General features: G+C 42.5%; 4 protein-coding genes across 7 annotated transcripts in view; all 4 read left to right on the forward strand.

Annotated features, from left to right (window-relative positions):
- Window positions 1–4,625, forward strand: part of LOC108699506 (beta-1,4-galactosyltransferase galt-1) — a 7,881-nt gene extending 3,256 nt beyond the window's left edge. For both annotated transcript variants that reach the window (XM_018231613.2, XM_041572317.1), the window contains exon 2: window positions 3,106–4,625. In XM_018231613.2, coding sequence (XP_018087102.1) covers window positions 3,118–4,416 — 1,299 coding nt within the window. In that variant the 5' untranslated portion in view covers window positions 3,106–3,117 and the 3' untranslated portion in view covers window positions 4,417–4,625. The remainder of the gene's footprint in view (window positions 1–3,105) is intronic.
- Window positions 4,626–11,106: 6,481 nt separating this feature from the next.
- On the forward strand, window positions 11,107–19,926 carry LOC108699507. Its single transcript, XM_041572320.1, has 2 exons — window positions 11,107–11,350; window positions 18,518–19,926. The coding sequence occupies exon 2, from the start codon at window positions 18,549–18,551 to the stop codon at window positions 19,845–19,847; it is 1,299 nt and encodes a 432-aa protein (XP_041428254.1). The 5' UTR covers window positions 11,107–11,350; window positions 18,518–18,548; the 3' UTR covers window positions 19,848–19,926.
- A 24,077-nt stretch (window positions 19,927–44,003) lies between these two features.
- On the forward strand, window positions 44,004–52,132 carry XB5947713.L (uncharacterized XB5947713 L homeolog). 3 transcript variants are annotated; one of them, XM_041572145.1, is made up of 3 exons: window positions 44,004–44,170; window positions 50,180–50,365; window positions 50,721–52,132. In XM_041572145.1, the coding sequence occupies exon 3, from the start codon at window positions 50,754–50,756 to the stop codon at window positions 52,059–52,061; it is 1,308 nt and encodes a 435-aa protein (XP_041428079.1). In that variant the 5' UTR covers window positions 44,004–44,170; window positions 50,180–50,365; window positions 50,721–50,753; the 3' UTR covers window positions 52,062–52,132. The 3 variants fall into 3 exon arrangements, with proteins under 3 accessions (XP_041428079.1, NP_001089439.1, XP_041428080.1); NM_001095970.1 differs by lacking the exon at window positions 50,180–50,365 and having other exon boundaries at window positions 44,092–44,170; XM_041572146.1 differs by lacking the exon at window positions 50,180–50,365 and having other exon boundaries at window positions 44,164–44,242.
- Window positions 52,133–56,811: 4,679 nt separating this feature from the next.
- LOC108698851 (A disintegrin and metalloproteinase with thrombospondin motifs 13-like) lies at window positions 56,812–69,492 on the forward strand. Its single transcript, XM_041572314.1, has 32 exons — window positions 56,812–57,048; window positions 57,544–57,607; window positions 58,624–58,892; window positions 59,316–59,448; window positions 59,642–59,781; window positions 59,930–60,013; window positions 60,211–60,335; window positions 60,726–60,872; window positions 61,195–61,329; window positions 61,511–61,661; window positions 61,905–62,009; window positions 62,130–62,281; window positions 62,367–62,430; window positions 62,513–62,639; window positions 62,745–62,881; window positions 63,070–63,190; window positions 63,381–63,461; window positions 63,647–63,828; window positions 64,068–64,203; window positions 64,281–64,410; window positions 64,504–64,683; window positions 64,931–65,120; window positions 65,212–65,329; window positions 65,457–65,586; window positions 65,698–65,877; window positions 66,094–66,279; window positions 66,426–66,627; window positions 66,710–67,028; window positions 67,163–67,309; window positions 68,094–68,270; window positions 68,350–68,534; window positions 69,205–69,492. The coding sequence occupies exons 1-32, from the start codon at window positions 56,968–56,970 to the stop codon at window positions 69,376–69,378; spliced, it is 4,752 nt and encodes a 1,583-aa protein (XP_041428248.1). The 5' UTR covers window positions 56,812–56,967; the 3' UTR covers window positions 69,379–69,492.
- Window positions 69,493–72,089: the final 2,597 nt, after the last annotated feature.

Raw genomic sequence — 72,089 nt, forward strand, 5'->3', positions numbered from 1 at the left:
ACTGATACACATTGGGCATCAAACTGTTCAGTGGACCCCAGGCTTTCATATTTGGGGTGTTTTACATTGATACCTAATGATGTGTGGGAGATATGATGCTGTAGAGTGGAAGCTTTGAGTTAATTTTTCAAAAAAGTCACCAATTTCTATAAAACATTATAACTTTAGGAAACAATTGCAACTTGGTAGTTTGATATATTTACCCATTTTTGATTCACCAGAATCTGTTCTTTCTAATAATGGGTAGTTTTCTTGGGTAAACCTACTGTTAGTGGAATGTTTGGCCTTGAAATCAGAAGTATGCCGTTTGGGGAGCGGTGCTTTGGAAATTTGGTAGTGAACTGCTTAGAGATTTTGATCTATACAAGTGAGAAATCTCCATAAAACGATATATATTTGGTATTGCCGCATTCAGGAGACATACACCTTTCCAAATCGGCTGTGTTCTCGTACATAAAATAAATGATGTTTCTGATATATGTGATTGTTCTTTGTGAAACATGATTTTTTTCATTTTATTAGACACTTAGAAGCCTATATTTTTTTACAGAAGTAGAATTACACCAAAATTCTTGCATATTTTTAAAGTACAGGTTGTCCTGAAAAAAACAATATATTGTTTTACTGGGTAAACTTAAAGACCGCCCCAGGAAAGGCCCTTAAAGTGAAAGAGTACAAAATGTCTAAAAACTGCTTGGCAATAGATGTTCGCATCTAGGACAAAACGGCTGGCAGGGAAAGGGTTAAAGGGATCCTGTCATCGGAAAACATGTTTTTTTCAAAACACATCAGTTAATAGTGCTACTCCAGCAGAATTCTGCACTGAAATCCATTTCTCAAAAGAGCAAACAGATTATTTTATATTCAATTTTGAAATCTGACATGGGGCTAGACATATTGTCAATTTCCCAGCTGCCCCTGGTCATGTGACTTGTGCCTGCACTTTAGGAGAGAAATGCTTTCTGTTTTTCCTTCTCAATGTAACTGAATGTGTCTCAGTGGGACATGGGTTTTTACTATTGAGTGTTAGATCTACCAGGCAGCTGTTATCTTGTGTTAGGGAGCTGTTATCTGATTACCTTCCCATTGGTCTGTTGTTTGGCTGCTGGGGGGGGGGGAAAGGGAGGGGGTGATATCACTCCAACTTGCAGTACAGCAGTAAAGAGTGATTGAAGTTTATCAGAGCACAAGTCACATGACTTGGGGCAGCTGGGAAATGTCTAGCCCCATGTCAGATTTCAAAATTGAATATAAAAAAATCTGTTTGCTCTTTTGAGAAATGGATTTCAGCTCAAGATTCTGCTGGAGCAGCACTATTAACCGATTCATTTTGAAAAAAATTTTTTTTCCCATGACAGTATCCCTTTAAATTGTTAAGGTCCACATTGCGTCATGAAATTCCTGGGGGCAACAATGTATCTGCCACAAAATGATGCTGCCAGTAGATTTGCAGCGTGTGTGCCTGTACCTAAGCCCATAGGACAAGGGAAGAATGGAATCCAAGTGCTTCAAACACCAAGAGCCTCCTGAACAGTGAGACTATCAGCTTTTATAAGTATATAAACAGGGTACATAGTGCAAGGTCGTTAGCAGGTTGTACATTATAGTTAATGAGCGTTTGTTCATTTGCAACTCTCCTGGTTCTAAGGCAGATTAAGTCCTGCCCTTGGCTGTGGGTTCAATCAGAGGTATGTTAACTCTATATAACATTCATACCCTATAGCAAAACTCAACGCTTGTGCAGGTGTCCTACGGGTACAGTCTTAGATTGTCTGGCCTACAGAACAGTGAGACTTTTCCATATGCTTCGAAGCAGGGCTGTCTAGTGTGTGTTATCTATAGACCCTGCCCAAAGAACTCTTTTTATTCTCGAGCCATGTTTATGGAATGATGCCACTTAGCCAGTACACGAGGAGCGCAGGTTTAAGTGGATGAGGCAAAACAAAGGGTGACTTTATTTGTGAAGTATCTCAGGGTTGGGGTGTGGGTTAACTCAAGACAAAATAACAATCGCTTCCTTATCATCGCAGAGGAGGAAATATATGAAAATACTGTGGCAAGAGTATATGAACTGTACCTTATCAATGAACTCTGAAAGAGCACAATGTACAATGCTGGTGGAATTTAATCAAATATTATTATGCAAATGCAATTTGTATTCAACCCAATGTTTGCTAGAGAATTCCGTATTTGGCTGAACCAAAAAGTTATGGATTTGGTACATCCCTAGTCTTATAAAGGTGTTAAATCATGAGCCACTCTATATAGTAGGCACTAGAGATGTGCAAGTGAGGAAAAACTCAAGCCATACTCAACCCTAACATGCAAAACCTCAACCCACACCCAACCGCTAAATATTGCCTATGTAGGACCCCCATCCGACCCGTACCCACGTCTGGTTCCTAGACACGGAATCTTCAGGAGCAGTTGAGGAATGTTCTTCTCCAGTCTGAACTGCACCTAACCCTAACTCACAATGGATGGCCAAATTCCAACCTAAACCCGCTGGTCACCCGCCATATCACCAGTAAGCACCACAAAAAAACTTGAATTGGAAAAACTGATTTCTGTTAATTCTATGGGGGGAAAGGGTAATCGTCACATTATTTCATTCAAAAAATAAAAACTTGAAAGTATAAAAGCTTGAATGTAGAAAATATACCTCCTCTTGACTTGAATAGAAGCTCGTCTGGTTTTAGTTGCTGAAATTTTTCATGCAAATTTGTGAATTTTTTCAAACTTGCGTTACTTTGCAGTGATTTTCATGAACCACAGCAAAAACATGAGCTTGTTAAAAGCTCATTTTTTTGAGCATCTCAGTTCCAATTACCCAGACACATAATTTGCTTCATACGCTAATGAATAATCACCCCAGGGAGGACCATAATCGGCTAAACAGTTGAGGGCTTATTTAGGAAGGCCCCTAGAGAACCAAGTGATCATGGAATAAGCGGCCATGTCTTTGTGGTGCTCTGCACCTCTGGGGAGATTGTGTGAGACATCATAGGTAGGGTTGGAGAGCAGTAGGAACCTGCTCTGTCTGTTTCACGTTCTTCATTAGTTTATTTCCTACAATAATAATAATATTTTTTATTTCCTTTGCAGGACACCAGAGACATGTATCTCCTATGTTCCTATAAGTATTTTTGGAAATCCTGCGTGGCCTTGTTCCTCGTTTGTTTGTTTATGCTTTCCACCTATAACTATACAATGATAAGGCAACCGCGGACATTGCTAAAAGCTCAGAGGACCATGCCAACAGCTACTGGCAGCATCACCCCTCTGCAGGATAATAAAACAGTGATCATTTCGGCCTACTACGACAATAGAGAATCAAACAATGTCCGTATCATTGCAATACTCCATGTCGACAAAGTCAAGGAACTCTATTGCTGGTTTTACTGCAAGTTCAGTAATGGCTACACCCCAGTCAGAGCCCACATAGATGTTCCTTCAGACCGATTTGATTTTTCTTACAGTGCAGTCATTTTGCTCTGTGAGGAGCCCCGTCTCTGCTTTTCTCAATATATTTCCATCCATTCAATGAGCACAGGAAGAATCGATGGTGGTCCAGTGTTTGAGATTAAAAACCGTGAGCCGCTGTCCCCTTCCGCCAACTTCACCGTCTGCATTTCCACCATGTTCGGGAATTCCAGAAATGTTCTGCAGTTCGTCCAGGCAATGGAAATGTACAGGATTCTTGGAGCGCAGAGAGTTGTCATCTATAAAAACAGTTGCAGTCCAACGATTGAAAGGGCTATAGAATATTATGTATTGGAAGGTGTTGTAGAGGTGGTACCATGGCCGATTGACCGTTACTTGAGGACATCTCATGCCTGGCACCATGCCATGGATCCTAGAAATGAAATTGGCTACTATGGGCAACTGGCAGCTCTGAACGACTGTCTGTACAGGAACATGTACAAGACAAAATACCTGACGTTCAATGATATCGATGAAATTATTTTGCCGAGGAAACACAGGGACTGGAATGAGATGATGGAAGTTCTACAGAAAGAACATCCAGAGAAATCCGTCTTTCTGATAGAAAACCACTACTACCCAATCCACATCACAGACCACACGTTTGATAACGCTTTCCCCAAAGATGTCCCAGGGCACAACATACTTCAGTATATTTACTACGAACCAGAACAGCCCAATGTCTATAACAATCACAAAATGATAGTGAATCCGAGGAAAGTTATTCAAACAGGCGTTCACTTTACTTTGAAAGCTTACGGAGGAAATCTAGATGTGGCCAATCACATCGCTGGCCTCCATCATAGCAGAGAAGCCAAGCAACCAAACATTCCTTTTACATCGCTCATAAGAGACACAACCTTGTGGAAATACAGCGCCACGCTAATCCACAACGTGAACAGAGTCTTAAAGAATCTCACATATGTTGTATAGAGACATCGGCGCCATGTTTTCAGCTGCGCCGGAGAGGTGACCAAATGTAGCCTTGTGATTATGACAACTTGTCTGCTACATATTATTGCGGCATCTCCCTCCTGCAAGTAGAAAGTAAGGCAAATCCACTAAGCGCAGAAGCGCCGAACGCTAGCGTTACTCTGCTAGCGTTTGGCATTTTCGTTACTGCGCAAATTCACTAACGAACATTGGCGTAGATTCGCTAGTGTTACTTTGCACCCTTACGCCTGGTGAATTTTCGCTAGGGACATAACTACGCAAATTCACTAACGCGCGCAGTGTACTGAACGCTACCTTTTACGCCAGACTTCCTTCGCCACCTCAGACCAGGCGAAGGGCAATAGAGTAGATAGGGATTGCTTCAAAAAAAGTCAAAAATTTTTCTAAGTCCCAAAAAACGCTGGCGTGTTTTCTACATTATGGGTGATAGGCTGAAAAAGATCGAAATTTTTTTTGGGGCTCCCCTCCTTCCCCCCTACATTTCCTGACTCATGGCAACTTACCTAGACAGTGGGCACATGTGTAGGGCAAAATAACAATTTTTATTTGATGTTTTGAAGGTTTCCCAGGCATTTGTAGTGATTCTACGTATTCCTCCATTGAAATTTGAATTTGGCGCTGTATGCAAATTAACCATCGCTAGCGTAACTTCGCTTCGCTTAGCGAATCAACGCTAGCGCAACTTTGCAACCTTACGCTACCCCTGAGAGCATCTTCGGATTTTAGTGAATTTGCGAAGCGCTGGCGAAACTACGCCTGGCGAAGTGTGGCGGAGTGCGGCGAAGTTACGCCTGGCGCAACTACGAATCTTAGTGAATTTGCCCCAAAGATACAGAGAATCGTGTGTATTATTGCAAAATAAAAATGTTTCAATAATGAGTTGTCATTAATACACGTATTGCTTTCAATGCCAACAAGAGGCAAACTACCTAAGTGACTGCATTGCCGCCAATTTTGGCTGCAGTTCTTGATAACGGTCCAACTGGACCATTGAGGGGACAATCACTCATTGTACATCATTTGTTTTTCCCAAATGAACCCAAAGTCAAATCCTTAAACAAACTGCCTAGTGAGTGACCCTACAGGATACCTTTTTGTTCTTAAGCCACTCCGGTAGTATGGTGGCCTTGGGTCATCAAAGTTCAGTCTTTTTAGCAAGTGAAACAGGTTCTCTTGCTTTATTTCCCTGTACTTTGCCCCATCCATTCTTCCTTCTATTTTAACAGATTGCCTGGTTCCTGCTCATGAAAAGCAGCCCCACAGCATGATGCCACCACCACCTAAGGTTGCCACCTGGACAGTTTTTTACCGGTAAAACACCTATCCAGGCCGGTATTACAAATTCAACAGCAGTGTAGTAGCTAGTATATTTGAAATATCCTTAAAGGGATACTTTCATGGGAAAAATCAGGGCCGGAAATAGGGGTAGGCAGAGTAGGCATGTGACTAGGGTGCAAAGCTTAGGGAGCGCCAGGCACGTACCTGCTCTGTCGCCTACCCCTTGTCCGGTCCCGTCTGCCGCTGGTGGCGTGTGCATAAATGCTCTTCTGCGCATGCGTGCACCTATTTCGCGCATGTGCAGTCAAGCGCGCACAGTTGCCTAGGGCGCCTGGCCGGGTTGGCCCGGCTCTGGGAAAACATGTTTTTTTTCAAAACGCATCAGTTAATAGTGCTGCTCCAGCAGAATTCTGCACTGAAATCCATTTCTCAAAAGAGCAAACAGATTTTTTTATATTCAATTTTGAAATCTGACATGGGGCTAGACATATTGTCAATTTCCCAGCTGCACCATGTCATGTGACTTGTGCCTGCACTTTAGGAGAGAAATGCTTTCTGGCAGGCTGCTGTTTTTCCTTCTCAATGTAACTGAATGTGTCTCAGTGGGACATGGGTTTTTACTATTGAGTGCTGTTCTTAGATCTACCAGGCAGCTGTTATCTTGTGTTAGGGAGCTGTTATCTGGTTACCTTCCCATTGTTCTTTTGTTTGGCTGCTGGGGGGGGGGAAGGGAGGGGGTGATATCACTCCAACTTGCAGTACAGCAGTAAAGAGTGATTGAAGTGGGGCTAGACATATTGTCAATTTCCCAGCTGCCCCAAGTCATGTGACTTGGGGCTGTCTTGGACTGCATGTACCAACAAAGTGCTAACTGAATTGCACCCTAAGGGATGTACTTTTGTGTTAGGGAGCTGCTATCTGGTTACCTTCCCATTGTTCTTTTGTTTGGCTGCTGGGGGGAAAGGGAGGGGGTGATATCACTCTAACTTGCAGTACAGCAGTAAAGAGTGATTGAAGTTTATCAGAGCACAAGTCACATGACTTGGGGCAGCTGGGAAATTGACAATATGTCTAGCCCCATGTCAGATTTCAAAATTGAATATAAAAAAATCAGTTTCGTCTTTTGAGAAATGGATTTCAGTGCAGAATTCTGCTGGAGCAGCACTATTAACTGATTCATTTTGAAAAAATGTTTTTTTTTCCCATGACAGTATCCCTTTAAATGTAGCTCCTGGCCCATCTACCTAAGCCCCTGACCCACTACCTGCTCAAGGTAGTTACTAATCTCCTCTAGCACAGGGCTGCCTTGGACTGCATGTACCAACAAAGAGCTAACCGAATTGCGCCCTAAGGGATGTACTTTTGGAACCTTAAGCTTGCCAACATTGGTGCCTATCCAATAGGTAACGGAGTCCTTGTGTGTTTAAAAATCACACACACATCTCCCAAGGATTTGAATATTCAGCCACACCTCTATAATGAGTTTGTGTAACAATCCAAACAATTGCTTTATGGAACAGAGAGACTAATCAGCAGAGCAGGCCCCAAGGGCATAGACAGGAACAGCTAAAAACAGATTTCAGACAAAGGCTTCCACCTGGCCTTGTGCGGGGTCATTATTTATTAAGATGTCACGTTGCTCGGGATGATCAGAAAGATTAAATTCACGTTGTATAAATGAAATGAAGCTGGAGGACTTTCCCGTCCCTTTCCCATAGCATATTCTTGCCAGAGTCTCAGCAAGCTTGGCACATAAAGAACCATGTGGTCCTCAAATGAAGTGCTTCTCCATCCCATTGGATTTTTAAACCTGCCCTTACGACATCTGACTGACTTTTGGCCAAACAAGGAGGTCTCCACCTTGTGGCACCTAGAACTGGGTACAGTCCTTTCCATGTGTTTCCCTTATACAGTAGTTCGGAGAGTCTTATCTGAGACAAGAATGTAACAGGGACATTAGCAAGTTCCGTGATTAATTATGTATGATCTCTGTACAGCTCTAGGGAATATGTCAGTGCTATATCAAATAAATCATTAGATCAGCTCTCAAGCCTCTACCTTATCTGCAGCACCTGGTGGTTTAATTGGCAAAAAAATAAACGTCCTCAGTAGTTGGCCTTTTGAGGATACAGCTTCCATTTGTTACTAGATTATTATAAACTTACGGCTTCAGTTTTGTCTGGCAGACTGGCCACAGCCTTTAATATCTTCTCTCGTGGCGCCATAATGTTAAGAACAATAGTCAAGGCATTGCCAACTACTTTCCTGTTAGCTATACCAATATATCACCTGCTCTGGCCACACTTCTCGTCACACAAAAGGACATTGCTCCTGTTATCAAGCAGCTAAATGTCATCTCCTTTGTATGAGAGTTTTTTCAGACTTCTCCAGTTCAAACTCCACTTTGAGCTCCAAGGTATCATCATGGACCCTTTAAGACACTTAGCTCATAACAGACATATGAAAACTCTGCTGAATCAGTTTAAAAATACCTAGGACTCCAACCCCAATACCTGACTATGAATGGGTTCCATTTGAGTATTTGGGAGAGCAAAAACACTTTCCTCAAATCTTATGCTAACTTGGCTACAGACTGGCCCAAAGCAACTACTCTTGGCCTAGGGCTGTCCCAAAGTTTGGGAACCACAACTTGATCTAATGATGGGACATCTTAGTGACTTCTGATTTATTCTGGTAGGATGAGGAAGGATTAGAACACATTGAGTAACCTCACCAGTTTGGAACATGAGCAGCAATCCAACAAGATTGGCAGGGAGTTGCATACAAAGTAAATCCTGGCCTGGCACTGGTTTGTTTGGTGTTTTCATTGAGGAGCAGTGACTATTCTCTGTATTTTTCCCACACTTTCCCACATCCATTTATCACCCTTCAGCTATTTTTGAAAGAGGACAAACAGCAACGTCAAGCTTCATTGAAAAGTAAACACCTTAATGCTGGGGTCACATGGTGTGTGAAGTGAAACATGGCACTAGAAGCTCCAGCTCCGGCTTGTGATGTCAGAGATAGGCCTGATGGGTTTGGGGCGGGTGCGGGTTGGGAGCAGGTGGGTTAGAGTTGGGTCCAGATAGAATTTTTGACAAGCTGAACATTACGAGTTACTACGGGTTAAAAAAAAAAATCAAAATTAAAAATAATAGAGCAGAGGAACAGCCCTAAGAGAATTTGTTTCAGGGCCAAATGGAATGCGGGAATAACTCTAAATAGACAATAAAAAGCCTATGTAAGACCGTAACCATGTTAATTGTGTCTCATTTTCATAAATGTCCTTGTGCTCTTCCAATGTGAGTCAAATAATGATAATAGCCCTCAGGAGTCAGTTGTTACAAATAATTAGGTTATTATTAAGCTATTTAGTGACACCTCTTTCCCTATATGAGTTGGGCCAGTTTCCCAAACAGACGAGAATCTAAAGCAAAAAAGAAAATTCTCCTGGACAGGGACAAGGCTAAGGCCAAGGTGAGAAAGCCAACTGGAAACATAGAATCTACAGGGCTCTAAAAGGGTAACCAAGAGAAGTTCCATACAATATATGGCCAAATGTATTAGCACCCCTGCCTCCCAAACCAATGGGGTTAATATGCAGTTGCCTTCCATTTGCTGCTATAACTGCCCCGGGGCTTCTGGGAATGTTTCCACTAGATGTTGGAACATTCTTGCTGGGAGTTGTTGCTGGGAGTTGCTTCCATTCATTCATTCATTCAAGAGTGGGCACTGATGTTGGGGATCAGGTTCACAGCCGGGGGTTCCAATTCATTCCACAGGGGTTCAGTTGGGTTGAGGTCAGGTTCTGCAAGCCCCCAGTATTGCAAAAGGAAGGGGCCTATACAGTATATGGGTGGAGGGCAGAAATAGACTTCGAGTTTTGTATATACCTGCTTAGAGTTACAATGTTTTTATCATTTTTTTTATGGGAAAATGAAATAAAACCCAAAGGACCCACCTAATTCTGAATTGGTTAGCAAACAAGGGTTTGATTTCATCTACAATTCTGTCGAAATCTACAACTGCACAAAAACTTCCCTTTTCAGAAACCTTACTGACACTCCATGTGTTTCTGACTGTTACCACATCTTTCTGCTATCTGTATAACAGAACATTCAGCACCGGATTCACTGGACCATGCGTTCCGCGTGTTCCTAGCGCCTGCCCACACTACCACACGCTGGCGCAAAAGCGCCGGAGCACCGGGGAGCACAGGCTCCCCACAGAGTGGCTGGGCGGCATGCCGCCCCCTTAAATGTGCCGCCCTAGGCCCGGCCTATGTGGCCTCCCCACAAATCCGGGCCTGAGAACATTCTGTCCCAGTGGCTGCACAGATCCTATCTGATCCCCATTGTAAGCAGCAGTCCTGTCCTGCTTTATGGCAGCTGAGATTCTAGCTATCTGTATAACAGAACATTCTATCCCAGTGGCTGCACAGATCCTATCTGATCCCCATTGTAAGCAGCAGTCCTGTCCTGCTTTATGGCAGCTGAGATTCTAGCTATCTGTATAACAGAACATTCTGTCCCAGTGGCTGCACAGATCCTATCTGATCCCCATTGTAAGCAGCAGTCCTGTCCTGCTTTATGGCAGCTGAGATTCTAGCTATCTGTATAACAGAACATTCTGTCCCAGTGGCTGCACAGATCCTATCTGATCCCCATTGTAAGCAGCAGTCCTGCCCTGCTTTATGGCAGCTGAGATTCTAGCTATCTGTATAACAGAACATTCTGTCCCAGTGGCTGCACAGATCCTATCTGATCCCCATTGTAAGCAGCAGTCCTGTCCTGCTTTATGGCAGCTGAGATTCTAGCTATCTGTATAACAGAACATTCTATCCCAGTGGCTGCACAGATCCTATCTGATCCCCACTGTAAGCAGCAGTCCTGTCCTGCTTTATGGCAGCTGAGATTCTAGCTATCTGTATAACAGACCATTCAGTTCCAGTGGCTGCACAGATCCTATCTGATCCCCATTGTAAGCAGCAGTCCTGTCCTGCTTTATGGCAGCTGAGATTCTAGCTATCTGTATAACAGAACATTCTGTCCCAGTGGCTGCACAGATCCTATCTGATCCCCATTGTAAGCAGCAGTCCTGTCCTGCTTTATGGCAGCTGAGATTCTAGCTATCTGTATAATAGAACATTCTGTCCCAGTGGCTGCACAGATTCTATCTGATCCCCACTGTAAGCAGCAGTCCTGTCCTGCTTTATGGCAGTTGAAAAAATTAATTCTGATTATTTTGTGTCTGTGCAGTTGCAGCAATACAAAGCAAACGTGGATAATCTGTGTTTTACTGCAAGAAATGAATTCAGGAGATGACGATTTATCTGGATAGAAGTTGCACATTATCCTCCCCATCAGATAAAGGCACGGCCAAGACTCTAAGCTCTGCCCCCTGTCTGCACTACAGGTTCTCCTTACTGCACTAGAGGAGACACTGGGACAATAGTGGGAGAATGAAGCACTAGGAGAGAATGACTTTGTACATGGGAGGGGTATGACGGACTAATGAAATATGTTTCATGTTGAAAGTCACTAACGAGAAGCTCTGGCTGCCATTTACTTAATTACACTCACTTCCTTGTATTGTCGCGTGTCTGTGCCCAATGAAGAGATCACTCAGCCTTCAGGTAAGCGGCTTCTTTCCTTTAACTTCTCACGGGACCCAAATGTCACCCAATCATCTCTTTATGCTCCTTGTCTCAATCACATTTTGCAATACATTTCAGGGGTTCTCGGGAGATCCAAACCTAAACAATTTTTGTACCCTGACCCACTGTTTAGAAATCCTTAAATAGAGAAAAATTCTATGTAAATTCTGTTTTCGGGTCCATTTCAACCTACAGAGGAACATTAGGCAAATACCTTATTTCTGGGAAGTTTGTGACAGGGATTATGATTTCTAGAATATATTATATCACTAGTGTGTGTGTTTGTGTGTGTCGTTTGTACGACTGAAATCATTCCAGCTGCTCCCCAGAGAGAACGACACATTTTCTCTGCTGCGACACAACTTTATTCACATAAATCCTGCTGCGTTTGGTGGTGTAACCCACAGACCTGTATGAGGGATCATTGACTGTCCCAACAAGTTCAGTTTATTTAAACAAACAGTGAACGGTCATGAGGTTCTGCTTGTACCTAAAATAGTAGTCGGATCATTCTCAGGAAGGAAGGGGGGGTTGATAGACTGGCGGCTACTGTAAATGGTTTCTTCTATCTGTGCCACTGGGACAGAATGCTCTGTTATACAGATAGCTAGAATCTCAGCTGCCATAAAGCAGGACAGGACTGCTGCTTACAATGGGGATCAGATAGGATCTGTGCAGCCACTGGGACAGAATGTTCTGTTATACAGATAGCTAGAATCTCAGCTGCCATAAAGCAGGACAGGACTGCTGCTTACAATGGGGATCAGATAGGATCTGTGCAGTCACTGGGACAGAATGTTCTGTTATACAAATAGCTAGAATCTCAGCTGCCATAAAGCAGGACAGGACTGCTGCTTACAATGGGGATCAGATAGGATCTGTGCAGCCACTGGGACAGAATGTTCTGTTATACAAATAGCTAGAATCTCAGCTGCCATAAAGCAGGACAGGACTGCTGCTTACAATGGGGATCAGATAGGATCTGTGCAGCCACTGGGACAGAATGTTCTGTTATACAGATAGCTAGAATCTCAGCTGCCATAAAGCAGGACAGGACTGCTGCTTACAATGGGGATCAGATAGGATCTGTGCAGCCACTGGGACAGAATGTTCTGTTATACAGATAGCTAGAATCTCAGCTGCCATAAAGCAGGACAGGACTGCTGCTTACAATGGGGATCAGATAGGATCTGTGCAGCCACTGGGACAGAATGTTCTGTTATACAGATAGCTAGAATCTCAGCTGCCATAAAGCAGGACAGGACTGCTGCTTACAATGGGGATCAGATAGGATCTGTGCAGCCACTGGGACAGAATGTTCTGTTATACAGATAGCTAGAATCTCAGCTGCCATAAAGCAGGACAGGACTGCTGCTTACAATGGGGATCAGATAGGATCTGTGCAGCCACTGGGACAGAATGTTCTGTTATGCAGATAGCTAGAATCTCAGCTGCCATAAAGCAGGACAGGACTGCTGCTTACAATGGGGATCAGATAGGATCTGTGCAGCCACTGGGACAGAATGTTCTGTTATACAGATAGCTAGAATCTCAGCTGCCATAAAGCAGGACAGGACTGCTGCTTACAATGAGGATCAGATAGGATCTGTGCAGCCACTGGGACAGAATGTTCTGTTATACAGATAGCTAGAATCTCAGCTGCCATAAAGCAGGACAGGACTGCTGCTTACAATTAGGATCAGATAGGATCTGTGCAGCCACTGGGACAGAATGTTCTGTTATACAGATAGCTAGAATCTCAGCTGCCATAAAGCAGGACAGGACTGCTGCTTACAATGGGGATCAGATAGGATCTGTGCAGCCACTGGGACAGAATGTTCTGTTATACAGATAGCTAGAATCTCAGCTGCCATAAAGCAGGACAGGACTGCTGCTTACAATGGGGATCAGATAGGATCTGTGCAGCCACTGGGACAGAATGTTCTGTTATACAGATAGCTAGAATCTCAGCTGCCATAAAGCAGGACAGGACTGCTGCTTACAATGGGGATCAGATAGGATCTGTGCAGCCACTGGGACAGAATGCTCTGTAGAATGCATTGTAGAAAAACACAAAGTAATGGAAAAAATATATATTGTAAGGTCATTTTAACAGGATTGGAATGTGTGTAGCTTATAAGTGTCCTTTAAGTAAATATTAGCTGCACTACTTACAACGCCGCACCTTCCCAATATTTCCAGTTAAACTCACCATCTGCCATGGAAGACAAAGAATACACAACCAGTTAGAAGACAACTCCGTGTTACAACTTACCCCCCCCCCCCGATTACATCCCCACCCCCGTCTCTCGACACCATCCGACCACCTGCTAAAGTCCCCGTCTGGGTGGAAGACAATATAAAGGAGACAACCCTACCACTAGTGTATGCTCCAAAGTGAGCACGTGAATGGCCGTGTGGTTTATGATTAAACTTCACATTATGAAAGGAGATCATGGATATTTACCCTAAATATAAGCCTGTCTTTGAATCCCCACCACAGAGCCAGGCCAATGACATGATAACAAGGCACTATAAAGTCTAGGTGGCAGTTAGCCTAGGCTTTTTGCCAGTTGCTCTTTGAAGTCCATTTTCATGCTCATTAGTGTGATTGCAAGCTTATCGATATAACATAATGCAATTGTGGCAAGCTTAGTATACGTGGGGCAAGATCTGGGATGGATGGACTAATGGTGGCCAGAGACACACCTATAATATTGTACGAAAAAATTTTCATACAATATTCAGTGTGTATGGTGGGAGACAAGCCGACCAATATCAGCAGAAGACTTGGATATCAGTCGGCATGTGGATCGGCCATTGTTAGTGGTGGATCATCAGATACAGGTAGAATTCTATGGTTTCTATCAGTATATCTGACCATTCAGCTCTACACGTGTGTATTGAAACCAATGATCATACTGGTAAGATCGTAATTGCAATGTCTTTGAGGGGTGTTGCTGGGATGCCCCTTGTTTAGATGCCACCGCTGCTATTCTTCTCCTCCAGAAAGGACCTCTCCAATGTGTCCAACGCTTTGTTTGGGAGCCTCTGATTTGGAATGTCGATGGAAATAGGCTCTGCTAATTTGTGTCTCTTTGGCAGCACTTCTTATATTTAGCGGGTTAAACGAATGTGTCTATTCACAGTTAATAGCTGCCTGTTTGGTAGAAGACAGACGTTCCCATTTATCATCTGATGAAACTGCAAACACTAAGGATGTAAGATGATGCCTCAACAACAAAGAGAAAGCAAACAAGAGAAAGCAGATTAGTAAATAGTTGGGTGGATTAAGGAGGACTGACATTAACGGTAATGTATTGATATGCTGGATCTGGCACCATAGCCTCAGATGAACCGGGAGTGGGTTATTGGCCAGAAATGACTCAGACAAATGCCCATCCTGAGAATGTAAGTGGGGAGGGAGGAGGCCATGTAGATGCACAGGGATTATATTAAGAGGAAGAATACATCAAATGTAATGAATATAGCAATGTGGCTGCCATAAATCCCACTTACTGTAGCTACTAACATTTTAATCTAGGGTTTGCCACTATCCCCATAGCCACCCAACCTAGTCTTCAAAGTGGGCAACCCTAGCCATTGCTCCAGGATTAAGACTCAGAGCACCAAGACCTTTCAGGAGGCCTTCAGACTTTTTTGGGTTAAGGTCACCTTTGCAACCAAACCATAGTCTAAGGCAGTGATCCCCAACCAGTAGCTCGTGAGCAACATGTTGCTCCCCTGCTCTTTGGATGTTGCACCCAGTGGTCTTAAATCAAGTGCTTATTTTTAAATTCCTGGCTTGGAGGCAAGTTTTGGTTGCATAAAAACCAGATGTACTGCCAAACAGAGTCTCCAGAAGGTTGCCAGTCCACATAGAAGCCATTAATAGCCAATCACAGCCCTTATTTGCCTTCACCCAGGAAATTGTTTCATGCTTGTGTTGCTCCCCAGCTGAACATCTGAATGTTGCTCATGGATCAAAAAGGTTGGGGACCCCTGGTCTAAGGCCTTCAGCCTTGCCTCCGACTTCTACTGCTTCAAATTTGGGGGGGATGGGCAGGCACACACAGTTTGGAAAACAAATGTAAACCCTCCTCCAACTGCCTAATGGGCATAGATGAGAGGCATTTACCCCAGAGAGTTGGTGTTGATTAGAGAAGGTTCTCCATAGGTCAAAATGGAAATATTTTGCATGTAGGTTTGTAAACATATTGAGCAGTATGCAGAAGTATCTCAGTATTTCTGTTACTTCACATGCAGAACTAACAGCGTTCTTTATCACCCTGTGCTTCTGATATCCGGCTGGTTACCACTCACAACCCACTTCCTTCCCCCTGTTCTATAACAGAAGCTCAGTAAGAAATTCATACCATGCTAAAACCTATAGAACATTTTCCAGTAAAGCAATAAATCCAGCAGCACTCCCATATGTGAATCAATTATTTATTCATGCCATTAGCAGAGCGACGTTTCGGGCTATTCCAGCCCTTTATCAAGAACTTGATAAAGGGCTGGAATAGCCCGAAAACGTCGCTCTGCTAATGGCATAAATAAATAATTGATTCACATATGGGAGTGCTGCTGGATTTATTGCTTTATTGTGGATATATTCCTTGGCGGAGAGGAACACAGCTGTGCACCCGACGCTTCAAAAGGCGATTCAGTGTAAGTGTGGCACCTTTACTGATCTGACAGTTATTTTTTAAATTCACACATGCTACAAAAGGGAGCCTCACCCTAAAAGATACAGCAGACCTTTTGATCAAAATCTGCATGAAGAGGAAATGAAAGTGAAGAAAGAGGTGCTGACAGAGGGGATAGTGAACAATTTCCAGTTATATTTCAGGATGCGGAGAGACAATGGTTGTAACGGAATCTCGAGTCATTGACTTGCAAGCTAAAGGTCAGGCTAATAAGAGGCCAGCATCAGTTTGGTTGAGAAGAACCCCACGCAAACTCATACAAGTTGCTATTTTGCTCATTTTCCAAGTGGGAGAAACATTCATTATGGGCTTAATATTAAAGGCTTATTATCATGACCCTACTAGAGTCTCCTGTCAACGCATTGAAACCAGGTTGAGCCAGCATTGACCTGATCCGTTAGATCTCCACGTGTACCACAAATGGACTACAGTCAGCATGAGGCCCTATCTCCACCTATGGCAAGCCTTGTATCACTGGACACGGCCAACACCACAAAGACTAACCCCATGCAACAATAATGAAGTACAGCTCAGGGTGTGTGCCTTGCTTCTGCATGCTTAGCATTTATCCCAAAATACACCAACATGTACACAATAACACTGCTGTAAAGGAAGAAGAAATTCAATGATAACAGTAAACCCAAAGAGACACCATCAGAAGTGGTTGCTTGTTCTCTTGGTGCTCCACAACCTAAGCTAATGTTTGCTACAGGCACCTTACCCAACACAGATTGTGCATATAGTATATATGTGTATATAGTCTTGGTAGTTGTAAGAGCGCAAATATCATGAACTTCTTTTCTTTCGTTGTGATCTGGAAAAAAGTTCCTCGCAACTTTCTGTGCATGCTACTTAGCAGGCTCCTGCAGGGAAACCATGATGCACTCCTGGTAGAAAACATGGGATTACAGGCAGGGTCAGACTGGGGCATCTGGGGAATTCAACTTGAAGGGCCATCCATGCGAACTGAAGGGCCCTTTTCCTCCTCTGGGTATGAGTACTTCCCTTCTCCTTAATTTGGTGCTGTGATGGGTCCAGCCATGGGACAGGAGATGGACCTGAGTTAGCCCTTTATATATTCACCCCCTCCAGTGACATCACAGATAGGAATTTGGATGATGAGTATAAAGCAGTGAGACAAGTTGGCCTCGGTAGAGTTAGAGTTGGCATGAATACGTTTCAACCTGCACATTACTAGTTAGGCATGACCCCTTTGATTATGACCTGAACAGTTTGGCTTTTCCGAGGTTTGCACAAGTCACCACTACCTGTTCAGGTTTCACAAGGCTCCATTCCTACTGGTGCGTGGTCCCTTTAAACAATCAGCTTGCCAGATCCTTTGCAATTGCACCAAGTCATAGATGGAAAACAAGATTAGGGAGTGGCACATGCTGATAATAATAATAATAATAATTATTATAATATACCAGGTCATCGCACTTCACCACATGTTTGGCAAGTGATCCTCCTGATAAAGAGAAAACAATCCAGTAAGGAGCAACCATACATATACATGTACCCTTCAACTCAACCAAATATCAGTTTGCTCTTCTGAGCATTTCTGCAGATCACATGACTTTTTTTTCTCACTTTGTTTTCATGAAAGCAAGTGGTTTAATTCTAATAACATCATAAATATGCATGAGTGGGGGCCAGAACAGAACCGCAGACGCTTAAGTGGCTCCTACTGGCTTTTCTCGACTCCGTTCCATAACTCATTGTGATAAGAACAAAGTTATCGAGCAGACATGCTTTAGGAAGCACTCGCTACATCAATAGTAGTTGATTTCATGAAAACTAAAAGGGAGAAAAAAATAAGAGAGAGAGAGCTCTGAGCAATAGAAGGAAAGGGGTACCAAATGTTAGCGTACCCCCCAAAGATTGTAATGATTTAGCTGATACCCCGGGCTGGTTCTTCTGTTAACTTCGTGAGCCTGGGGCACTTACGACTGAGCCATCCTCTTCAGTCCTTTTTCTTTCTTCGAAATCCAGTGGCCAACGCATTAAACAGAAGAGCCAAAAGGTTGGCTTTTTCCTCAAAGTCCGGCTCTTAACTCTACTACGTGAATGAAGATGATTGCAAGGATACCCAGCAAGGAGGGTCCCCAGCCACTGGTTCCCCAGTAAAGAAATGTAGTAGACCACAAATATCAGTCTTTAAAACAAATACTCTATAACCCCTATCTACAGCATGAATACAGCTGGGTTAGTGCAAGTCAATTAGATGATCCATTGTAATTATGAACTGGAAGGTGCTGCCCAGGTACATCATCTCATGATGTGTACTAGCATGACTGTGTTTTAAGTGGAAGAATTAAAAAATTAAGGCTCTAAACGGCTCTAGCATGGGGTGTGGCTTAACCAAGATGTAACGTACAAATGAGTGTGGAGAAAGCCACTTATTTTACATCCTAATAAATCTCCTGTTTGTTTGCAGGTAAGGACTGATATGCCCAGCTGGAGATAGTATGTTGCATGCAAGAAGACTTTGCTTCTTCGGATGTACCGTTGGCATAGCATGCCTTGTTTTGTCCTTCAGCTTTCACTGGCCAATGAAATTTCAGTCAAAAATTTCCTGGAGAAGGATCGAGTCTTGTAGCGGCGAGTTGCCCCGGGATACTATCACACCACTGAAGGACACCAAAGCCTATGTCATTGCCCCATACTATGACAACCGAGAGAAGAACATTGTCCGAATCTTGGGGATTGTTCACCATAGAGACGTGAAGGAACTTTACTGCTACTTCTGTTGTACTTCCGATAACATTCTGTACACAGTCAGGGCAGTGATAAATATTCATTCAGACCGGTTTGGCTTCCCCTATGGTTTAGCGGATATCATTTGTTCTGAACCTCCCGACTGTGCGCCGACACACGTCTCAGTTCACTGGTCTCCGTCTGAAGAACCCGGCAGTCTTACCACGTTCAAAATTCGAAATAGAGTGCAGGAAAAAAGGACGGCCAACTTCACCGTCTGTTTCTCCGCCATGTTTGGGAATTACGGCAACGTCCTGCAGTTCATCCAGACTATGGAAATGTATAAGATACTGGGCGCCCAAAAAGTCACGGTCTACCTTAACAATTGCAGCCGACAGATGGAGGAGGTCCTTCAGTACTACACCAAGGAAGGGACGGTGGAGGTGATCCCCTGGCAGATACAGCGATACCTGAAAGTATCTCATAATTGGCAATATCTCAACGATGACACGGAAATTGGTTATTATGGGCAGATACTGACACTAAATGACTGTATTTACAGGAACATGTACTCCAGCAAGTTTGTTGTACTCAATGACCAGGATGAAATCATTCTGCCCTTCAAGCACCGGACTTGGGACAACATGATGGAAAGTCTTCAATGGGAAAACCCAGATGTGGGAATCTTCCTCTTTGAAAACCATATTTTCCCTCAAACTGAGGTTTCCAATGGAAATTTCACCAATACATCTTCATGGAATGGGGTCCCAGGGTTTAATTTACTCCAGTTTATACACCGGGAACCAGACAGACCTGATTACTTCAATGCACGGAAGATGATAGTGGATCCGAGGGCAGTGGTCCAAACGTCTGTTCACTCTACCCTGAAACAGTACAGAAACTCTAAATATGTCCCCCTAGAAACTGCCCTGGTCTATCACTGTAGAGGCCCCCTGCAGGCAAACCTACCGAGGGAGTCTCTAATTGAAGATAAAACTATATGGAAGTATAATGACTCCTTAATTAGGAATGTTAACAAGATGCTAAAAAAGTTTAAATTGACCAGATGATGGATGTTTTGGAGTGTGTCTGGTTAATTATATTGTGACAGGTTTAAATGATAGTAATTAAAAGCTGGTTACAACAAAATGCATGCTTGCCTAGTATACATAGCTATGTACTTTCAGCTGATTCCCGTTCAATTGAATGAAAGGGGACTATATGGTGCTTTGTCATACTGTCCCCACCAAGTTGAAAACCGCTCAAAATAGTGCCATTGCCTCTGAGAGAATTCATATGGAGCTCTTCTTCATACGTTTCATTGTGCTGCATTTTTATGGTTGTTCATAGGGTTGCACGGGGGAACTGTCAATAAGAAGAGACCTCTCTAGGAAGATCTAAGGTGGTGCTATAGACAGTTGAATGGAGAGTTGGAATACTAAAAAACACAAGCAATAGTAGCAACAAGCTTAAAGTGCGTGTAAACCCTCAAATAAAATAAAGGGGAGTGCTCTTCTCAGGGCTGGAACTAGTCGTAGGCAACAGGGGCAGATGGAGGTGGGAACACTGGGACCCTAGTATGTGCCTCTGCTGCCTCTAGCCCCAGTCTTCTTCTCAGTTGCCCATTGGGTTGGGGACAAGGTAAGTGGCAAGGGAGGAAGTGAGGGGGTGGGCTAAGAGTTGCCAAGTGGCTAATGGGGTGGTAGGAGAGATGCCGAGCAGCAGGGGAAAGTTAGAGTTCAATGGGAGAGTTGCCTTGTGGGGGGACTGGCAGGGTGATGATGGGGTCTTGCCTTGAGCGCCATCATATGTTATGGCTCTGTATCTTTGTATTTTAAGTGTAGGATCAAGCCAGAGCACATAGGGAGAACTCACAAACTCCTTGCAGATAATGTCCTGGCTGGGATCAAACCTAGGACCCCAGCACACAAAGCAGCCTTGTTAACCACTGTGCTGACCTCATTAGCCTTTTTATCCTGACGCTCTACAAACAGAATGAAGGGTAAGTAGGTCTGCGTCGACTTTACAGATTCATTTAGAGCCTTAAATAGTTTTGGGGTCGAGGAACCTTTTGCCCTACTCTACATGTAACAAATACGTCATCATCCCCCAGAATGCTTTGCCATCAATAAGCTACGGTCAGTTCAGAATCAGTTCTTGCCCACGTAAGGGGTAATTATAGTGAATGGGCAGCTCTAGAATAACTCTAAGTACTTGAAGTAAAATAAACACAATGGTCACCGTCTAGTGTAGTGTGATGTGTGTGTTCCATCTGACACCTTGTGGTGACTACAAAAACCTCCCTACATATATACATTTATATAGTGCACCCCGGCGTATAGAATCTAGAATGATACATCTAGTTTATGGAGGCATCCATACATATAGACTTACCTTCCATGTGAGAGCCCCAAATGTCCCCAGAATTCTTTCATTGTCCTGAAATAAAGCAAAACTCTGGTCAGAAAGAGAAACCCTGCCAACTGATACGGTAAATATTAACCCACAGACCAAAGCAAATTCACATTTAATGACATTCATACATGGATTACTTCCTGCAGCCAATGAAATTATCCTGGGGCATTGGATGAGATCTCTGTCTCCTGCTCTGGATCATAGATGTTCCTCAGGGGAGTAACTACAGAGGAAGCAGACCCTGCGGCTGCAGGGGGGCCTAGGAGGTATAGGGGGCCTATGATGCCCTAATTAATGAGAAATGTCAATATATATTGGTAAAACAGGACAACCTCTGGAAATGTTGGGGGCCATAAAATTAATTTGCTGTGGGGCCCAGTATCATCTAGTTACTCCACTGATGTTCCTCTAGTAACAATACATCTAGGGAAGGAAACATGAAACAAGTGCCCCCCATATTCCCAGTTTCTGAAAGGAATACAATGGGGGACAACAGTATTTGAGTGTGTGGGGGACACTCTTGTGCAACTTAAGATGAACATACATTAAAAGATCTTCTGTTTTGGGCAGGTTGGTAAAGGAACTGATCTTTTCCCAATGTGTCCAACTTTATGTGGCCGATATCATCTGATCTGATGGTTTAGACCTCAGACTTAAGCTGGCTGTAGATACAAAGATTTGATCGTAGAAATATCCGCTTCGGGCTGTGTGCGGAGTTTCTTGACATTTTTTGTGCCACATCGATCGGTCGTTCAGACGATCGGACAGGTTAGAAAATTTCTGTTGCCTACTGATAATATCTCTGCGTGTATTGCCGATCTCACTAAATCAGAGGGAGACTGTCACCAGCTTTTGTCGAAAATAACTTTCGTACGATTGGGATCAGGGGCAGAACATCGGCTCATCTGTTCTTTTAGGACTTTATTTGATCTGAATGGTTAGTGGCAGGTCGGGAGATGGCACCGAACGATCGTTTGTCCGATATGAAGGCAAATCTGCATGTCTATGGGCAGCTTTAAGGTGGCCATAGATGCACAGATAATATTGTACAATATTTGGCGCGTGTATAGCTGGTCATACATAAAGATCTGCTCGTCTGGCGACGTCTCCAAACGAGGTGATCTTTCCCCCAATATGCCCACCTATGACAGGGCTACATCGGGGTAATCCGAACATTCGACCCTTGAAAAATTCAGCGGAAAAATTAAACCTTCCTGATCGATACCGTGCCCAGATATCAATCGGGAAGTCCCCCATACACTGGCAGATAAACCGCCGAATTAATCGAAAGGACCGATATTGGCAGCTTTATCTGCCCGTGTATGGCCACCTTATACCATAGGATCACAACAGAGGGATACAGACTCTGGCCAAGGCCACATCAACCAGACAATGTGGTCATCACTACATCCACCGTTGGATAGACCCATCAGAGTGGCCTGAAGGAGCCGAATCAATGGCTAAAAATATGTCCATGTATGGTCACCTTTAGTTCTCTTGCACGTTTGCCTTGGTGAGAATGTAAATGACCTCTGTTGTGTGGCCTCATCACCATTGGGAGCCAGGACAGGGTGGATAAAATGCAAATTTGAAACCCATCTTGAAGGGGGATCTGCATATAAAGATCCCAAATGGGCGGAACAGCAGGAAGTAAAGGAGATGTGGTTCCTCTTCATACACGTTCTACTATAAACTTAAAGGTGGCCATACACAGGGAGATCCGCTCGTTTGGTGATGTCCCCAAACGAGCAGATCTCTCCCCGATATGCCCACATTGAGGTGGGCGATATCAGGCTGATCTGATCGGGGGCCCTAGGGCACAACCATGGGATCAGAATGGAGGCAATGGGGCAGTTGGATCGTGGGACCGCATGAACCAAAAGACGCGGCCGTAATCCAATGGGATTTTTTAACCTGCCTGATCAGCATCTTCCCCACTTTCAGGCAGATATGAATCTGGGACGCCCATCGGATGGCCCCACAAACGGGCCAATAAGCTGCCGACTCGGTAGTGTATGGGGACCTTTAGATTTATCATGATTGTCTTTTTTAGACCATATCCAGAGTGCTGATAGGATTAGGAAGAGACGTTAAGGGTCTGATTATGGTCATGAGGACTAAAGCGGAGAACATACATTGCTTATGGTTGACGTTTACCTATGATTTCCCTACCAATGTTATTAGATCTAATAAGTTCTGCAAGGGGTCCCAATGAAAGTATAATGTCTGAGGCCTAGGTCCAAGGACCAGTAGAATCCAACTGGACTGAGAGATTTTTAATATTTATTTCCCTTGCTAGCCTGAGCTACTTGATCTAAGATATCTGTTGATCCATTAAATCTGCCCGTGAGAGTGACAATGTTGGGTTTCCTTTTATAGATTTGCACCCTCCCTTTGTGATGTCACAGTGGGACGGGAAGGGCGGGCCTATAAATATGGAAGCTCACTAGGTTAGGGTCGGGTAGCAAGCGGCCAGGTAATTCTCTGGAGAGCAGACCCAGCAGTGATTATTTCACATAAGAACAAGTGATGGGTTCCATTACACAGTGAGCCGAAAGTGGGTTGGGAAACGGTTAGTACGAGTATCATGGCTTCCTTTCATTCCGACCAATCAGAGAGTGTCTTTTGTACTGCTGGGTCTGCAGAACCCCAACTGATCGGAAAAAGAGGCGATTTGACCTTTAAAAACCTGGAACGGTTCAGGAACTGGTGTTTTCCGGATAAGGGATCTTTCCATAATTTAGCTCACCAAACTGTAAATCATTGCATGAAGTTTATATTAAATGTAACACTTGAAAATAACTCTATCGGACATGGGCCTCCTGTAGTTTGGACCTTTATTCGATAACGGGTATAAGATAAGGGATCCATTATCTGCACTATGTTCTACTGGAGACGAAAATGTCAAATTATTAGGGGCTAAAGAATCCCTGATAAAGTAAATTTACCCAGGATCAGAATAATAAGGGATAAGTTCCTGCCTATGTTAAAATGACGTATATATATATATATACACACACACACACACAGGAGTGGGATCCCTTATTCAGAAAGCTCTGAATTACAGGAAGGCACCCCTCCCCCCATTATCAGTCCATTTTAAGGAAATAATTTATTTTTTCCTTGATTTTGTTTTTCTCTGTAATAATAAAACAGTCCCATGTACTTGATGGGAATAGAGAAGCACAAATCCATATTGGGGCAAAACAATCTCATTGGGTTTATTTGATGTTTTATTAATAGATTTAAATGTTAAAGATAAAACCCCTTATCCAGAGAAGCCTGAGCATTCCGGATAAAAGATCCCACACGGACTATACGGTGAGCAGCGGGGGTCAGTACAAATGACCATGTAAAATCCAGTGTCTGTGGCAGTTCCAGGTGAATAAAGAAAACAACACAAAGGAATCCTGTGCTGCTCCGGCTCTCACTAAACTCAGGGAATGAGTCCGTCACATGGAACGGGATTCATGTCAGAAAAACAAAATAACAGCTGAGCCATTCACTAACCTTTGTGTTACCCACAGAAACAATCCATATATTTCCAGGAGCCACAACACAATGAAGCTCCTCTCACTCTCACCTTCCCATCAGCCCCTGCAAATTAATTAGCCCCAGGTGAGACTAGCCAGCCCATTAACCCTCTCACAACCACTATATATTAGACAGTAAACACTAGGGGCTACATTAATTCTTATAATACATGAGTGATACTCAGAGTTCCCTGTATAACTCAGCCTGCAGCCTTGTGCCTTTATATGGTCACAGAACAACCCCTCAGTGACTTCTAATATCCTTATCATTTACAGTAGGGGGTACATTATCCCTTATAATACATGAGTGATACTCAGAGTTCCCTGTATAACTCGGCCTGCAGCCTTGTGCCTTTATATGGTCACAGAACAACCCCTCAGTGACTTCTAATATCCTTATCATTTACAGTAGGGGGTACATTACCCCTTATAATACATGAGTGATACTCAGAGTTCCCTGTATAACTCGGCCTGCAGCCTTGTGCCGTTATATGGTCACAGAACATCCCCTCAGTGACTTCTAATATCCTTATCATTTACAGTAGGGGGTACATTATCCCTTATAATACATGAGTGATACTCAGAGTTCCCTGTATAACTCAGCCTGCAGCCTTGTGCCTTTATATGGTCACAGAACAACCCCTCAGTGACTTCTAATATCCTTATCATTTACAGTAGGGGGTACATTATCCCTTATAATACATGAGTGATACTCAGAGTTCCCTGTATAACTCAGCCTGCAGCCTTGTGCCTTTATATGGTCACAGAACAACCCCTCAGTGACTTCTAATATCCTTATCATTTACAGTAGGGGGTACATTACCCCTTATAATACATGAGTGATACTCAGAGTTCCCTGTATAACTCGGCCTGCAGCCTTGTGCCTTTATATGGTCACAGAACATCCCCTCAGTGACTTCTAATATCCTTATCATTTACAGTAGGGGGTACATTATCCCTTATAATACATGAGTGATACTCAGAGTTCCCTGTATAACTCAGCCTGCAGTCTTGTGTCTTTATATGGTCACAGAACAACCCCTCAGTGACTTCTAATATCCTTATCATTTACAGTAGGGGGTACATTATCCCTTATAATACATGAGTGATACTCAGAGTTCCCTGTATAACTCAGCCTGCAGCCTTGTACCTTTATATGGTCACAGAACAACCCCTCAGTGACTTCTAATATCCTTATCATTTACAGTAGGGGGTACATTACTCCTTATAATACATGAGTGATACTCAGAGTTCCCTGTGTATGTGAATACAGAGATGAATAAGGGTTTTAGTGTAGGGAATAGGTAAATAGAGGCAGATAATCATATAAAGTGGAAGTGAAAATGACCAGTGAGATTTCTTAGACTTCCCCTGGGGGAAACTGTGCAGAGTAACAATGAAAATGTTTTTCTTTTATTCTATTCTGACTGTTCCTCTTTTACTTGTTTATCACAATAACGTCTTTATTTGCCTATAATATAAATAACAAAGGGATCACACATTGGAGACGTGTGACATGCAGAAGTGGGGGTGCTGGGGTTCAGTCACATGTGGGTGATATTGATATAACACGGGGGGCTTAGGTTCCTGTTGTTACTTCCTTTGTTATTTTTAATTAGAGATTCACCAAATCCCCAGTGTATGTATTTGGCCACAATCCTGCATTAAAGTCTAAAACCCAAATCTAAACCCTAAACCAACCGAATGCTCTCGTCTATGAACACAAATTGTTTCCATTCACCCCCTGCACCACCTTTAACTTGGCCCGTGGATGGGGACAGGTAGGGGCAGTGACTAAGGGGGATATTTATTAAAGTGTCAGTTCTGTCGCCAGGCAGATCTTCAGTGGAAAAAGTTGTGCTTTTCGATTTTTAAGCAAATGCAGAAATGAATGTGAAAAGATGCAGTTTACACTCTCACCAGCAGGGGGCCAGCAAGCACACACCTGAGCTCTACAACAACCAATCACAAAGGCTTAACACAGACTCCTAATGATTTCAGTCTGCAGCTTTATATAGCGTCCATACTACTCCATACAGACACCATGTGATCAGCATCTACCCTATAAATAGCCATTAAGAGAGGCTGCCCACCCCTTTAGCAAGTGGCTTCTCAGGGAGCTCTAGGTAAGTACTCCATGAACCTTTGTACATTCAATTGCATGATTATATATAAAAGTAAAGCTTTCCATTCACACTCGTGTGTATTAACATGTTGCAAACACAAACCATTGTTTTAGTGAATTTACATACACTGTCAGCACAGCTGAGCCACAGGTTTCAAACAAATCAGGCCTCAGTTTGTTAACCAAAACTAATTTACACCTAAACAAAGTATTTATGTAAATTATATACATAACTATTTACACAGTTTACTGGCCAGCAACAGTCAGTGTCGGACTTGGACACCAGGGGCCCATCCAAATACCCTTAAACCAGGGGGCCCATCCAAATACCCTTAAACCAGGGGGCCCATCCAAATACCCTTAAACCAGGGGGCCCATCCAAATACCCTTGGACCAGGGGGCCCATACAAAAAACCCTTGGACCCATACAAAAAACCCTTGGACCAGGGGGCCCATACAAAAAACCCTTGGACCAGGGGGCCCATCCAAAAAACCCCTTGGACCAGGGGGCCCATCCAAAAAACCCCTTGGACCAGGGGGCCCATCCAAAAAACCCCTTGGACCAGGGGGCCCATCCAAAAAACCCCTTGGACCAGGGGGCCCATCCAAAAAACCCCTTGGACCAGGGGGCCCATCCAAAAAACCCCTTGGACCAGGGGGCCCATCCAAAAAACCCCTTGGACCAGGGGGCCCATCCAAAAAACCCCTTGGACCAGGGGGCCCATCCAAAAAACCCCTTGGACCAGGGGGCCCATCCAAAAAACCCCTTGGACCAGGGGGCCCATCCAAAAAACCCCTTGGACCAGGGGGCCCATCCAAAAAACCCCTTGGACCAGGGGGCCCATCCAAAAAACCCCTTGGACCAGGGGGCCCATCCAAAAAACCCCTTGGACCAGGGGGCCCATCCAAAAAACCCCTTGGACCAGGGGGCCCATCCAAAAAACCCCTTGGACCAGGGGGCCCATCCAAAAAACCCCTTGGACCAGGGGGCCCATCCAAAAAACCCCTTGGACCAGGAGCCCACTCTAAGCATTATTTTCTTCCCCTCCTCACTCAACCTCTATTTTCCTATTCTCTTTTCTTTACATACTATAACCTATTATTCAATGGATTATAAAGAAAAAACAAAAAAGAATAGAGGAGAGGAAGAACAGCACTAAGAGTGGGCCCCTGGTCTAAGATTAATTGGTGGGCCCCTGGTCAAAGGTTTTTGGGTGGGCCCCTGGTGTCTTTGTCAGACACTGACCTTCTTCAAAAATAATCAAACAAGCTTATCGGTACTGATATCAACGTGCGTTTCCTCCAAGAGAGACCTTTTCCTTCATTTTCAGTTCCTGCACCATATCTAGATAGTCATCATTGTGATGTTGACTACCCGGCTGGTGGTGAACTGTAAGTCTAAATGGTTGGTTTGCAAGGTGCCATCATGTAACTTACATTTTTAGCCTTCATTCTGTTAATCCATATAAGTGGGTGATGATCAGTCACCAAGGAAAACTCTTGACCTAGTAGGTAACATCTTAATGACTCTAGTGCCCATTATTGCTAAACACACTTTTTTTAATGACACTATAGCTTGTTTCTCTATGGCAGGGGTCCCCAAACTTTTTTACTCGTGAGCCACATTCAAAAATAAAGAGTTGGGGAGCAACACAGGCATGCAAAACGTTCCTGGGGTGCCAAATAAGTGCTGTGATTGGCTTATTGGTAGCCCCTATGTGGACTGGCAGACTACAAGAGTCTCTGTTTGGCAGTACACCTGGTTTTTATACAACCAAAACTTGCCTCCAAGCCTGGAATTCAAAAGTAAGCTGCTGCTTTGAGGCCACTGGGAGCAACATCCAAGGGGTTGGGGAGCAACATGTTACTCACGAGCTACTAGTTGGGATCACTGCTCTAGGGAATAGCTTCTGGCTGATGTAGAACACAGGGTGCTCCTCTCCATCAATTTCTAGACTCAGTACAGCACCTAAACCTTTCTCAGATGCATCCGTTTTTACTCTATATCTATAATCAAAATTAGAACTCTTGAGAACCGGTTTAGTACCTAACATGTCTTTAAGCTTCTGAAACGCTTCTTCACATTGTGGACTCCATATAACTTGGTCTTTGCAATTCTTTTTAGTGAGATCAGTTAATGGAGCAGCAATTTCTGAGAAATTTGGCAGTAATCTCCGATCATAACCAACCAAACCTAGGACCGAACGTACCCCTTTCTTTGTTTTTGGTTGGAGAATCTAGGCAATAGCTTTCAATTTATGGTTTTCCCTTGCCATTTCCTAGAATATAACCCAAATATTTAGTTTCTGTAAAACCTAGAGCCCACTTTTTCCGGTGGTCGAGTCCCTGGCTTGTTACAAATGCTGTTTTCTCTCGTGACTCTGGATCGAAGGGTATTTGCCAAAAACCTTTTGACAGGTCAATGGTAGAGATAAATTGATTAACATCAATGAGTGCCATTGGGTAGAAGTCAAATTTAGATATGAGATTTATTTTCCTGAATTTAACACAAAAACGTATAGAACCATCGTTTTTTTTGGAACCAATACTACTGGTGAACACAAATTTATAGAAGGTTCAATTACACCAAGCTCTAACATATTTATTGCTTTTTGATTTATAATTTGGTTGTATTTATCAGGTGTCCTATAGGGTTGCTGATGAAATGGGTTGTGCGTCACCTGTATCTATGACATGATCAAGAAGATTCCCAACTGATCCCCCGGCCACTTCTCCATCCCTCCAGTATTCTCCATCAGTTGTGTTGATATATTTTATATTTTTTATATTTGGAACGGTCTACTTCCTATGACGGACGAATGGCTAGTGTCAGAGGGTCGATATTTTGTTACCCCCATAACGCTATAGGGCCCAAGGCAGGATGGACTATAAGGGCTAATGGTCAACTGTGGACAATGGTCACTCATATAACTTATACTGGGCCATACAAATAAATGATCTCCTCTCTGTTACTTAGATTCCAGAGTGTCAGCAGAGTGTCTGCATGTCTCTTATGCCCTTTTGCAGAAGTGCTGCTCAATTACTGGCTGTACCACAATGGTTATGTTTAGCCAACAGACGTTTACGAGGCTGTGGACAGTTGGAACCAGAAAACTCTGGTTCTTTTGTTGCAAAACTGCACATCTTACAGGAATGTATAAATATGAGGTGTGTCTTTGGTGAGTCCTTGGGTGACATTCTGTGTGTTACTCCAACAGCTTACCCAGACAAAACTGTTATGTTGTATTCTGTATGAATAAATTGCCTGACTATTACTAAAGGTTTTCCTTTACTGAGTTTTGTCTTACACTAGGTCAAAATGGTACTACTAAAAATACCATCATATGGTGACCCGCCGACTCTGATCCAGTCTTTTCCCAGTTATATTTTCAGGCAAGTTGAGAAGTAGAGTACTCTGGCCGCTACGGGCAACTGGAGTCTACTCGTGGAGCTCTCTACTCCCGGGAGGTTTTACCTGGAGCTTTATTCCCGGATGTCTGGAGTCTACCCATGGAGCTCTCTACTCACCGAAGGTTTTCCCTGGAGCTTTACTCCCAGATGTCTGGAGTCTACCCGTGGAGCTCTACTCCACAAAGGTTTTCCCTGGAGCTTTACTCCCGGATATCTGGAGTCTACCCGTGGAGCTCTCTACTCCCCGAAGGTTTTCCCTGGAGCTTTACTCCCAGATGTCTGGAGTCTACCCGTGGAGCTCTACTCCACAAAGGTTTTCCCTGGAGCTTTACTCCCGGATATCTGGAGTCTACCCGTGGAGCTCTCTACTCCCTGAAGGTTTTCCCTGGAGCTTTACTCCCGGATTGGTTACACGCGCGTAAGGGCCCCCTGGGGTGGGCATATATGTTTTTTCTAACTTCTTTTTGCCTATTGTTTTGTTAATTGTTGTGTTACTCAGCTGACATTATCTGCCATGATTTTGTACGTCTCTTGTGCCTTATCATGAAGTGTAGTCTAAAACATCTTAAAATAGACATTACACGTGTATGTTGTTTGATGAGTGCAAAAGGATCCATGAATGTTGAAGGTTTGCCAAGCCGAGTGCGTGAATAACGTGTAATCTGTGTGATAGTACATGAGAATTTGTGGCTCTATCTCAGAGTCTACTTGCTGTGTAGGAGTTTTTCTGCGTTTCCTGTTTATGGGGCGACGTAGCAGGCCAGAAATACGGAAAACTAATTTCCGACGGAAATTCTTTAGAGTGAAGTATGAATCACTTTCCTGTCCGTTTGGATTGTCAGATGAAAAACGAGAGCCCTACAAACATCTAGTTGTTCTGCATCTGCAACTTCAAACCTATTTGCTCCCTCTCCACTCAATTGTAAGCCTCTTCTAGATGACAGAGAAAAGTAGAAGATCATTTTTTTCCTGCAGGTGACTCCAGTTTATATGTTTGTTTTATAAACCAATGTGAATAGCTCGCTGCTAAGCTTTTTTGCATCCTACAGGTCTGTTAGAGCATATTTTGAATGTAATGTGTGTATGTTAGACAGAACAGGACTTGACATGAATTTAATGTGTCTGTAATGAATACGTTTGCCTTACTGTTTTTGGTTCTCTTTAATGTTTATATGTTTTCATAGGTACCTCTTGTTATATAATATTTGTTCTATGTCTTTCACTTCAATATTGTCATTTTGTCTTTGACTATCGTGTCACTATTCTTCTCTTATCCTAACATTGTTTTCTTCTTATTCTCATAGTAACATTAGTTCTCTTGTGTATTTCTGTTTGTGAATGGGTTACTTGTGAATAAGGTTAATTCACTCCACTTGTCTTTATAGTGTTAACAGAAATATTAGTGTTGTCTCTTTAAATGTTCTCTGTTGTATTTTTTTTGTCTCAAACTAACCTCATGTCTATTTTTTTTGTTTGTCTGGGTTGTTAAGTCTTTTTCTAAGTGTATTATGTTTGACTTGTGATCTGAAAAAAAACATGTTCCATGAGTTTTGAATATCTACCAATCCTCCTAGATATGCTAGAGGAGTGCCCAAAACATTTTAAAGGGATACTGTCATGGGAAAAAATTTTTTTTTCAAAATGAATCAGTTAATAGTGCTGCTCCAGCAGAATTCTGCACTGAAATCCATTTCTCAAAAGAGCAAACAGATTTTTTAATATTCAATTTTGAAATCTGACATGGGGCTAGACATATTGTCAATTTCCCAGCTGCCCCAAGTCATGTGACTTGTGCTCTGATAAACTTCAATCACTCTTTACTGCTGTACTGCAAGTTGGAGTGATATCACCCCCTCCCTTTCCCTCCCAGCAGCCAAACAAAAGAACAATGGGAAGGTAACCAGATAACAGCTCCCTAATACAAGATAACAGCTGCCTGGTAGATCTAAGAACAGCACTCAATAGTAAAAACCCATGTCCCACTGAGACACATTCAGTTACATTGAGAAGGAAAAACAGCCTACCAGAAAGCATTTCTCTCCTAAAGTGCAGGCACAAGTCACATGACCAGGGGCAGCTGGGAAATTGACAAAATTTCTAGCCCTATGTCAGATTTCAAAATTGAATATAAAAAAATCTGTTTGCTCTTATGGATTTCAGTGCAGAATTCTACTGGAGTAGCACTATTAACTGATTCATTTCGAGAAAAAAAAATTTCCCATGACAGTATCCCTTTAAGTATCAAAGCCTTTAAGTGTGACAGTGGAGGGGACAAGACTGCGTTTTCCTGGCCAGAAGGTGATCGTATTCTTCCCTCACAACTTGAGATTCTACTGTGACAGATAAAGGATAAGTGTAAGAGTAAATATTTTACTATACACATTACATGCCATTAGATCTAGCAGGCTTATGCCAACCAATACAAAGTGATATTTCTCACATATGCTTCAGCTGAGACATTACACCTATTCTCTGCTCCTTACTCAGGAGCAATTAAATGCCATTTAAATATGCCTATTGGCAACCTTAGAGTGTCACAGGGTAACACAATCTCAGAACTTTTGGTTCCACAGACGGTGCAGCCCCCAGTAATGAAGATTCTTATTGAGCTAATGGTTCAGGATGTTTTAAGCTCATTAAAAGTAATACTTCCCCTGAATATTCTGAAGAATATTCAGGGGAAGTATTGTTTCAAACACCAGGGCCCACTCCCACTGAAGTACTTAACGGTGCATTAGACTTACAGCACCTTTAGAGGTAATCTAGTTCATAGTCCAAACAATAACAAGAAGGATTCTATTTGTCATAAAAACTACACTTCCCAGAATCCTCCGTTGCACAATATTTCAGATGCTTCAACGTCTCACTGTTTTGTAACTTCCTCATTTGTCAGCCGCTGGCTCAGGAACTTTTAACCACAGCAAATATTTTTAATTTTCCCATTTCATACTTGTCTTTTTTTTCTGGATCTCCTGCATCTGGATCATGAAGGTGAACTTGATGCAGTTTGGACCCATATCCGATTCACTCGTTGGTACAGGTTAAACTCTTTTCATTATTCTCTAGATCTAGACAGATGTGAATCTATTATTTCATATTATCGTTCTGCATTTGCAGTACAACAAGAGGGGAGTATTATATTGTGGCTTCTGTTGTTGTTGTTACTATTTTTTCTAATTAAATAAGTTTCAGTTTCTGTGCTGATGCCGCTACTATAGAACAAATTCTCCCGTAATCATTGCACTTGTGTATCTTGTATCTCACGTCTGCAAGTGTAAGAATATGCTGACGTGACTTGGATTTATTGTTGATTTCATCTGATAACCAGTCATTTCACTACTAAATTTGTAGAAATAAAATGGCTAATTTAGGCAAAAAAAAAATATATATATAAAAACATTTTAAAGGGATACTGTCATGGGAAAATTTTTTTTTTCAAAATGAATCAGTTAATAGTGCTGCTCCAGCAGAATTCTGCACTGAAATCCATTTCTCAAAAGAGCAAACAGATTTATTTATATTCAATTTTGAAATCTGACATGGGGCTAGACATATTGTCAATTTCCCAGCTGCCCCAAGTCATGTGACTTGTGCTCTGATAAACTTCAGTCACTCTTTACTGCTGTACTGCAAGTTGGAGTGATATCACCCCCTCCCTTCCCCCCCCCCAGCAGCCAAACAAAAGAACAATGGGAAGGTAACCAGATAACAGCTCCCTAACACAAGATAACAGCTGCCTGGTAGCAAGAGAGAACTTGTTAAATGTTTTTCCTGGTTATTATTAATCAATATTATTTTGTTATAAGAAGGAAACAGTACAGGTTGTATTTGATAGTTTACACAATTACATTTTCAATTGTTACAAATTTGCGAATTACACTGATATTAAGTGGAGTTGTGTGTTTGTATTATCCCACTTCCAACAACACATTGTCCTGTCAATTCTCTGCAACAATCCTATCAGGAGTTGTGGACTCTCTCCATTTGAATTAACCGCAAGAAAACAAACGTCCTTCACTCGTATCATAAATGTACAACCACTTCTCATGACTGACAGTTCATACAGTAGTTTCATTAGAGTTCTTTAGCTGGTGCATTAGATAAGTCAGTATTAGCAGAACAACAGATATTGTCACATTGTCTCTTTGTTTCCAGGTGATCTGAGCAAAACTCCATCAGTAGCTGTTGAGATTATTCACTATATTCCAATCCATTCCAAATAGAACAGCTATCATTGATCCCACCACTCATTGAAGGAAACTCTACATACAAAGAGCCATTTCAAAGTTTTCCATTCATATCTGTGATTACATTTTTGCGTATCCTAATATCAGATCTATGGACTGAATATGAACTCTTAAACTGTACAGAGACTGCTGCATTGACTGAATATTTTTTCATATGTCTATCCACAGCCATGATGTCTCTCTGATTGGACTTTCCCTTATAATGAACTGATATTGAAACAGGTTAATTTTAAGTTTTAGATTCATACAGTATTGAATGTGATATATTTAAAGGGATACTGTCATGGGAAAAAAAATATTTCCAAAATGAAATCAGTTAATAGTGCTGCTCCAGCAGAATTCTGCACTGAAATCCATTTCTCAAAAGAGCAAACAGATTTTTTTTATATTCAATTTTGAAATCTGACATGGGGCTAGACATATTGTCAATTTCCCAGCTGCCCCAAGTCATGTGACTTGTGCCTGCACTTTAGGAGAGAAATGCTTTCTGGCAGGCTGCTGTTTTTCCTTCTCAATGTAACTGTGTCTCAGTGGGACCTGGATTTTACTATTGAGTGCTGTTCTTATATCTACCAGGCAGCTGTTAACTTGTGCATACCTCCCAACTGTCCCTTTTTCAGAGGGACAGTCCCTCTTTTGACAGCTCAACCCGCAGTCTCATTTGTACTGGAAAGTCCCTCTCTTCTCTGCAATGAACAGCCAGAAAAAGAAACAAAGTTTCTCACTTAATTGGCTTTTAGCAGAGAGCCCAGAACAGCTAACAGGTGCAAATAAGATACTTTGTAACAATTTTGAGACACACAAAAACACAGATTAGATAAGGTGAAATATTTTCAAACTTTCATAACCTGCCAAATTTTGTAAAACAAACATGGTAATTAGGGGGTGTGGCCACAGAAAGGGGTGTGGTCAAAAAATAATTTTTGTCCCTCTTTTTACTTCCAAAATGTTGGGAGGTATGTCTTGTGTTAGGGAGCTGCTATCTGTTTACCTTCCCATTCTTTTGTTTGGCTGCTGGGGGGGGAAGGGAGGGGGTGATATCACTCCAACTTGCAGTACAGCAGTAAAGAGTGATTGAAGTTTATCAGAGCACAAGTCACATGACTTGGGGCAGCTGGGAAATTGACAAAATGTCTAGCCCCATGTCAGATTTCAAAATCGAATATAAAAAAAATCTGTTTGCTCTTTGGAGAAATGGATTTCAATACAGAATTCTGCTGGAGCAGCACTATTAACTGATTCATTTTGAAAAAATTGATTTTATCCCATGACAGTATCCCTTTAAATTGTGTGCAATTGACAAGAACAATGGGAATGTGATAATGTAACAATTTCTCTATATGTTTAGATGAGTCATCTATCTAGTATCTGTTTCAAAAGGTTTTGTAATTCCTGTAATTACTTCATTATATTATTGCCCCAGGTCCTCAGCTCTATATGTAGCCGGTTGTGTAAACAGCACTGACGTAAACAAAATGATAAACGCCTTAATTATAATAGAAGTCTGTCGTGCTAATATTAGTATTGAATAGAGTCTACATTCCAACACTAATCCTCCCATAATGTAAAATCTATATAAAATATAAATCTATCACCGTCATAAATAGGGATGCACCGAATCCACTTTTTTGGATTCGGCCGAACCCCTGAATCCTTCACGAAAGATTCGGCCGAATACCGAACCGAATCCGAACCCTAATTTGCATATGCAAATTAGGGGTGGGAAGGGGAAAACATTTTTTACTTGTTTTCTGACAAAAAGTCATGCAATTTCCCTCCCGCCCCTAATTTGCATATGCAAATTCGGATTCGGTTCAGCCAGGCAGAAGGATTCGGCCGAATCCTGCTGAAAAGGCCGAATCCCGAACCGAATCCTGGATTCGGTGCATCCCTAGTCATAAATATAGAGGTTGTCCAAATAGCTGACCAACATAGTATGAGTTTAGATTAGTATGTGTTTGATAGGAAAAAGGTCGTACTCACATTGTTTCTGAAATGTTTGTTGAATGTCATACAGTCAACGTTTTAGAGCTGCAACAATAAGTGGCATCTGTTTCTAGAACAGTTCAGTTATTCCAAATGATGAGGTCAAAGTTTAGAGCTGGTTAAACGACTTCATTGGAAGTTTCATTGAGTTTATCCATGTCATCCTAGTGTTAATAATTGGTCTATATTTCTATATAAAGAATTCTGCTTTGTGCTAGATGTACCTCCTCCCCATCCTCTCATCTAGAAGATAAAGCTTTTCTCAGCCGTATGTGGGAAGGTTTGAAAGAGAGAATAATTTTTTTGCTTTTCAGTAGTAATGAAATCAGTTTTCTATTAGTCTCTTATAACATGTTCCATATTCTTTGTCATTTTTGTTCCCAGCTGCCCTTAGCCATGTTATTTCATGAGACAGGATGTATCTGGAGCTCCCCAGCTTCCTGTTTTTTCAGCTGCACTTCTGTACTGGTTGAACTGTAACTCACAACAGCGCACACCACTGTCCCAATTATAACAGCCCTCCCTTGTTCCTGGGGGTCCTCTCAGCACTCTGACTGTGACTATGATTTACTAATATGAAATGTTTTTGGTGAGTCCTTGGGTGACATTCTGTGTTACCCAGACAAAACTCTTATGTTGTATTCTGTTTGAATAAATTGCCTGACTATTACTAAAGGTTTTCCTTTACTGAGTTTTGTTTTACACGAGGTACTACTAAAAATACCATCAGTTGGGAACCGCTGCTTTGAGGGGTTCAATTCGAGGGAAAAAGTGGCTCCTGAATGGGGTGCATCGCTGTGGATATACAATAGGAGTAGGATATACAATAGGAGTAATTGTACTGCACACCCATATGGAAGAGGGAAGGCTGAGCGGATTCATTCAGCCCAAACATGTATAAAAGTAGCCTTATGCGTTTCATGTTTCACTAACACTTAATCAATGGCTGCTCCTTTGTTTGTGAAATGTGTAATCACTGGAATATGATATTTTATAGGCCACTTTATAGGGGTTGTTCACCTTTAAATAAACTGTCAGTATGATGTAGAGAGGGATATTCTGAGACAATTTGTAATTGGCTTTCATTTTTTATTATTTGTGGTTTTTGACTTATTTAGCTTTTTATTCAGCAGCTCTCCAGTTTGCAGCAGTCGGGTTTAGGGGTGTCACTACAGAGGGAGTAGACCTGTGGCTTTAGGGGAGCCCAGGGGGTATAGGGCCCTCCATGTTGCTCTAATTAATGACCAATTTCAATATATATTGGTAAAACAGAATATGGCCCTAAAATTAATTTGCTGTGGGGCCCAATAACATCTAGTTATGCCACTAGTCTGGTTGCTAGGGTCCAAATTTGCCTAGCAACCATGCATTGATTTAAATAAGACTGGAATATGAATAGGGGAGAGCACAATAATAATGCAAGTGTAGTAGTGATGTGTGGGTCGGCCTGATACCTGTGGGAGCAGGTTCGGGCCAACCTCGCGCCCCCATTTACAGGGGGTGGGTCCCTGTTGTGCTCTTTTTCCTGCTCTCCCTGCCAGTTTTATAGCTGTGTGCCTGCTAGCCCCACCCCTTTTGTGATGTCATCGCTGGGACAGGGTGGCGCATGTCTATAAAAGGAAGTCGATTGCGGGTTGGGTTTCACTCGACCCCCACGTTACTAATGTGTCGCCTTACAGAGCATTTGTTTTTTTTAGATGGGGGGGGGGGTCAGTGACCCCCATGTGAAAGCTTGAAAGATCCAAAAGAAGGATAACCATTTAAAACCTATATAAATAAGACCAAATGAAAAGTTGCTTAGAATTGGCCATTCTATACCATACTAAAAGTAAACTTAAAGGCGACCCACCCCTTTAAAGAGAGTATGAAAAGAAAATGATAAGAATAGGGTCGGGCTAACATTACTTAAAACATTTTAGTAGAACATTCTAAAAGGCGAAGCAGCCCTTTAACACCTGACCCATAAAATCTTCAAGCTGTGGCGGCGCAGAAATGGGCATCAGGCAATAATATGGTTGGCTCTTAAAGGGATCTAGGGTGGGGTCGTAGGGATAACTATAGAGGAAGCAGACCCTGAGGCAGTAAGGGGCCCCATGAGACCCAAATATCAACATGTATTGGCCAATCTCTGGATATGTTGAGGGCCCTGGGCAGGGTGTCCATGAAGTAAAACACAACCGAATTTAAAAAAAAGACTTTTTGTACCCCAGTAGTGACCCTGACTGTGAGTTTGTGTGTTGCAGCACCCTGACATACCGTTCAGAGGGTGAGATTAGCTGCACCCACAGGGTGACACCATCCAGCCACAGGACACAACTGCAAGATAAGAGCTGGGGGGTAAGGATGGGACATATAGTGTGTGTGTATATATATATATATATTACATTGTAAGGCAAATAAATAAACCTTATTATTACAGCAATATAAAGGCATATGGCAGGAAGCTTAGAGAGGTCACATCAGTTTCACATTGAGTGGTTTGTCAGCAGGAAACCAACATTTCACATTTATATGGCAACTCCCCTGTGTGTCAATAGGTTTGTCTCCATTGAAATGTTTAACTATATTTAACTTAAACTTAATTAGAGATAGAGAGAGATATATATACATATATACATATATACATATATACATATATACATATATACATATATACATATATACATATATACATATATACATATATACATATATACATATATATATATATATATATATATATATATATATATATATATATATAAATATAATAAAATTACAATTTTTCAAAACGATTCTCTTTTTCTGTGTAATAATAAAACAGTCGCTTGGACTTGATCCCAACTAAGATATAATTAATCCTTATTGGAAACAAAACCAGCCTATTGGGTTTATTTAATGTTTACATGATTTTCTAGTAGACTTAAGGTATGAAGATCCAAATTATGGAAGATCTGTTATCCAGAAAACCCCAGGTCCTGAGCATAACAGGTCCCATACCTGTACATTGTAATATATATATATATATATATATATATATATACCAAGCAAGAGAAGGATCCGCACTCTCAGGTCTTGGATACTGAATAAAAAGTTTTATTAAAACATGCGAGTCTGTTTTAATAAAACTTTTTATTCAGTATCTAAGACCTGAGAGTGCGGATCCTTCTCTTGCTTGGTATATATCTATATTCCGATACTGCACCCAGGCGATTCAAACCTCTTATCGAGAGTGCTGGCTACCTCGTGGACTATATATATATATATATATATATATATATATATATATATATATATATATATATATATATATATATATATATATATATATATATATATATATATATATATATATATATATATATATATATATATATATATATATATTTACACAGAAAAAGAGAATCGTTTTGAAAAATTGTAATTTTATTATTTGGGTGGAATCTATGAGATGGCCTTTCCGTTAACAGTCCTGCAGCGGGTCGGGTACCTGCGGTACCTTGCGGATTGCTGATAGAAGTTCCCTGGTGCGGGTATAGACGCGGTTCTGCGGGTCGGGCCGCGGGTCTTCTCAATAGCGATATTTACTCCTTTTTTTCTGGTCACGTCTACTTCCGATGATGCCACTTCCAATGACAGCACTTACTGATTCTTCATGGTCAGCGGGTTGCGGGTCCAGGTTGCGGATGAGGTACCTGCGGGTTGGGTCGTGGGTCCAAGCGGGTAAGAATGCAGGTTGCGGGTACGTGTCCCAAAAAATGGACTCCAAAAAATGGACCCCAGCAAGACTCTACTTCCTGTAATTAGGAGGTTTCTGGATAACGGGTTTCCGGATACCAGATTCCACACCTGTTCTATAATCATTTTACCTTGAATGGGAAGTTTTAGCTTGAAATGCAAGGAACGGTCTGTGCCAAGGTCTTGGGGTTTGTGGGGGATTCTTTTTAGGATAATTTAACCTCTTTCACTAGCCCCTTGGTTCCTCCCTGCTCCTACTTTGTGGTTAATCCCTGAATTTACATCTCGGTGTGATGTGTGAATTATTCATTAGTGTAATAACCACCGAAAGAGAATCGCCCTCTTTTAATTACTATAATTAACTCATATGTTGCACATCTTGAGGAGTAGTGAAATAAATAAGGAACCTTCTATTTCCATTGACCTGTTTCCTTATTTCCCATATTTGTGCAAAGATTCTGCAGCTGATTAAAAATCAAGCAGTTGTTGAGGGGGGTGTGAACCCCTAAAATAACATTTTGCCCAATGGAAGTATATGTAATTTGAAACCAATATCCATTTAAAGGGGTGTGTCCCCTTTAAGTTAATTTTTAGTGTGTTATAGAGTAGCTAATTCTAAGCAACTTATCAATTGGTCTGCATTTTTTCTTATAGTTTCTGAATGATTTGCCTCTTTCTTCTGACTCTTTCCAGCTTTTAAACGGGGGTCAGTGAAGCCATTTAAAAAACAAATGTTCTGTAAGGGTAAAAATGTATTGTTGTTGCTACTTTTTATTCCTGATCTTTCTATTCAGGTCTCTCCTATTCATATTCCAGTCTCTTATTCACATCAATGCATGGTTGCTAGGGGAATTTGGACCTTAGCAACCAGATGGCTGAAATTACAAACTGGAGAGCTGCTGAATAAAAAGCTAAATAACTAAAAAAAAACACAAATAATAAAAAATAAAAACCAATTGCAAACTGTCTCAGAATATCCCTCTCTACATCATACTTACAGGTAATTTAAAGATGAACAACCCTTTAACAAAATATGTCAGCAGCTTTAAAGTTATATGTTTACCACTGCCTGGAATAAAAAGTTATTTGCAGTAAAAATGCTGGAGTTCTTCTTCATTCTCCTATATTTGGATCTCTTATATGATGGCTACCGAAAGTAGTTTGTGTGTCTTGTTCAACCAGTTCTGTTGAAACAATGTTTCAGTCTGGCAAGTGCCAGTGAGAATGAGGAATGAATGGATATTGGGAAGTTGTATCAGGAGTCAGAAGCAGCAGTGCAGAGAAAGGGACAGACACAATGACAGTTACACAGAACTATAAACCCAGTGACAATGAGGAATGAATGGATATTGGGAAGTTGTATCAGGAGTCAGAAGCAGCAGTGCAGAGAAAGGGACAGACACAATGACAGTTACACAGAACTATAAACCCAGTGAGAATGAGGAATGAATGGATATTGGGAAGTTGTATCAGGAGTCAGAGGCAGCAGTGCAGAGAAAGGGACAGACACAATGACAGTTACACAGAACTATAAACCCAGTGAGAATGAGGAATGAATGGATATTGGGAAGTTGTATCAGGAGTCAGAAGCAGCAGTGCAGAGAAGAGAAAGGGACAGACACAATGACAGTTACACAGAACTATAAACCCAGTGAGAATGAGGAATGAATGGATATTGGGAAGTTGTATCAGGAGTCAGAGGCAGCAGTGCAGAGAAAGGGACAGACACAATGACAGTTACACAGAACTATAAACCCAGTGAGAATGAGGAATGAATGGATATTGGGAAGTTGTATCAGGAGTCAGAAGCAGCAGTACAGAGAAAGGGACAGACACAATGACAGTTACACAGAACTATAAACCCAGTGAGAATGAGGAATGAATGGATATTGGGAAGTTGTATCAGGAGTCAGAGGCAGCAGTGCAGAGAAGAGAAAGGGACAGACACAATGACAGTTACACAGAACTATAAACCCAGTGAGAATGAGGAATGAATGGATATTGGGAAGTTGTATCAGGAGTCAGAGGCAGCAGTGCAGAGAAAGGGACAGACACAATGACCGTTACACAGAACTATAAACCCAGTGAGAATGAGGAATGAATGGATATTGGGAAGTTGTATCAGGAGTCAGAGGCAGCAGTGCAGAGAAGAGAAAGGGACAGACACAATGACAGTTACACAGAACTATAAACCCAGTGAGAATGAGGAATGAATGGATATTGGGAAGTTGTATCAGGAGTCAGAGGCAGCAGTGCAGAGAAGAGAAAGGGACAGACACAATGACAGTTACACAGAACTATAAACCCAGTGAGAATGAGGAATGAATGGATATTGGGAAGTTGTATCAGGAGTCAGAGGCAGCAGTGCAGAGAAGAGAAAGGGACAGACACAATGACAGTTACACAGAACTATAAACCCAGTGAGAATGAGGAATGAATGGATATTGGGAAGTTGTATCAGGAGTCAGAGGCAGCAGTGCAGAGAAAGGGACAGACACAATGACAGTTACACAGAACTATAAACCCAGTGAGAATGAGGAATGAATGGATATTGGGAAGTTGTATCAGGAGTCAGAAGCAGCAGTGCAGAGAAGAGAAAGGGACAGACACAATGACAGTTACACAGAACTATAAACCCAGTGAGAATGAGGAATGAATGGATATTGGGAAGTTGTATCAGGAGTCAGAGGCAGCAGTGCAGAGAAGAGAAAGGGACAGACACAATGACAGTTACACAGAACTATAAACCCAGTGAGAATGAGGAATGAATGGATATTGGGAAGTTGTATCAGGAGTCAGAAGCAGCAGTGCAGAGAAAGGGACAGACACAATGACAGTTACACAGAACTATAAACCCAGTGAGAATGAGGAATGAATGGATATTGGGAAGTTGTATCAGGAGTCAGAGGCAGCAGTGCAGAGAAGAGAAAGGGACAGACACAATGACAGTTACACAGAACTATAAACCCAGTGAGAATGAGGAATGAATGGATATTGGGAAGTTGTATCAGGAGTCAGAGGCAGCAGTGCAGAGAAAGGGACAGACACAATGACAGTTACACAGAACTATAAACCCAGTGAGAATGAGGAATGAATGGATATTGGGAAGTTGTATCAGGAGTCAGAGGCAGCAGTGCAGAGAAAGGGACAGACACAATGACAGTTACACAGAACTATAAACCCAGTGAGAATGAGGAATGAATGGATATTGGGAAGTTGTATCAGGAGTCAGAGGCAGCAGTGCAGAGAAAGGGACAGACACAATGACAGTTACACAGAACTATAAACCCAGTGAGAATGAGGAATGAATGGATATTGGGAAGTTGTATCAGGAGTCAGAGGCAGCAGTGCAGAGAAGAGAAAGGGACAGACACAATGACAGTTACACAGAACTATAAACCCAGTGAGAATGAGGAATGAATGGATATTGGGAAGTTGTATCAGGAGTCAGAGGCAGCAGTGCAGAGAAAGGGACAGACACAATGACAGTTACACAGAACTATAAACCCAGTGAGAATGAGGAATGAATGGATATTGGGAAGTTGTATCAGGAGTCAGAGGCAGCAGTGCAGAGAAAGGGACAGACACAATGACACAGAACTATAAACCCAGCAGTCTTGTTGTTAAAGTTTTGTGCAATGGCAACGATTCCTCTTTTCAGCAGTTGATACAGCAGAGACGTTAGAATAAGAGGTTGAAATACTCGGGGGACACATCGCAGGCAGACGTAACTGTAGTTTTGCACTTCAATAAGAGAGAGTTATGGGAGGGACTGAGAGTCATGTGACTGTGTGTGTGTGATACAGCAGATAAGACAAATAGATTGGGGTTTTATGTTGGAGGCTCCTCCCAGCAATGAAGGTGGCACAGCTGGGGTGTCCCCAGGGCAGCCGATACATTCGGAGTCGGGTACGAGAAGAGGAGAGAAAGAAAAGCACAACTGGGTCGAGTCTGTACAAGTAAGTTCTGTCTTTAGTTCTGCTGCACGGCACCTTCGGGGGCGAGAAACGAACAAAGCCTGGGTTTAAAAGGTAACTTACTTCTGCTACATTGTTTCAAAAGTCAGAACCATCAGTGCAGAGACGGGAAAGAGACAGGCAGAGTCTGGATATTTGTTTGTAAAGAGAAGATCGGAGCTTCGGGATATTTACACTCACACCACCAAAATAACTCACTGCCCAGATATAAATAAAGAAGATAATAAAGATAATAAGTGTCAGCTCCTCGGGGCAGCTAGGGAGAGTGCTAGCAACACCCAAATGAAAGGACGAGTGTGCACTAATATATATATATATATAAAGATGTTGCAACTGCTGCTGGTGAGAGTCTGCAGGGGAAACGGTTCTTCAGTAATCAAAGGGTTAAATCCCAGAGAGGGTAACGCTTTGTACAAAGGCTGGAAGTGCGCAAAGAGAACTGTGCGAATGAGACACCCGAAAGTGTGAAGTCACGTGAGAGACCTGAAATGACTGCCAAGCTGTGTGTGTGTGAAGATAACCAGTGCAAATGATGGTGTGGGAAATAATACCATGCGTGTTAATGGTGATAAGCCACACGGAGTGTCTGAGGAGGGGACTGATGTAAATATAAAATGGCCTCTGAATGTGTGAGTGTGTGTGTGTGTGTTACGTGTGTGTGTTACGTGTCTGTGTGTGTGTTACGTGTGTGTGTGTGTGTGTTACGTGTGTGTGTGTGTTACGTGTGTGTGTGTGTTACGCGTGTGTGTGTGTGTGCAAGTGCAACCATAGAAATGTGCTCCAGTGAGTCTGTGTGACAGCTCAAACACCGGAGACGAAAATGCATGTGAAGGCATATTTAAAGGGGAAGTTCAACGTCCCTTAGCAAAATGTGTGCCTGTCCCCACTGAAGTGAAAGTGCAGCCGAAGAGGCATGTGAGACAAGTCGTGATACAGATGGGGTCAAGTGTGGGTTGCCTGTTAACTCAGAATGTGTGTCTGATTGTGTGTCCGATATTGTGAGACAAATCTCGGGTAAAAAAGCCCCCCTACAACCCATGAATGTAAAATGCAAAGTGTTCATGGTGCGGACAAAGACACTGCACCACGTGTGCCTGATCTTGCCCTATTGGATCAGAAGCAGGAGACTGAATGGTGTGTGACTTCCTCCATAGGAACGCATGTGTTACATCTCTTGCAGGCTAAAGAAAGGCCAAGATCCCTTTTTAAAAGATGGACAAGCAGGTCCCTAGCCCTTTAATTAAAGGAACAGCGAGAGAAACGTTGCCTTTAAAAGGAAGAGTGGAGAAGGGGTTCTTATGTGATAAAAGTGTTCCGCCCCGTGGGTCGAAACAGAGGGGGAGGATACGTGACAGAGTGTTTGGAAAACACCCCTGACTTGCAGGAAAGTACATTTGCAATAGAGCTGCACCAGTCACACAGGCATTGGCTCCACACTGGTTTCACACTGGTTTCACACTGGTTTTGTTCTCACTCGATACACACCACTCAGTGAGCTCAGCACTGTATCTAAGAGTATCTAAGGGACCACTATGAGTGAGCTGGGGGTCTCCACCTGTATCAACTTGATCACACAGCAGCACTTTACTCTTTAAGTACTGGTTCTGTGTCTCCATTATTTTGCTAAACACATCCGCAGACTGTTTGAAGGTGTCAGCAGTGTGACCTGGGACAAAACAACGGGTGCATTTTACTGGTTTTGTTTTACTCACACCCTCAGTCAAGTCATACAGGGTGCAGGGCTTCCGCTTCACCTCACCTTTAAGACATTCCCCAACGGAATTCCCGACATTCAGAGAACTTTTCTCCATTACCTTTAAACCCTCATGTAGCAAAACACCAACACATTTTTCTCTCCACTCACTTTCTTGCAGAAGCGCCTGCTCTGCTTTCAGGTGTCCCCCTCATTCACCTTCTCTAGGGGAACATTTACATTGGGGGTCCCCCTTACACTTTTTACTGTGGCATACCTCCCAACTGTCCCTTTTTCTGAGGGACAGTCCCTCTTTTGACAGCTCAACCCGCAGTCCCTCTTTTGTACTAGAAAGTCCCTATTGTCTCTGCACTGAACAGCCAGAAAAAGAAACAACGTTTCTAACTTAATTGGCTTTTGGCAGAGAGCCCAGAAGAGCTAACAGGTGCAAATAAGATACTTTGTAGCACAAAAAAACAACTGTTTAGATAAGGAGAATTATTTTCAAACGTTCATAACCTGCCAAATTTTATAAAATGAACATGGTAATTAGGGGGTGTGGCCACAGAAAGAGGGTGTGGTCAAAAAAATTCGCTACACTACGTGCGAAAACATTTTTTGTTCCTCTTTTTACTTCCAAAATGTTGGGAGGTATCACCTCACACCCCCCAGTCCCACACGTAAGAGTCACATGAGGACATTTGTCAGTAAAATGACACAGAACAATTTGCATATCATGGACATTATTCACCAGCTGGTTTCATTGTCCAACATTCAGTGGTTTCCCCACAACTCCCAGAATAGGGGAAAGTCTGTTCCCAGAACTATTTCCTCCTCCCCCTCACTGGCAACTACAAGTGAATGGACAACTGACCCTTTGGTGGTTTCAAAACGTAAACACACAGTCTGTTTAGAGTTCTCTTGTATATCAGGGACCTCCTGCCCCACTAGAACAAACAGTAACAGTTTATGTAATACCACCGACTCCGTGGATTTAATGTCCAGTGTGACCCACAGTGAAATCCCATTCACTTTTAGCTCCACAGACTTTTCAACAGTCCCACTGCCTCCACCCGTCTCCATATTTCTGCTCCTGTTGCTTTAACACAGCACACACAGCCTCCTGCTGAACCGCTGAAGCACAGGCATTTACAGCACACGTTGCCATATTAGCGCAGTCTCTTAAGGGTAATGCTTACCAGGCTTTTAAACAGGTGTATGTCTCTTTAAAGCTCTGCCCGCATCCTCCACCAATATGTGACATGCCACTGGCCTGCACATGCACTTTCTGGGGGGATTAGCGTTTGTTAGGCAGGTAGCGTAGGATTTTGGAGCTTAGAGACAGGGACACCAAGGTTTAGGACAAAACACAGGTTTATTAAGCACTGGACATTCCCAACAAAAAGGCAACAGAAAAATGTTCAGGTTACAGTTCAACTTGACCGTAGAACATGCAGGGTACAGTTCAGTAAAACATTCAGGGTTTCCCCCCCCTCTGGTCGCTCACCATCAAGGGAAACTCTCACCCTCTTGTACTTTGAAGTATTTGGGCTTCACAATCAGCCCTGCTGACTTACCCTCCTGGGACTCACCAGCCTCTGCCAGTCCTTTCCTCTCTCTCTACAACACCCGTCTTGCACTTTAAATGTTCTCTTTTCCATGTACTTTCCTGCAGGTCACTGGTGTTTTCCAAACACCCTGTCACAATATATACGGTTACACAGAGCAGGCGTTTGATCCAGGGCCTCAAGTATTCGTTTCAATTCAATAGAGTTGCTCCAAAATGTCCAGCATTGTCCGGCTCTGTCTCAGTCTTGGAGCCAGAATTGGACTGGCCCACTGGGACACAGGGGAATTTATTTCTTTTTTTTTAAAAAAAAAACAAAAAACCCTGGTTTGCTTGACCTTTAATTGTTTTTTAATTTAATAAACCACCTGTTCCAACCCCCTTTGCCCGTGATCCATACTGCGGAAAGAAGCTCTCCCCACCTGGTTCATATTCATGGGGGGATATCTTGGCTGCTGCTTCTTACACAGATAAACTGAGGATTAGGGGCAGTATGATGGAGTTTTGGCTGCTCAAAAGAGCAAACAGATTTTTTTATATTTAATTTTGAAATCTGACATGGGGCTACACATATTGTCAATTTCCCAGCTGCCCCCAGTCATGTGACTTGTGCCTGCACTTTAAGATGGAACTGCTTTCTGGCAGGCTGTTGTTTCTCCCACTCAATGTAACTGTGTCTCAGTGGGACCTGGATTTTACTATTGAGTGTTGTTCTTAGATCTACCAGGCAGCTGTTATCTTGTGTTAGGGAGCTGCTATCTGGTTACCTTCACATTTAAAGGTAACACACATACACCCAGCATTGGTTGGATATTCTCGATTTGAACTGGTGCTCCGTCACAGGCAACCACAGGGTTAACTTCAATATATTAAATTGGCAAATCAAGAAAAGCAGCAAAAAGCAGAATACCTGCTATTTAGTCTTTATTGTGCATTCCACACGACATGTTTCGGGCAGCAAGGGCCCTTTCTCAAGTGTGAGCAGGTATTCTGCTTTTTGCTGCTTTTCTTGATTTGCCAATTTAATATCTGATTACCTTCCCATTGTTCATTGTTCTGTTGTGCTGCTGGGGGGAAAGGGAGGGGGTGATATCACTCCAACTTGCAGTACAGCAGTAAAGAGTGATTGAAGTTTATCAGAGCACAAGTCACATCACTGGGGGCAGCTGGGAAACTAACAATATGTCAAGCCCCATGTCAGATTTCAAAATTATATATAAAAAAAATCTGTTTGCTCTTTTGAAAAACGGATTTCAGTGCAGAATTCTGCTGGGGCAGCTCTATTAACTGATGAGATTTGAAAAATACATGTTGTCCCATGACAGTATCCCTTTAAGGTGGGGGGCACTGATTGAAACCCTTGCTTAGGGGGCCACAATACCTTGGCCCGGCCCTGCCAGGATACCAGGAAAACTCCCAGTGGGCCCAGGTATCAGTGGCCCCTCCTGCTGCTATACATTTAGCTTATTTCATGGCCATTCCCTATTCCTATGAGAACAAAGAGGGTAAATAGAAGGAATAATAGATTATAGTGTGTAAAGAAAAGAGACTAGGAGAATGGATTAATTTAAAGGGGAACCACCCATTTAAATGGATATTGGCTTCAAATTACATTTACTGTTAATAGGCAAATTTATATTTGGGGGGGGGGGTTACACCCTCTTTAATGGCTTCCCATGTGTCATTGTCAGGGAAAGCTGGCAGCCTCCTCTCTTTAAACAAAAACAAATAAATATTTAATATGAAGCTTGTGATCAGATTGTTTCTTTATACTGGTTCTGCCTGTTTGCTGTACAGATCTATACCCGTTGCTTTACCCTGGGATTATATTACTATTTGACTTCCATTTCGTCTAAATAATCCCATGCCCAGTGTTCTGCCCCATTCCCATGAAATGATGAAATGTCATAGTTTGTGCTGATTTCTTACATTACTTCATAGAGTGGCAATTTCTATTGACTTCTATATAGGAATGAACTTTCTACAATGGATGTGAGACTGTCAGCAATCCTGGGGCCCCATACTACTCAAGCACGAACCCTAGGGGGCCCCAATTATCAACCTACTGGTTATCTGGGCCCCAATGGAAAAATGTTTCACTTGCATGTGTGGCCACACCCCTAATCTGCTCTGGCCACTCCCCAAATATATCAAACTCCACCCTGATCCACCCAGCCAGTTCCATATGCAAACCCTTCCCATGATCCCCCCATATCAAGCCCACTCTTCACAAACCCTGAGCCACAAATAAAGATTTCCCATTTTAAAGGAGAAGGAAAACTACAGAAGCAGTTTATTGCCAATAGATTAGCCACAATAGTGCAAGCTATGCCACTATATTTATTCTGCAGAATGCTTTACCATACCTAGTAAAGAGTAAACAGCTCTAGAAGATCTCTGTTTGTTTAGGATAGCAGCTGCCGTATTAACTTGTTGTGATATCACTTCATGTCTCTTTCTGCTCACTCATAGCTCTGGGCTCAGATTACAGGAGGGGAGAGGAGGAGCTATGGGAGAGAGGAACAAACTGAGCATGCTCAAGCCCTAGCCCTGGAGGTTTAAGCTGAAAACAGGAAGTCTGATACAGAAGCCCATGAGTACACAATAGAAGGAAAGAAATGTGCTGTTTCTTTTAACAGAGGAGCAGCATTACTTTGAGGGTTTACTGGTGTATTTATATAGACCTTTCTGATAAAGCTTACTTAATTTTAGCCTTTCCTTCTCCTTTAAGGCACTCCTCTGCTATGGGGCCCCTGACTAGAGTAACCCTTGGTGATGGGATAGTTCTGTTCCTGATGGTGTAACCCCTATTCTGTCTACAAGAAACGTACCTACCTTGTCTACACTACATGGCTCTGATGTGCGGTCTACATTCTGGGTCACAAATCTGCCTGGATCGGGTCTATTCTACTGTTTAGTTTGTATCAATATTCCTACTAAGGTGATAGCTTGGGTGGGCTCTGTAGGGATAATAAGGGGACGTTTGACTATAAATAATGATTTTAAATGGCCCCAGGCTGCTGAAGAGCCTCATAGACTTCTTGGGACCACAGGCATGTATTGCCTCTTTAGCGACCAGAGAAATCTCCTTAATGAAACAGCAGACTCTAGTGGTTAGATAATGTCATACAAATAGTAGAATACTTGGATTGGATAAGTAAATACTTATGAGCCATGAGTCATCATGGGAACAACCTGTTTCACAATGATCTAAAGGATAAGTCAATTTTATGTATCAGATCTCATAAGGCTTTTTTTGACTTTTTTTTCAGATATGAAATTCTAAGGTCTGGCCTGCCCACAGTATGTGCCACGCCAAAAAGGTCCACTTGTTTGGAGGCATTTTTATCATCACGTGCTTTATAGTGTCGTTTAACTTTTACTGGCCGAGGAGATATCAGGTGACGGGATGGAGAAGCCCACCGATGTGTGGCGGCCGAGCGCCTGACGATACGATTACACCGTTGAAGGACCGGAGAAGCTTCATCATTTCCGCCTATGAGGATAACAGGAATAAAAATATCATCAGGATCTTGGGGATTGTTCACCATAAAGAAGTGAAGGAACTCTACTGTTACTTCTGTTGTCATTCCAACGTCGAAGTGCACACGACCAAAGCTGAGATTGATCTCCATCAGGATCGGTTTGGTTTTCCTTATGGTCTGGCCGATATCATCTGCACCGAACCTCCGGACTGTGGGGCGACGTTTGTGTCGGTTCATTCGTCTCCTTCGGAAATCGTCCACAATCTCACCAGCTTCCCAATCAGAAATCGGGAGCCCGTTCAATTTACAGCTAACTTCACCATCTGCATCTCCACCATGCATGGGAATTACAGTAACGTCCTACAGTTCATCCAGACCATAGAAATGTATAAGATACTGGGCGCCCAAAAAGTCATGGTCTACCTTAACAACTGCAGCCGACAGATGGAGGAGGTCCTTCAGTACTACACCAAGGAAGGGACGGTGGAGGTGATCCCCTGGCACATTCAGCGATACCTGAAGATGTCTAATAGCTGGCTCTATCCCAACGATGACACGGAAATTGGTTATTATGGGCAGATGTCGACACTAAATGACTGTATTTACAGGAACATGTACTCCAGCAAGTTTGTTGTACTCAATGACCAGGATGAAATCATTCTGCCCTTCAAGCACCGGACTTGGGACAACATGATGGAAAGTCTTCAACGGGAAAACCCAGATGTGGGAATCTTCCTCTTTGAAAACCATATTTTCCCTCAAACTGCGGTTTCCGATGGAAATTTCACCAATACATCTTCATGGAATGGGGTCCCAGGGTTTAATTTACTGCAGTTTATACACCGGGAACCAGACAGACCTGATCACTTCAATGCACGGAAGATGATAGTGGATCCGAGGGCGGTGGTCCAAACGTCTGTTCACTCCACCCTGAAACAGTACAGAAACTCTAAATATGTCCCCCTAGAAACTGCCCTGGTCTATCACTGTAGAGGCCCCCTGCAGGCAAAGCTTTCCAGAGCAGCTTTAATTGAAGATAAAACCATTTGGCGGTATAATGATTCCTTGATTCAGAACGTTAACCAGATGCTTACAAAATTTACAGAGGAGCCGTCATTGAACCCCTAAAGCTACTGACTCTTACTGAGTGTTTGATTTGGTATTTGAGGTGTTTATATTATAATAATTATGGGAATGAACATTGTTCTTATTTGTTTATGGTTAACGTTGGTTTAAAAGTGGTTACTAAACTAGAGGAGCGGCAGGAGGAGGAGGCTCAGCCTGAAATTCATTAAGGTGGGATTTGTTCTCCTAAATATCCATGGAACTGAGGCTGAATGACCCACTAGTGACTCAAATGGGTAACACAGTGCACACTATTCATGTAGCCAAATAGTTATAGTAGAGGTGATAATATCATGTCTGTTGCCTCTCCAAGACTAGGGTGATAGAGTGCAGCATGTCTCATGCATCGTGTCTGTGGATAAAGTATATTGTCCTATGCCACCGACTGCCACAGCTTCTGGATGAAAATGTAACTAACATAAAGGGGTCAGTGAAGGAATGATACATTTATTTTGAAGTGATAAATGTTAATATTTTTTACAGAGCACCAAGCACATTGCCAATGCCCTGTGTGTGCCGTGCCAGTTCAATACCCTCTTTATTCGATTGCATGGTTCAAATCAAGATAAAATAGTGGGGGGTACAATCCATAAATAATCAATTCAGAATGACGTTGGGGATTTAAGATGTAGTGAGCGTGATCTGTCACTTGAGGGCACCAGAGACCACATTATGCTAAATAAAGGAGATTAAAGTTGGCCATAGACGTGCAGATTATTAGGTTATATCAGACAAAGTAACGTCTGTGCCAGACTTCAGACCTGCAACTAACCATTCAGATTAATATAAAGTAATAAAGAGAACAAATCACACGATGCTCGGGCCATTAAGTGACAGGCAGCAAACGTAGGAAACTTTTATCTGACAAATAGAAGTGACAGTCACCGTTGATATGGTCAGACAGGCAATACACGCAGAGATATTATCATTAGCCGATAGAAATCTTTTCATCTGTCCCATTGACTGAACGACCGGTTGCCATGGCACGAAAAATGTCGCTTCATACGATGGTATGTTTACGTCTATGGCCAGAAAATGCTAAAGTCAACGAGGGGATGTCATTCGTTAGGTCCATGTGCTTTATACAGTTATTTAACTTTTACTGGCCGAGGAGATATCAGCTGAAGGGATGGAGAAGGCCACCGATGTGTGCCGGCCGAACGATACGATTACTATGAGGATAACTGGAAGAAAAAAATCATCAGGATCTTGGGGATTGTTCACCATGAAGAAGTGAAGGAACTCTACTGTTACTTCTGTTGTCATTCCAACGTCGAGTGCACATGGCCAAAGCTGAACTTGATCTCCATCAGGATCGGTTTGGTTTTCCTTATGGTCCGGCCGATATCATCTGCACCGAAACGCCGGACTGTAGGGCCACGTTTGTGTCGGTTCATTCGTCTCCTTCGGAAATCAATCAGATGTCCATAAATAATCAATTCAGAATGACGTTGGGGATTTAAGGTGTAGTGAGCGTGATCTGTCACTTGAGGGCACCAGAGACCACATTATGCTAAATAAAGGAGATTAAAGATGGCCATAGACATAGGTTATATCAGAAAATTGTACAAACCTTCGTTTTGTACAATGGTATCTTTGGGTCGATGGCCAGCTTTAAGGACAAGGAATGCTAAAGTCACTGGGGGGAGGTAATTTGTCACTGGTGTCACCAGTGGATTTTACTTTTCTATTATTTTTTAGCAGCACTGGAAAACAATATGGCAGCGCCTTCCTCCCAAATGTATAAATACAAATATACAGAGAAGGAATGTTCTGGGCACACAATAAGCTATACCCTCATACTGTACTGTCTAAGGGAATCAATATGGCACCTCCTCCTCCCATATGTATAAATACAAATATACAGAGAAGGAATGTTCTGGGCACACAATAAGCTATACCCTCATACTATACTGTCTAAGGGAATCAATATGGCACCTCCCTCCTCCCATATGTATAAATACAAATATACAGAGAAGGAATGTTCTGGGCACACAATAAGCTATACCCTCATACTGTACTGTCTAAGGGAATCAATATGGCACCTCCTCCTCCCATATCTATAAATACAAATATACAGAGAAGGAATGTTCTGGGCACACAATAAGCTATACCCTCATACTGTACTGTCTAAGGGAATCAATATGGCACCTCCTCCTCCCATATGTATAAATACAAATATACAGAGAAGGAATGTTCTGGGCACACAATAAGCTATACCCTCATACTGTACTGTCTAAGGGAATCAATATGGCACCTCCTCCTCCCATATGTATAAATACAAATATACAGAGAAGGAATGTTCTGGGCACACAATAAGCTATACCCTCATACTGTACTGTCTAAGGGAATCAATATGGCACCTCCCTCCTCCCATATGTATAAATACAAATATACAGAGAAGGAATGTTCTGGGCACACAATAAGCTATACCCTCATACTGTACTGTCTAAGGGAATCAATATGGCACCTCCTCCTCCCATATGTATAAATACAAATATACAGAGAAGGAATGTTCTGGGCACACAATAAGCTATACCCTCATACTGTACTGTCTAAGGGAATCAATATGGCACCTCCTCCTCCCATATGTATAAATACAAATATACAGAGAAGGAATGTTCTGGGCACACAATAAGCTATACCCTCATACTGTACTGTCTAAGGGAATCAATATGGCACCTCCCTCCTCCCATATGTATAAATACAAATATACAGAGAAGGAATGTTCTGGGCACACAATAAGCTATACCCTCATACTGTACTGTCTAAGGGAATCAATATGGCACCTCCTCCTCCCATATGTATAAATACAAATATACAGAGAAGGAATGTTCTGGGCACACAATAAGCTATACCCTCATACTGTACTGTCTAAGGGAATCAATATGGCACCTCCTCCTCCCATATGTATAAATACAAATATACAGAGAAGGAATGTTATGGGCACACAATAAGCTATACCCTCATACTGTACTGTCTAAGGGAATCAATATGGCACCTCCCTCCTCCCATATGTATAAATACAAATATACAGAGAAGGAATGTTCTGGGCACACAATAAGCTATACCCTCATACTGTACTGTCTAAGGGAATCAATATGGCACCTCCTCCTCCCATATGTATAAATACAAATATACAGAGAAGGAATGTTCTGGGCACACAATAAGCTATACCCTCATACTGTACTGTCTAAGGGAATCAATATGGCACCTCCTCCTCCCATATGTATAAATACAAATATACAGAGAAGGAATGTTCTGGGCACACAATAAGCTATACCCTCATACTGTACTGTCTAAGGGAATCAATATGGCACCTCCCTCCTCCCATATGTATAAATACAAATATACAGAGAAGGAATGTTCTGGGCACACAATAAGCTATACCCTCATACTGTACTGTCTAAGGGAATCAATATGGCACCTCCTCCTCCCATATGTATAAATACAAATATACAGAGAAGGAATGTTCTGGGCACACAATAAGCTATACCCTCATACTGTACTGTCTAAGGGAATCAATATGGCACCTGCTCCCATATGTATAAATACAAATATACAGAGAAGGAATGTTCTGGGCACACAATAAGCTATACCCTCATACTGTACTGTCTAAGGGAATCAATATGGCACCTCCTCCTCCCATATGTATAAATACAAATATACAGAGAAGGAATGTTCTGGGCACACAATAAGCTATACCCTCATACTGTACTGTCTAAGGGAATCAATATGGCACCTCCCTCCTCCCATATGTATAAATACAAATATACAGAGAAGGAATGTTCTGGGCACACAATAAGCTATACCCTCATACTGTACTGTCTAAGGGAATCAATATGGCACCTCCTCCTCCCATATGTATAAATACAAATATACAGAGAAGGAATGTTCTGGGCACACAATAAGCTATACCCTCATACTGTACTGTCTAAGGGAATCAATATGGCACCTCCTCCTCCCATATGTATAAATACAAATATACAGAGAAGGAATTTCTGGGCACACAATAAGCTATACCCTCATACTGTACTGTCTAAGGGAATCAATATGGCACCTCCCTCCTCCCATATGTATAAATACAAATATACAGAGAAGGAATGTTCTGGGCACACAATAAGCTATACCCTCATACTGTACTGTCTAAGGGAATCAATATGGCACCTCCCTCCTCCCATATGTATAAATACAAATATACAGAGAAGGAATGTTCTGGGCACACAATAAGCTATACCCTCATACTGTACTGTCTAAGGGAATCAATATGGCACCTCCTCCTCCCATATGTATAAATACAAATATACAGAGAAGGAATGTTCTGAGCACACAATAAGCTATACCCTCATACTGTACTGTCTAAGGGAATCAATATGGCACCTCCTCCTCCCATATGTATAAATACAAATATACAGAGAAGGAATGTTCTGGGCACACAATAAGCTATACCCTCATACTTTTACTGTCTAAGGGAATCAATATGGCACCTCCCTCCTCCCATATGTATAAATACAAATATACAGAGAAGGAATGTTCTGGGCACACAATAAGCTATACCCTCATACTGTACTGTCTAAGGGAATCAATATGGCAGCTCCCTCCTCCCATATGTATAAATACAAATATACAGAGAAGGAATGTTCTGGGCACACAATAATATATGTGCCTATAGCACGGCTCTATGCATTCATCCAATCACAAACTCACATATAACTGCACAGACTTTCTGTGCTGGGACTGGTCATGTCCAACCTCCGACACCCCCCCCCCCACCAGCCCCCTTCATTCCCTCCCACTGGTTCTGTAATTGATCAACTTGGTGTAATCAAATACATGTACAACACTTGAGAGCTGCCACCGGAGCAACATAAACTCTTCTGTGCTGGATTATATGGACTGAGAAGTGACCATGATCCTGACGGGCCTTCTACTGATAGTCCTTGGCTCCCTCCTTTCTACTGTATTGTGTGAGTCCGGCTGTGCGACAAAGGTAGGAGAATCCTTCCCCCCCCCCCGTGTGAGAGGCACTGGGACTGTTTACATTCCATTCCATAAAGTGGAATATGACCCCAGAATCTAAAAAAACGGACTTCCTATGTATCTCACAGCAACAATATGAACTGACTCTACCAATTGGTGCCCCCAGGCTCTTCCTGAACCTCAGTTCTACATCTGCTAATGCCATAAATAAAAAAATATCTTCAATAAAAACTAGAAATGAGAGTTACTCAAACGAAAGTTATTGGGTCAATAGTTATTTTGACCATCGGCAAGCTACTGGCGGGTCTTATCAGTAACTGTCATCTTTGATGTCCCCACCTGCCTTCACATTCTCTTTGCTGTTTATACAGTAGACCCGAGACATCATTAGACCAACCCTACGTTGCTGCCATAACTACAGGGTCAATAGCAAGCTTGTCTGTTTAGGTATAAAATAGATCAAACAAGAATCCAGGGTGATGTTCTCCATTTTTGTTTTTTCAAGAAATTCTTGCACAATCTAGAACCTGAAGAATTATACGGATACTTTGGTGCAACATCTTTCCTTGGTAGGTACCAGTAAGAGTCTGAATGGATGTTGAATGGATGAATGTCTGATTTTGATCTACAGTAATAATTTTCCCCCATAATGAGCAAATAAAAGTGGAATCATGTCCAAGTCATTGAAGGTGTCCCAAAAGAGATCTTTAACTTGCAACTAGGTTATGGTTTATCACCATGAAGTCTATGGGTGAAAACTAGAAATGAAATAGGAGATACATTGAATCAAGCTCATTATATCATCATTAAGTGCCATCACTGAAGGCCATTTGGAAAGTGTTTCTCTGGAATGTCTTGTTATCTTTTTTGATCTTCTCAGTGGCATGGATATAATTATTGTGATTGAGTCTATCCATCCCGTTTCTTCCCCCTTGCTCTTTTTCCATGAATAACTGTCACTTTAAAGAAATGAGGCTTCTCATAATGGGCCAGATTCAATTCAGTAAAAAAAAGGGTTTATCACGTGAAAAGTCAATGTAATTCAAATCGGAAAAACGTCTCATGGTTCATCACTTGAAAACTCTACTGAAGTCTATGGGGAAAAAACAAAAAAGTGGAGGGAGAGATGGACAGGGAGGGATGGACAGCACCCCAACAGCATTGCACACTAGGCAGGTGCCTCTTCTGTCTACCCCTAGTTCCGGCCCTGCTCCTCGAATTTAATCTCGTCCATTACTTTTCACGTGATATACCATGAAATAACGTTTTCTCACTGAATTGAATCTTGCCCAATTTGTCCAAAGTAACCAGCTTCTGTCTTGCCATGTGGACCCTATAGATTTACTCTATGAAGAACTACTCAAAGACTTACCCATATTCCTATATTAGAAATAGCTATGTTTTGTAATATGGTTGTCTACATATGGTTGTCTACATCCATCTAGGTATCCCAAAAGTCAGCCAATGTAGAGCCAGGTCTTACCAATGGAGTGCCTGTAAACAAATGAGATAAAACACTGAAGAACCAAAAAAAATGGCCTACCTGCAATAATACGAAGCTAAACACTTCCTTTGCTCTTCTTAGAATCCAGTGTAGAACTGGCCGAGGTGACATGCTCATGTGAAGGCTCAGAGGTACCATCTAGATGTTCAACTTTGCGTTGCACCCTTCAGAGCACAGAGGAGAGATTTGTCTTCAGGTTCCCTGTTGGACCCAGACCCATCATTACAGAACGTGTTGTGAACGCATCACTGCAGAGGCTCAAACATTTCCCAGAGGGCTGTGGGGTGCTGGGTTTTGTCCTGTATCCAGAAGAAACAAAATCCGTGATCAGCTACTGTGAAGGAGAACTTGTGAGTCTAGACCACAAGGCTATACTCAAATAGTAACTGATAAGATAAAAAAAACTAAGAACTAATTAGAACTTAGATATCATGCAGAAATTTAATAAATCATGATAGGCAAGCTCAATAACCAATTATCATGCCATTAAGCGTGATATTCTAGGGGAGAGGGTGTGGATCACATTGACAGGTCATAATAATCTTTGTATAGGTGTAGGATAAGAAATGATATTTGAGTATCTTTGGGTATTAAGTTAATATTCTAATGTATCATTCTGTTGCCAGAGGATTCCCATAAAGGATTTTGAGTAAATCACTTGAATATTAAGAAGGGGCTGATTTTTTTTTTTGTAATATTTATCGTTCAGTACTTGACATTTTTCCTAAAGCTCTAGAATTGTCTCTACTTATAACATATACTTTGACCCATAGCGTGGATTCATCATCGTTGACGGAAACCAGCATTATGTACAACCCCTGAAGAAGAAGCATGTGTTGCATGTGAAGGATCAAAAAAGTCCTCATATTATCTCCAGAGTAGGGAAGATACCTCCTGACAGTGGTGGTAAGACTTCATCATATTAGTAGGCATGTGCTCAACTGTTGTAGATAGAGGCTACTAAATATTGTATAATGGTATAAAATGAAAAGATTTGGTAAAAAGAAAAATCACTTTTTTTGAAAGCTTTGGCTGTACTCCTGAAAATGTAGGTTCCGTATGACTTGACTTGGATTAAATATCTCTTTTCTTATGACAGTGCCAAGGCCTGCCCCCCGAATTAAGAAACGAGCAGTTGGAAGTGTGAAGCATTTGGAGCTTTTAGTGGTAGTGGGTCATGATGTCTACCAGTTCCACCAGGAGGACACTGAACGATACATCCTAACCAACCTCAACATTGTAAGCCGTTTAGTATGAAAGCTTGTTCCTTTTTATACAACAATATAACATAATGCCCTAGAGTTATACATGAGTTTGATGTTTAGGCTGTAGCACTAGCTCTAATCCTACTGTAGACTTTCTGTCTTGATAATCATTCTTGTCACAGGGGGTTGAGCTGCTGAGAGACGTCTCACTTGGAACCGCATTCCGTATCCATCTTGTAAAGCTGATCATCCTGACTGAACCGGAGGTAACTGTCAGCATGGGGCACATGGCATTTGGATGCATGAACAAACAAGTCAACAAAAACACGGTCTATATACCATAATTGCTATAGGGAACAGTCATGAGTCACTAAACAGCAAAGCTCCCTTAGATCCATTTCTCACTTTGTTTCTCTTTCATTGTTGTGCCCGGTGTTTCTTTTAACAATTTATGTGCCTCCAGGCAGATATCCAAATTAGCACCAACCTCACCTCCTCACTGATCAGCGTCTGCAAATGGAGCCATCTGGTGAACTCTCCAGATGACTCTGACCCTCAGCATGCGGACCTTGTTCTCTATGTGACCAGGTAAAGAGAACTCTCTGCTAACCTAGTGAGTGATAACATATATTATGTATTATCCATCCAAAATATGTCCAGTAACTGGAAATGAAAATCGTTGATGTCTAGTAGTATGTCTCTTCTGATTTCCTCTTAGATGGGTCAACATGGGCCCTCAGAACACTGAGTTATACTGAAAAAGCCATCTTCTAGAACTATAAGCTAGTGTAGACGTCAGATGCTCATCCAAGAACCAATTTTTGAATCTTATTTGGTATTTCTTGACCTGGCAGAACATTGCCCATCCCAGTATAGTATCCAAACCATTAACTATCCTGATTTTTTTTTTTTGGAGAAAATCATTAGATTAGGTATCAATGATATGGCTGACCTCAATTTTATCACATTTATTTCCAGGTTTGATCTTGAATTACCAGATGGCAACAAGCAGGTGCGAGGCGTCACCCAACTCGGTGGGGCCTGCTCATCCATTTGGAGTTGTGTCATTACCGAGGACACGGGCTTTGACCTGGGGGTAACCATGGCACATGAGATTGGACACAGGTCATCACTGTATATTATTTTCAGAATATTAACAGAAATGGAAGAGAAATCCAGACATGAGCAATTAGAACATTTCTGTCAGCGCGTTTGTTTACAGTTGTTGGAACAATGATTTATCACATTGATTGAGTTGATTTCGCTCAATATAAGCTTGATACTGTTGTTTGCAACCAGTTTCCTGTGCTTTCCATACTGCACGTTTTTGCTGCTGTGAATTTTCAGGTTAATTTTCTGACAGAGATGGGGTTTTAGAATTTAACTGTCTCCTGTTCCAATGGACCTAGCAAATTGCGGCTCACAAGCTATTTTTTAATGGTTTCAGTTTTGGAATCAACCATGATGGAACAGGGAACAGCTGCAGCAGAAGTGGGAACATCATGGCTTCGGAGGGGTACCACAACAGCGTCCATCTCACCTGGTCTGAATGCAGTAGGGAACAGTTCCTCAGATTCCTCAGGTATCAAAAAAAGTCCAGATAATATTTCCCATGGGATTTAATTCACAACAATCCCATTGTTATATATGTCAGTGGGTTGGGGGAGATTTCCTGAAAGGTCCTGCCCAAGTTTCCCTTTTATGAAAAGCCGGAGAGTTTCTACATCAATATATAACCTACTGTGTTTTTCCACCTCTTGCAGCAGTGGCATGGCAAGCTGTGTAGATGACTTGCCAGCCATGGAGGGCAGCATTCCCGGCTGGAAGCCTGGTCTGTATTATGGAGCAGATGAACAGTGTCAGATTGCCTTCGGCAGCTCTGCCCTGGCCTGCACTTTCTCCAGAAATGACCTGGTAGGCAATGTTTGCTATGGCAAAGAATAAAAATATATATTGGGATTTGGCTGGGTATCCATTGGAGCAACAGACTTGCACTGAGCTGTAGATGTATATCATAAAATTGTAGACCTACACCTTAATCTTGCAGAAGGTACCATCGATCAATGTTCCATGAATGTTACGGTTTTATTACTTCAGTAGTGTTCAGAAACTGTATGGCTACATCTCAATGAACCTTCTGATTCTCTGTCCTACAAGGATTCTTGTAGTGTCCTCTCCTGCCACATAAGTCAACAAGATCGTACAAGCTGCAACAGACTTCTGGTCCCCCTTCTAGATGGAACAGAGTGTGGGGAGAACAAGGTAAGATGCCCCTAACATAAATATATCAGTGTCTGAAGTCCATGATATGAGGATAAGAATACAGAGCAAGTCAAGTAGAATTTAAAGTTGGATTTTGTCTAAATGCATCTTCTGTTTCAGTGGTGCCACAGGGGACATTGCAGTTCACTCGAAGAGCTGAATCCTGTTTCTGTGGTGCATGGAGGATGGGCCAGTTGGGGGTCTTTCTCCTCATGTTCCCGCAGCTGTGGTGGAGGAGTCGTGATGAGGAAAAGACAGTGCAACAATCCCAGGTTTGATCTTTATACTGGCAGTGTTTTTTAATTGTCCATAAAACGTGATTCTACTTGAAAAGAGCTTCTTCTTTTTTTACGACAGACCTGCATTTGGTGGACACACCTGTGAGGGTTCCAATCTACAGGCTGATATGTGTAACATTCAGGTAGGTGTCTATACTGTAGGCCATTCCCCTTAAATCTCCTTCTCTATATATATTTATAGCAGACACATGTTTTTATTGTCAGGCGTGCAGCAACACCCAGATGGATTTCATGAATGAGCAATGCTCCGATACAGACACCAAACCTCTCTATCTCAGCCCAGGAGTTCCCTCTTTTTACAAGTGGACTTCAGCTGTTGGCTTTGCAGATGGTAAGAACGAGGTCTAGAAGCTGCTTTCATCAATCATCTAAAACTGATATGTTTTGTAACAAACATGGTTCTTGTTCCCTTTTCCTTTAATTTTACATGCATCAGGTAAAGCACTGTGTCAATACATGTGTCTAGCCCAGGGGAAGAGGTTCATTGTCACTCGAGGGAAGAGTTTTGTGGATGGTACGAGGTGTGAGGCAGATAAGGCTGAATTTGGTCTCTGTGTAGCTGGAAGCTGCAGGGTAAGTTTGGGTACGGAGCACCCATTTTGGAGAGGGATACTTTAAAAACCTTTCAGAAGCCACATGAGAAGCACATGTTGGCATGACAAACTATGTTTCAACTCATCACTGCAGATTTAGGTTTAGGGAGTTCATGCATTTAAACGACAACATTAGACAGAATTATGAGGTACTACCTTCCTTTTCAGGTCTTTGGCTGCGATGGAGTGATGGGATCTGGGACGGTGACAGATAACTGTGGTGTGTGCGGAGGAGAAAACAGCACATGCACTAAAATCCATGGCTCTTTCTCTAAAGGGAAAGCTGGAGGTAAGTTACAGTTCCACTCATACAGCAAGACTCCAGACTTGATTTCCCTAATCATCATCACAGTGAGGACATCTCCAGTACATCAACCCAGATGGTGGACCATGTAGATAATGTCGTTGAATCTCCAGAATGTATTTGGCGGCATTACATGGTCAAATAAATGAATCCACCGTTTCTCTTTCTTTTGCAGAGTATGTCTCCTTCTTGACTCTTCCTCCAGGCTCCATGTCTTTAAAAGTGACCAATCAAAAGCCAATTTTTACTCATTTGGGTGAGTATACTGTTGACATTCTACAATGTTATTAAATACATATGTTGTCTTGCAACAGTGCAAAAAGCCTGGATATTAAAGCATCTTCCAGAATGTCTTCCATAGTTTCCACTTGCCATAGGTCTCACCTCTGTTCCAAGACAATTAGACATTGTTGATAAAATGTGTTTGGTCTCATCGCCCAGGGATTAAGGTGGACGGTGTGTACTTGGTAGCAGGTAAGGGAAGTATTTCTCTCAATGTAACCCACCCATCAGTCCTGGAGGACAAGGCGATAGAATACCGGTTGTTTCTGAACACAGACAAGCTTCCAAATCTAGAGCAAATCCAAATTAAAGGTCCCACCACAGAAGAGATCGAGATACAGGTGAACAATTATAAACATAGTACTAGATGGCACATAAACAAGCATGGGATTTCCTGGGATTATGTAAAACTTTATGTATTTTTCCCCTCAAACCTTGGGGTAATGCTAGAACAGACAAATATTTGCCATGGTCTAGTAACCCATAGCAACGAATCAGTGGGTTCAAAATAAGTGTTAACGTGAGAGATGATTTTACCGGATGCTGTAACTTTACCACTTTATCGTTCTGTTTTGGTCAGGTATACAGGAAATATGGGCAGGAATATGGAGATGCCACAAACCCGGACATCATTTATAGATACTATATACCCATGAAGGACATCGAGTATAAATGGCTCCCTGTACCAGGACCCTGTTCGGCAAGCTGTGACAGGGGTGAGTAGAAATGGACTTCAGCAGACTATAACAGAAGAGCTGATGAAGATATTAAGGTTATTGTATCCTTTCCGTAGGTTTAAGCTTAGTGTCCTATGAATGTTCTGAACATGATTTTGACCAGATTGTCCAGTCCAGTCTCTGCAATGATTCTGCACGCCCCAGTTCTTTTTACGAAGCTTGTGGGGTAGATCCATGTCCTCCCAGGTTGACAACTTTTACATACTGCCCTAGGGCTCTGTTTCCATCTGCTTCACTTTTTTAGTCTCTACATTTGGCTCCTCTTGGCTCCTTCTGCAGGTGGGATGTGAAGGAAAGTTCCCCATGCACAGTGTCCTGTGGTGGTGGGGTGGCACTAAGAACTCTACATTGTGTTCAGAAGCAACAAGGCATTGAGATCATTCTACCTGATGCCAACTGCAACCACTCAACCCGTCCGGAAGCATTTGTTGCCTGTGGTTTTGATTCCTGTCCTGCCAGGTATCCGAGGCAAACACAATTTATAAATAATTACAAATGATTTATCTTGTTTTGAATTATATTCATTATGCAAACCTTTTTTTGGGGGGGCTCACTTAAACCCGTCGTTGGGCAGCAAACTGTCCTCTGAACTCTGAATCATACGTGCAATATATTGAGAACAAAACATGGTGGCATTATAACAATAATCAAATAGATTTATCCTAAAAAAGACATTTACACTATAACTAGACAATTTTGTGTTCAGATGGAAAGTGTCGGAGGCTGGTCTCTGCCCGGTGGTATGTGGTTCAGGTCTGACCACAAGAAATGTCTCCTGTATTCAGTTTCAAGCTGGACTGGAAGTTGTGGTGGAGGAATCTAAGTGCTTGGGTCAAGAAAGGCCAATGACCCAGGTGCAATGTGTGGTCAGCGTGTGTCCTGTCGGCTGGGACATGGTGAATATTCATTAACATCTCCGACAATTCAATATATCGTTTCTTCACCAATTCATAATTAAGACCTAGAACTGCAACTTTGTCTCTACAGCAAATTTACTTCCCGTTAAGTGAAGATTCCTCTCGTGAACAAACAATTACCGAGAAAAATATGGAAGTCTACGTGTGGAGTCCTCGGGTTGGACCATGCTCAACAAGTTGTGGAACAGGTGAATGTCCCTCTCCTACCTGGCGTAACCTCTTTATGGTTTCAATTCCACGTCAAGGATTAAGATGTAGGCAGAGATATAGGGCAACTTAAAAATTATTTCCTATGCACAAATTTTTCTTTTTCAGGGATATCAGAGCTCAGCTACATCTGCGTGGATTTCCACACCAAGACAGAAACCGTGCTGGAAAACTGCAACCAAACTCTGAAGCCAGACACAAGGAGAAATGTCTGTAACCTAGGAACCTGTCCACCTGTGTAATTACATTCTATTCATTCAGACATGCAAGCTAGTAAATGTTGGAGGATGCGCCTCATTCCCCTGTTCTTGGAAATGAGGGTTTTTTTTTGTAATTCATGTTCCTCCAGGTGGGAGTTGAGGGAGCTTGGTCCATGTCCTGTGACCTGTGGAGGAGCGACCATTCCACTCGCTGTGATCTGTGTAAGGAAAGATGGGAATATCTCCTATCCCCTTCCTCATTCCAAGTGCAGCAAAATCCCCCGCCCGCACACCGGCAAACCTTGTGGGATGGAACCCTGCCCAGTCCGGTAATGCCAGGAGACAATACTCTCAATATTACTCATGTGGCTCTATGATATGGAATATAATAATCCATCTTGTTTGCTTTCCAACTCCTCTCTACCCAATTCTTACCTAAATTCCTCAATCCTTGGTACGACATCACCTAAACTATTTAGCAGATTTTTGGGCAGAAGATATTGTGATACTTCATCTTTCATTGAACCTTTTTCGACTGTTTCCAGGTGGCGCTATAAAACAGGATCTTGCAGTGTGAGCTGCGGTGGGGGCATCTTGCAGAGAGTCCTGTACTGTGCCAAGTATCCCCAGGAAGAAGAGAGTGAGGAGCAGATTGTGTCAGATCTAGAATGTCAGCACTTGCCTCATCCACAAGGACAGGAACCTTGCAACCAGCAGCCCTGTCCCCCAAGGTTTGTACTTTTTAATTTTTAACGATGAGAGATTGGCATTCACTTGATAACTGAAGGATGTGTGTGGCCCTCTCAGCGACTTCAATTACTTCTAAAGAGTACCAATAATGGTATCAACAAATGCTTGACTCCATAATACTCCTTAGGTGGAAGGTGGCAGAGGCAACCCCGTGTTCAGCAGCCTGCGGATATGGCATCTCTAAGCAGAGAGTCGTGTGCGTGCAGACAAAAGATGGGGAAGAGAAGGAGATGGACCTGGGTTCTTGTGCCCAACAAGAGAAGCCACCATCGCTCATCCCTTGCATTATTAATTGCTTCTACTCTTGGGAAGTCAGTGCCTGGAGTCAGGTATGGCACCTAAATTCTGCTGCATCCATGGAGTTCTTGCATGTAACCCACTCACAATCCATCTTTTATTTATTTTGGTTAGTGCTCAGTCACCTGTGGGAATGGCATCCAAAGCCGCCAAGATATTTGCTCCAATCTAAAAACCCGACAACCGGTGAGCCCAGCGTTCTGTAGGAATGCCCCTAAACCGATCACTGTGCGTGGGTGCTCAGCCCAATCCTGTGGACCAGATGTGACTACTCTGCCACCGGCCTTGGCAAGTACAAGTCTGGTCACACAGCTGCCACCAAGGGACACCATCTTGAGGCCACAGTGGAGGTCAGCTGCAATCCCTGGGGAACACAACATTGAGCAAAATCGTCATGGAGAACTAGGGAAAGACAACGATGATGAAGAAGATGGTAGTACTCGTTATGTCCATTATTAGAACCCAATATGGTAGAACTCACTATACTGATTATACCCCGTCCTTCAGTAATGATGCAGGTCTGTACAAGTAGCCAACCCCTTACTTGCAGTGTCCTTTCTCTTCCAGGTATCTGTGGACAGCTGTTCCTCAACTCTACAGGAGTACTGAGTACTACCGGGCTCAAAGAAAGAGATTGCATGTTCACCATCGGGCGTCCCCTGGGAGAGGTGATTCTAGTCAGAGTGTTGTCCAGCACTCTCAACTGTACTGCTGGTGCGTAGCGGACAATTATTTAACCTGACGGATTAGATGGTCGTTAAATTCAATATAAGAAAATCTTACTGGGGGGAGCCCTCCATCCAAGCGCTGTTAATTCACCACTTCAGGTTGGGAGGGGAGTAGCCTACCAGCAACCCATTATGGGACCATGTCTACAGAGGCAGAGGAAGGACCTTCAAGATGGAACTAAATGATATGGAGCCTAGAGTCCAGATATTATGGTTCCAGTCCATCCCCTCTGCACCTGGGTCTTCCAGTTGTTATTGACCGGCCTAATTTTACAGCAGGGAGGGCAACAGCCGCATTGTTAAACTGCCAGATCACTGACAAGGTCAACCATCAAAACACAGTGCCGGCCCTGATGCTCTGTGCCTATAGAGTCTGTAAACTGACATTGCTGGGAGGAGGCCACACTACTCTGGAAGCTTTTGATTAGAGAGGCCTCCTACATAGGGAGTTATACCCTGGGCCAAAGAATACCCTGTAAAATCCATCCTTATAAATGATGCAAAGTGAGGTCACAAGACTAATTGAAATTAGTCTATATGATAAGAAATAAAGTACGTCCTTTGGTAAAACGTGAAGATATTGGAGGCTCAACATTTTCTGACCTTGGCCTGTGTCCTTGTTGTCATGCAAATCGTTGATGACCTCTGACATCCTTATATTTTACAGTAGGGGGTGCAATATATTATGAATAAACTCCATGACATCAGAGTAAGAGAGAGGTATCATGTCCATGGCGTAGACACTAAGGCTTCTTGTTGTCCATTTTCAGGGGAGCTGCTGCTGTTTTTCGGGCGGGTAATGTGGCGTAAGACGTGCGCACGCCTCGCTGGGGTGACTCTGATGTCTCGGTCAAACACTCTGTCTGTGAGACAGCGACAGACTCAAGACGGTAATGGAGTGGTACTGGAGTATTGGAGCAAACCGGCTGCCCAAAACTACTCCCGAGGTACAGTATTACCCCTCAAACACTGATCCATAGACTTGGGGTGTAGCCCTAATCCTACGGGTGTTTCTTTCCTTCCCAGAATGTGATATCCAGCTTTATGGAATGAGCGGAGAAATCCAGAATCCCGTGCAGCCCTGGATAGAGGGGGGATCCCCGGCATGTAGAGTGTTCATTGAAGTGGCCCCCAAATATTACATTGCTATCCACGCTTTGTACATGGACCTGGACACCGTGAGCATCGAAACGCACCCCAGCTCTATTCTGGTGGGTAACGGGGGGCTGATTCACCTCCACCGCCAAAAAAATTTGTAGGGATGTAGCGAATCCACTTTTTGGGATTCGGCCGAATCCCCGAATCCTTTGTGAAATATTCGGCTGAATACCGAATCAAATCCAAATCCTAATTTGCATATGTAAATTAGGGGCTGGGAAAGAAAAAGGTGGGAAAAATGTTTTTTTTCTTCCGTGTTTTGTGACAAAAAGTCACGTGATTTCCGTTCCCACATCTCATTTACATATGCAAATTAGGATTTGGATTCGGTTCGGCCATGCTCAAGGATTCAGCCAAATCCAATCCTGTTTAATAAGGCCGAATCTTGGCGGAATTCTGGATTCTAAAAATTAGAGATGCACCGAATCCAGGATTCGGTTCGGGATTCGGCCTTTTTCAACAGGATAAGGATTTGGTAGAATCCTTCTGCCCGACCAAACTGAATCCGGGAGGGAAATCGTGTGATTTTTTGTCAAAAAACAAGGAAGTAATGTTTTCCCCTTCGATTTGTATTTGGTTCATTATTCAGCCAAATCTTTCACGAAGGATTCGTGGGTTCGGCTGAATCCAAAATGGTGGATTCGGTGGATCCCTAAAAAATAATTAATCAGGTGGAAAACAATTTATTATTAATTGCTTTTTTTTTTTCTCCGCGACCTTCAGATTCGGGACATGAAAACACTGAAATCCACAGGATTCCACGGGAACCATTTGTTCTACTGGGAGTCGACGGGGAGTCGGGCGGAAATAGAATTCCACGGAGATTTCTCCAAAGACCGCGTCAGCTTCCGGGCGCAGTATTGGGCGCGGGAACCACAGGGAAAGGGTCGTCAATGACTCGCAAAGGCCGAGACAAATAAAACACTTGGTGCAACAATGTTTAACCCTGACCCTGTTTATATTCAGACCTGTCACATAAATGAAATGCTTAAATAAATTATTTATCATGTAGAGGAAGAGCATTTGTTATAAAGCAGTGGAACATACACAATAGAGAACACAATAGCGATGGTTAATTTGCATACGGCGCCAAATTGAAGTTACAATGGAGGAATACGTAGAATCACTACACAAGCCTGGGAAACCTTCAAAACATCAAATAAAATTGTTATTTTGCCCTTCACATGTGCCCACTGTATAGTTAAGGTGCCATGAGTTAGGAAATGTAGGGGGGAACGATGGTAGCCCCCCAAAAAAATTTGATCTTTTTCAGCCTATCACCCATAAAAAAAGAAAAAACGCCAGCGTTTTTTGGGACTTTGAAAAAATTTAAACTTTTTTTGAAGCAATCCCTATCTACTCTATTGCGCTTCGCCTGGTCTGAGGTGGCGAAGGAAGTCTGGCGTAAAAGGTAGCGTTCGGAAAAATGCGAGCGTCAGTGAATTTGCGTAGTTACGCCAGGCGTAAGGGTGCGAAGTAACACTAGCGAATTTATGCCAGCGTCCGTTAGTGAATCTGCGAATTAACGAAAATGTTAGGCGCTTTGTCCTTTAGTGAATTTGCCCCAAGGAGAGTTAAAGTGAAACACACAGCTTCTCACCCCGGGCCCAAAACATAAGAGATGAGTTCAACGGAGCCCGACAACCCGACCCAGGAGAGCACAGCTGCCGAGAGTAAGGACGATCACATGACCTGGTGGTACCAATGCCTCTGCAGGCGGCTTGTGTAAGTATATTGTACCCCCTACTGTAAATGATAAGGATATTAGAAGTCACTGAGGGGTTGTTCTGTGACCATATAAAGGCACAAGGCTGCAGGCTGAGTTATACAGGGAACTCTGAGTATCACTCATGTATTATAAGGGATAATGTACCCCCTACTGTAAATGATAAGGATATTAGAAGTCACTGAGGGGTTGTTCTGTGACCATATAAAGGCACAAGGCTGCAGGCTGAGTTATACAGGGAACTCTGAGTATCACTCATGTATTATAAGGGATAATGTACCCCCTACTGTAAATGATAAGGATATTAGAAGTCACTGAGGGGTTGTTCTGTGACCATATAAAGGCACAAGGCTGCAGGCTGAGTTATACAGGGAACTCTGAGTATCACTCATGTATTATAAGGGATAATGTACCCCCTACTGTAAATGATAAGGATATTAGAAGTCACTGAGGGGTTGTTCTGTGACCATATAAAGGCACAAGGCTGCAGGCTGAGTTATACAGGGAACTCTGAGTATCACTCATGTATTATAAGGGATAATGTACCCCCTACTGTAAATGATAAGGATATTAGAAGTCACTGAGGGGTTGTTCTGTGACCATATAAAGGCACAAGGCTGCAGGCTGAGTTATACAGGGAACTCTGAGTATCACTCATGTATTATAAGGGATAATGTACCCCCTACTGTAAATGATAAGGATATTAGAAGTCACTGAGGGGTTGTTCTGTGACCATATAAAGGCACAAGGCTGCAGGCTGAGTTATACAGGGAACTCTGAGTATCACTCATGTATTATAAGGGATAATGTACCCCCTACTGTAAATGATAAGGATATTAGAAGTCACTGAGGGGTTGTTCTGTGACCATATAAAGGCACAAGGCTGCAGGCTGAGTTATACAGGGAACTCTGAGTATCACTCATGTATTATAAGGGATAATGTACCCCCTACTGTAAATGATAAGGATATTAGAAGTCACTGAGGGGTTGTTCTGTGACCATATAAAGGCACAAGGCTGCAGGCTGAGTTATACAGGGAACTCTGAGTATCACTCATGTATTATAAGGGATAATGTACCCCCTACTGTAAATGATAAGGATATTAGAAGTCACTGAGGGGTTGTTCTGTGACCATATAAAGACACAAGGCTGCAGGCTGAGTTATACAGGGAACTCTGAGTATCACTCATGTATTATAAGGGATAATGTACCCCCTACTGTAAATGATAAGGATATTAGAAGTCACTGAGGGGTTGTTCTGTGACCATATAAAGACACACGGCTACAGGCTGAGTTATACAGGGAACTCTGAGTATCACTCATGTATTATAAGGGATAATGTACCCCCTACTGTAAATGATAAGGATATTAGAAGTCACTGAGGGGTTGTTCTGTGACCATATAAAGGCACAAGGCTGCAGGCTGAGTTATACAGGGAACTCTGAGTATCACTCATGTATTATAAGGGATAATGTACCCCCTACTGTAAATGATAAGGATATTAGAAGTCACTGAGGGGTTGTTCTGTGACCATATAAAGGCACAAGGCTGCAGGCTGAGTTATACAGGGAACTCTGAGTATCACTCATGTATTATAAGGGATAATGTACCCCCTACTGTAAATGATAAGGATATTAGAAGTCACTGAGGGGTTGTTCTGTGACCATATAAAGACACAAGGCTGCAGGCTGAGTTATACAGGGAACTCTGAGTATCACTCATGTATTATAAGGGATAATGTACCCCCTACTGTAAATGATAAGGATATTAGAAGTCACTGAGGGGTTGTTCTGTGACCATATAAAGGCACAAGGCTGCAGGCTGAGTTATACAGGGAACTCTGAGTATCACTCATGTATTATAAGGGATAATGTACCCCCTA

Source organism: Xenopus laevis, chromosome 8L, assembly GCF_017654675.1.
Source record: "Xenopus laevis strain J_2021 chromosome 8L, Xenopus_laevis_v10.1, whole genome shotgun sequence".
Classification (NCBI taxonomy): domain Eukaryota; kingdom Metazoa; phylum Chordata; class Amphibia; order Anura; family Pipidae; genus Xenopus; species Xenopus laevis.

Bases quoted from the DNA above. Each gene is read 5' to 3' on its own strand.
- LOC108699507 (XM_041572320.1), top strand. From the start codon at position 18,549: ATGTTGCATGCAAGAAGACTTTGCTTCTTCGGATGTACCGTTGGCATA.
- XB5947713.L (XM_041572145.1), top strand. From the start codon at position 50,754: ATGTGCCACGCCAAAAAGGTCCACTTGTTTGGAGGCATTTTTATCATC.
- LOC108698851 (XM_041572314.1), top strand. From the start codon at position 56,968: ATGATCCTGACGGGCCTTCTACTGATAGTCCTTGGCTCCCTCCTTTCT. The intron at 63,462-63,646 runs GTGAGTATACTG...CTCATCGCCCAG, and splicing joins GCCAATTTTTACTCATTTGG to GGATTAAGGTGGACGGTGTG. The intron at 67,029-67,162 runs GTAGTACTCGTT...TTTCTCTTCCAG, and splicing joins CAACGATGATGAAGAAGATG to GTATCTGTGGACAGCTGTTC.